General features: G+C 45.4%; 2 protein-coding genes and 1 long non-coding RNA gene across 3 annotated transcripts; 2 read left to right on the top strand and 1 right to left on the bottom strand.

Annotated features, from left to right (window-relative positions):
- Positions 1 to 24,928: 24,928 nt before the first annotated feature.
- On the bottom strand, positions 24,929 to 29,869 carry LOC146870818 (uncharacterized). The gene is made up of 2 exons (XM_085644631.1): positions 27,745 to 29,869; positions 24,929 to 25,123 (listed from the first exon to the last, which is right to left on the bottom strand). Exons 1-2 carry the CDS (start codon positions 29,557 to 29,559, stop codon positions 24,929 to 24,931), a joined length of 2,010 nt encoding a protein of 669 aa, XP_085500757.1. The 5' UTR covers positions 29,560 to 29,869.
- A 10,900-nt stretch (positions 29,870 to 40,769) lies between these two features.
- LOC146870817 (uncharacterized) lies at positions 40,770 to 41,719 on the top strand. The gene is made up of 4 exons (XR_014959455.1): positions 40,770 to 40,870; positions 41,024 to 41,148; positions 41,303 to 41,431; positions 41,617 to 41,719. It is a non-coding gene; the product is annotated as an uncharacterized LOC146870817 (long non-coding RNA).
- An 82-nt stretch (positions 41,720 to 41,801) lies between these two features.
- Positions 41,802 to 54,037, top strand: LOC146870816 (uncharacterized). The gene is made up of 4 exons (XM_085644620.1): positions 41,802 to 42,442; positions 43,274 to 45,398; positions 47,765 to 47,856; positions 53,743 to 54,037. The coding sequence occupies exons 1-4, from the start codon at positions 41,802 to 41,804 to the stop codon at positions 54,035 to 54,037; spliced, it is 3,153 nt and encodes a 1,050-aa protein (XP_085500746.1).
- Positions 54,038 to 72,089: the final 18,052 nt, after the last annotated feature.

Raw genomic sequence — 72,089 nt, 5'->3', positions numbered from 1 at the left:
GCGTGCAAAGGGTGTTGTCGCAGGAGGAGGAGACGGCGTTGACCTGTTTGGACATGGAGAGGGAGGAGTTGAGGATGAATCCTAGGTTGCGTGCGTGGTCGGTGGGTGTCGGTGCAAGTCCCCAGTGTGGTCGGCCACCAGGAGTCGTCCCAGGCTGAGGGGGAGGGTCCGAGGATGAGGACCTCCGTCTTGTCAAAGGCATTGAAGGGTGGCAGTGCAGCGGAGTTGAGATGTTTTTTCCACCGAAGAGGAGGATGAAAATAGGGAGCTCGATAGGGACCTGTCTCAGCACCTGCTTGTCAGAACTGCCGGTGCTGAGTGCCGGCAGGACCCAGCCCATTGAAAGTCCTGATGGTTTCACAGATCGTCCTCTCCCTTTCCACGGACAGCTCCGGTCTGTCATATTACTGCAAGCAGCGCTACATTGCTTCCTGCCTCGGTTGGCACTACAGAATTACCAACACTCACACAAACTGGCAACATCCATACTGAGAGTCCTGAATTATAATGACAGTGTCCCCGTTGGAAAAGTATTGTTTGATCTTGGGCAAATGACTTTATCTCCATCTGCTCCAATCCACTTCTCTGAAAACAATGAACACGTTGAATGCGACTGAACACCAGTAAGATGCGAATAAGTGGGCTGTTCTATTTATCCTGATCCAGTGCAAAAGCTGGGGAAAGAGTGAGAGCACAACTGTCCTCCCTGCATCGCAGACCCGCCATCACACTAACTCATTTACCCACTCATTTATTGGTGGGGCCCATAACACCAACACTCATACGTCTCTCTCTCAAGAGTCTGCACACAGGAGGGATGAAACGATTCTTGCGCTGGACATGTGGGGGAACACCTTATAACCTATAGGAGAGAAAAGTTATTTTACAAAATATACATTAGCATTCGTCGCCTATAGATCCCTAATCATAAACATCAAGGCACTCCACCCACTTGGTCGACGGACCAATTAGTTGGATTGGTTGATGGAGATTTAGAACCAGCTAAAACACTTTTTAAGACTCAGAATCCTTCTTCCTGAAAAACAACAAACTTCTATTTCTTGTTAATCAATATTTGTTTATCTATAATTTCATAATGATTTATATTTCATTTGTCTCGTCAAAAGTTTAGAATTTCTAGATCAATTTAAATAAATCGCAGAACATCATATTTACCCAATCTGGCTATCTACAGTCCTCTAATTCATTTGCTCTGCATAACCAAATTTGTCGTAAATTGTCCAAATATAGCAGGCCAAGGCTCAAAGTTCAAAACCCTCTGCTCAGCACGTTACAGTCCCAAATTTTATCAAATGACCAGAATCGTGCAAGCATCAATCATAGCCCATGGATTTGGAAAAAGTTTGCAGTCATCAAGTGGTCAGGCAGCATCTGGGCCATCAGGAAAAAGGCATCGCACCCCTCCCTATTCTACCACCCTTTTTATAATAAATCTCAGATTAACAAGATACATTTTTAGGCCCAGAACAGTGGTGATTGGCTGGTTGGGATCGTCCGATTCTTATTCTCAGATTCTCAGTTCAGTCCGAGTTGTGAGGTCACTAGTCCACATTAGTATCGGCTTGTTCTGTTGTATTCTTGATTGTTCCCTTATCTTGGCAGACCACCAAATACTTATCCTTGACCGGGAACATGATGTGTAGAGGTTGCTAAGAAGTTCACGATACCGTCCGAACATGCGCAGTGGACTCCGCACTTCACGAGACGGTGGCCACTTCTGTGTACGGTGTCAGCGACCATTTTGGATTAGGCCCAGATGTCAACTTAAGCGAAACAAACACAAAAGAATAATTAATATGTAGAAATGATGATTCTAATGTTAACCCCTTACTAATCCCTTTATGTGTCAGTATTTATCTAGCATATAGCGACACTTAAAGCAATCATATTCACCTTTTCGATCCTCCACGAAGATGTAAACATCACAAATCAACATATCTTGCAATATACTATTACCACATATACTATTGTTAATATGCGTACAGATTTTAGTTATATTGGTTATTTTGCCATGCAAATAGAAGTATCCCACGTGTAATTTGTGTTTTTATAATGTTGATCAAAATACATGCAGCACTCATTTAATAATATTATAATTAATAGATTATTTAATTCGTATTTTCATGCAAAATAGAGGAGATATACAAAATGTTGCACTACCTGCTCCATCAATCCCCCCTTTGGTGATTATATCACCACACTACCTAAAATTTTGTAACTCTATAAAAAGAAATGAATTAAATAGTTTTTAAGTTTTGTTAGTTCACATTTCTGTTTCACCTATCTCTTCTTCTCTTGCTTTTCTATACATACTATCTTTCATTTCTTCTAATTCTACCTCTTCAAATTCTTTCTCGTCTTTTATTTTCTTTCTTCTTCAAAGTTTCTCTTTTTATGTTTTTCCGTGTTTTCTTTCTTTTGCAACATAAACATCCTGGTCTTAAGATTAATACTAAGAATATCACACATATTAATGGAAATAAGATCTTACCTATAAATGTACTAGCTAATTTTAATAGGAAATCTTTCATAGAGGAAAATTTCTTTCCAATCTTTTCCCAAACACCTTCAACCTCCAGTGGTGCAATTTCTTCATGCAAATCAGTTATATTTTTAATGTATGTTTTTAAATCTTGACTTTCGTCAGGAATGTAAGTACAACAATGTTGAACTTTCTGCATTCCACAGACTCCACTCTCTTTTGCCAAAATTATATCAAGGGCAAGTCGATTTTGCATTACCATGGCACGCATGGCAACCATTTCTGTATTTATTAATAAGAATCCTCCTGCAGTGCTTGTTGACAAGCGATCCACTACTGTGGATAATTTTCTAATTTTGTGTGCATTCAGAGATATTCCCACTGCTGGTATCAATGCTCCAAAAATGTCTCCTACAATTTCTGACCAAGATTCTCTTTTTTTACGTGTTAGTTGACTACCTAACTTATTTACACCATCTCTTCCTCTTCCCACATGGAATATCTTAGGGAAAACCAGGTCTATATAACATGTGCCATACCAATGATCTGGCAATCGATAATATGCTTTGTTCCCGCAGATAAAATATAATCCAGGAAAGACTGGATCATTTCCTCCTTTAAATCCCCATCCACCCATGATTCGGTATGTATCATGGCAATCACTTGTACCTACAAAATAATTATCATATGCAGTTTGATTCCTTCTAATACACAACTTTCCTTTCTGAGGCCAATCTAAAGCCATTGTTGGGCTAGCTTCTCCCTTCAAATGTTTTTCTCTTTCAACATCCCAAACTGTCTTTTCTTCTTTTCCTCCAGGTATTTTCCTTTGCATCTTTAATCTCCTTTCTTCAACCATATCTAAGAAATTCCTTTCCTCCTTCTTTAAGCTGCAAGTTAGATTATTCCTAAATATGGACTCTAATGTTAGTTCTTTAGTTTCTAAGAAAAATTCACCTTTGCAGGTTTCACTTTATTCAATTTTTTACCTACAGGTACTTGTGAAAATATGTTATCTACATCTGAAAAATAATTTTTTAATTTCCCTATTTGGTAAAACAAACTTGCTATTACACTACATGTTATTCCATATGCTACTGGGAGGTGATGATAGGTCACTCCCACCGAAACAGATGCAGGTAACTCCATGCAGACATAGCAGTCCCTCACGTCCATCGTCTTTACATATTCGTATAGTAATTTTGAAAATACATTGTTAGAGAAATCATTTATAGACCTGTCTTTATGTAAATAATTTCTATCTATTTTAGTCGGGTATACTTTCTGAATCTTTTCTACATTAGTTTTATTCTCACTATATCCTTCTATTGTTCATAGTGTAACCTTGAATGAAACCATTAAAACTAATGTACTCCACAGAAGCATTAGTAATCCTGTACAACAACAACACATTTTAAAACCATCTTCTAAGAAATACACATTTAGTTTTTCTACTTTCTGTGTTTGCCATTTCGAAATATGATCAGTGTCTTTTGACTTAGCCTCTTCTACTTCACAACTAATTTTGTCTAACCCAAGGCTCTAAGCACCTACTTGGTTCTATCAGTTATGTCTTTTTCAGTAAATTATTGTCTTCCCACTTGGGTCACTTTCAGTCTTTTCAGTTTGGCATTTGATCGTCTTTTACTTTTCTTTCATAATCTTGGTACAAAACTTCCTGAACATCCGTCTTTTCTCCAATATCGGACAAGATAACTCTCAGGATTTCCGATTCTTCATCTTCCTCAACCACTTCTGGTACAGTCACCTCTGGATCCCCTTGGCTGTCCACCTCTTCTTTTATTTCAGGCAGTGCCACATATGACCATTCCAGCGACTTATACTTCTGGTTAGGTTTTCTCGTTCTCTTATTTTCTTCTGCTGTCCTTTTTTCCCCGTCTTTCAATTTCTCTTGACTAGATACTTCATTTACTTGTTCAGCTCTAGATGAATTCACTCGTGTCAATCTGTATCTCAATCGCTTTATTTTATTTGGTCAAATTTCATTTCTTGCTGATCTTTTCAATTTATTTCCCTTTTCATTTTTCTCAGTTCTCCATGCTCTCTTTCTTAAGACTCAACCTTCTGGTACTTCTTCATCACTGTCCTCTGATTCAGTTTCAACTTGACATTTACCACTTCTTTTATTTTACCTACTTCTGTCCCTCCTCGTGATTCTTCGACACAATCTTCCTGCTGACTAACTGTCCCTTCTTCTAACTGGAAATGTGAATTCCCTACAACTCCTCGGGGGTCTTCCGCAAAAATCTGTCCCTCACTCTCTGTATCTGGCACCTCACCATCTAATGTTATTACCTCAGGTGGAATTTCTCTTGAACTTTCACTCGGAATCTCTTAATCAAGGATTTCTTTGACAATTTCTTCACCGTTTATCTTCCTTTTTTCGTGTACTCATACTGGTTCAGTATCCAATTCTGAGCTGGTATCAGAAATCTGCAATTTCCTTCTTAATGGAAGATTTTCTGGGGAAACAACTGAATTTGGTTCTGATTCCCCCCTTTCAGGAGTTTGTCTTGTTCTTGTGTCCTCAGTATCAGATTCAGAACTAGTATCTGATTCTTCGAAGTACTCTCCTTCCTTGTTATCCACTGGGTTTGGGATTCGCAAGGTGTGACTAGCATGAATCCAGTTTTTTACTCCTGCACTCTTTACTGCTGTTGTTGTGGTCAAGATCACCTGACGTGGTTTTCCCCAACGTGGAACCAAACAGTTTCGTCTTCTGTGCACCTTAATTCTCACCCAGTCCCCTGGGCTCAAATCATGAGCTGGCTTCTTTTCAAGGGTGGTGGCATCCGAACCAACCTGATGGAACATAGAATGAACGGAATCAGCCAACCCCTTGCAATAATCCAACACCAAGTCATCAGATATAGGCAACAGTTTGTTGACTGGTATGAAAACATGTTGCATGACTCTTCCCATGACCATTTCATGAGTACTCAGACCTGTATTTCTATCGGGAATAGATCTAATAGTCATGAGTACCAGAGGCAGGACATCAGGCCATTTCAAACCTGTGGCTAAACACATTTTACCCAATCTGTTTTTAATGGTGCCACTTACTTGTTCCACAACTCCAGAAGCCTCTGGACGATAGGCACAATGTAGTTTCTGTTGTATATTCAATGCACAAATTAGCTTCATGATTTCATTATGAAAATCCTTTCCTCTATCAGACTCAATTGTGACTGGGAACCCGAATCTAGGGATAAACTCTCTCAATAGTAGTTTGGCTACTGTAATTCTATCACTTCTTCTTGTGGGGTATGCTTCTACCCATCTAGAAAATAGACAGACCATCACTAAAACATAACTCAACCTGTTACAGGGGGGCATTTCAATGAAGTCAATCTGCATTCTGGTGAAACACCCTCCTTCTCGACCTATCGTTCCTAGACTTACCACTATTTTTCTTCCAGGATTGAACTGCTGACATATAAGGCATCTTTGACAAAGGCTCTCAGCTACAAGTCTGAATTTTGCATTATACCATGTTTGCTTGAACAATCTGATCATTGCGTCTCTCCCTACATGTGCTTGTCCATGATACATCCGTGCCATAGCGGACACCATGCTGTCAGGCATAACTTGTCTTCCATCCCGATAAACCCACACATGATCTGTTTCCCTTGGTGCACATCCTGCTTTTACCCACTGTCTCATTTCCTCATCTCCTGCTTCTTCTTGTAACTGCCTCACTTCTTCCCATGTATTTACAATGTTAGTAAACAACAAGAGACATGAATTAATTTCCTTTTCTCTTGCCCGATTCACAGAATTCTGATTGCGTGCGCAATATTGAGCCATATTGTTGGCAAACTGGTTGCCAGCTGGGATATAACCTCCAGCCTTTGAATGCACAGCACATTTCACCACAGCTAATTGCTTAGGCAGCTGTATCACCTCGAGCAATTTTCCAACCACTTCAGCATTCCTTATCGGGGTTCCACTTGAAGTCAAAAACCCTCTTTGGGACCAAATTTGCCCAAAGTCATGCACTACACCGAAGCCATATTGACTATCGGTTATCACAGTCACTCTCACATTCTTTCCCAACTTACATGCCCTTGTTAAGGCAAACACTTCAGCAACTTGGGCTGATTTTACTCCTTTCAGGCATGACGCTTCTAATACCGCTGCTACTGTGCATACTGCATATGCTGCACTGAGAATTCCATCATCCGTTCTCAAACATGATCCATCCACAAACATCACATAGTCACTTTCTGTCAAAGGTACATCTTTTATATCAGGACGTGGTTTGGTACAGAAATCAAGCACTTCCAAACAGTCATGATCCACATCATCTCTGACTTACACATTCTCAGCATCAGGTAGCAATGTTGACGGATTTACATTCAAACATCTCACAAGACTCACATTTGTTGCACCTAAGATGACTTTCTCATATTTAGTCAGACGACTATGCGTCATGACGTGTGTATGGCTCCTTGTTAAATGGATTGCCACATCATGAGGTACAAACACTCGCACAGAATATCCCATCACAATTCCTTCACTTTCTTCAAGGTTCTTACATGTAGCTGCGACTGCTTTTAGACAACCCGGTAATGCTACAGCTACAGGATCCAATATAGCTGAAAAGTATGCAATTGGCCTTCGCAGTTTCCCATGTTTCTGTATCAACACAAAGTGCACACCCATTTCTTTCACTGCAATAGAGTTCAAACTCTTTTTCATAATCAGGCATACCAAGCGCTGGTGCTTCACACAAACTGTCTCTCAATTGTTTAAAGGCCATTAATTCTTCCTTATTCAATTCAATAGGATCTTTCACATCACTTCTTGTCAAACGTACTAATGGTTTTGCAATCAGGGAAAAGTTACTTATCCACTGACGGCAATATCCCACCATTCCGAGGAACATTCTCACTTCTCTTTGCGTCATTGGGGCTCTCATTCCCTTAATTATTTTGATCCTATCTGCAGTGACTTTCCTCAATCCTTTCTCGATTTTGTGGCCTAAATATTGTACTTCCTTTTGACAGAATTGTAATTTTGACGGAGATACTTTAAGTCCTCCATCTGCCAAATGATTTAGCAATGCTATGGTATCCACTACACAAGCTTCTCGAGTTTTTGACGCCACAAGTAGGTCGTCAATGTACTGCACCAGTACTGAGCTCTCTGGCATCTTTAGATCTTCTAATGACTTTTTCAATGTCTGGTTGAATATTGAGGGGCTCTCTGTATATCCCTGTGGGATTCGGCACCATGCCAAAATACGTTCGCCAAACCGGAACGCAAACATTTGTTGACTGTCCTGATGCAATGGGATAGAAAAGAAAGCATGACACAGGTTGATTACTGTGTACCACTCTGCATCATGAGGAATCTGGTACAAAATCACAGATGGATTTGGTACAACAGGACAACATGACACAACAATTTTGTTTATTTTTCTCAAGTCTTGCACTATTCTGAACGTTTCATTAGGCTTTTTCAGGCCCATAATTGGTGAATTACATGGACCACTCATTATTTCTCTCAAAATGCCTTGTTTAATCATTTTCTCTATTTTAGGTGTGACTCCGGTAATTATCTCAGGTGTCAATTTACATTGTGGAATATTCGGGTAATTTACTCCTTCCTTTGCAGAAATTTTTATGGGATCTACATTTTTCATCAACCCCACATCTTCTCCTGTAAAATGCCACACTTCTGGTTTTACTGACTTTTTCAATTCTTGAGGCAATTCCTCAGGATCAAATACAGCAAAGGCCTCGGTAATTTCTGTTTCCATGTTAGACATTGTCATTTTGTATAGCACATCCTCATCTGGAGTCTCAAATGCTATACCATCTGGAGTACAAAATATTGTGCAATTCATCTTGCACAGTAAGTCTCTTCCTAACAAATTTACAGGACTTGAATCGCACACAACAAAGCGGTGCGTTTCGGAAAATTTCCCTATATTGACTTTTACTGGTTCTGTGAGACATGTTTTAATCTGTCTGTTGGATACTCCAACCACTTGGATTGTTTCGTCCGAGAGAGGAAGATTCTTAACATCAGCTGACCTAACAGTTGATCGAGTAGCACCAGTATCTACTAGGAAAGTAATATTTTCATCATTTACCTTTCCGTCCACAAAAGGGCCTGTCTGGTCTACTTCTAGAGCTGCGCCAAGTACGCACTCTTCTTCCTCCCTTCAGCACCGTCAATACTCTTCTTCTGACTCACTCTCATTGCGTTTTAGCCAATACTGCAAAACAGCGCTAGCGCGCGGCAGCTTAGTTATCTGTTCTTCGTTGTAGAATCCTGTCTCATTACTGTATTTCTGTGAATTTATGCTCTGTGGAAAAGGCGGTTTTGGCGCCTGATTCTGTTGGGTAACAACCTGTTGCTGTCGCTGCGGTTGACAACTCACCTCTTTCTGCACCTGCGGATTCAATGATGCATTATCACAGTTAGTATTCAGGGGAAATTTACACTCGGATTGCCAGTGCCCTATTCTTGCGCAATTGTTACATGGCCATTTCTTTTTGGCTTCTTCTATATTGAACTGACCCTTGCCTTTTCTAGCATTAAATTTAGGTTTTGATCCTGCACTATTTGCTTGTTCGGCCAACTGAGCTTCCTGTCTTTCTGCCACCTTTACCTGTGCCCACATGGCTTTTTCTTTTAACTTTCGCTGCTTGGCTTCGATTTCATCACTAAAATATTTTGCATGCCTTAGTACTTCATCTATTTTCTTATTTTGCCAATCTACTGTATGCTGTTTAATCATTTCACTTATCTCTGGAGGTAAACCATATACAAATCGGTATACAAAGTGACTTAAATCTTTTTCACTCAAGTTTTCATCACCACTAAACTGTTTAAAGGCAAGAATTAACCTTTCGTAATAAGCATGTACTGATTCCTTAGCTTCCTGATGAGTTCGATCTATTTTTACCCAATCAGTCTCCTTGGGAGGTACCTTGTTTTTCGGGAAAACAATTACTTGTTCATATTTTTTCATAACTTCTGGATCTGGGGTCCCTGTTTTTGGGTCTCTAGGGTATTCCTGTGTAGGCCAATTGATCATCAACTTGCATTCTGTCCATAGATCTGCTGGTACTATTATGTCAAATAGACTATTTAGATCAATCCACAAAACTTTCGATAATTTTACAAACCTATCCACTTGCCTGTACCACTCGAGTGGCTTTTCGCGTAGTAGAGGAAAGTAATTTGTAAATGACAAAATATCTTGTCTAGTCCAAGGAACATGTACATATCCTCCTCCTGGAATTTCTCTCATGGGACATCCTGTCAATACCTTTTCTTTTTCTCTTACAGGAAAAGCTGCAAATGTTTTGTCTGAAGCATCATCTCATTTTCTAAACCATTTACTTTTCCATTTATCTACGTCTCCCCATTTTCTTAACAAAATGATTATATCTTTAATCTGAGTTATTCTTCCTGTGGTGTTCAGATTTTCAATATCTTTTTCAGAAAAATCTACTCTGTAGGGTTTTTGTAAAGCTTTTGCACTTTCGAAGTCTATACCCATTTAGTTTGCCACTTCTTCTAGTCTTTCATGTAGGTTTCTTGCTCTCCAGGTTATACTTTTGCATAGAAATAGTAATTCTTTATCCTGATAATTTTTAAGCTTTTCTGTGGGGATAGTCCCGACTATTAATTCTTCCAAAACCATCCTGAGCTTGGCCACATCTATAAATTGGGGTTCTTTATCTTTTTGCTGCAAACTCCTTAGCCATTCACTCAATTCTTCTGAGGTAAGACCTACACTGTCTTTCCCAGTATTTTGTGGTGCTAATCTTTCTGGTGTTCCTGAGACTGACTCTGTCATCATTATTATCCTATCCACTAAACTTTGATTTACTGTCAAATTTCTAGGTGTACTCTGTTCTAATATACTTGTTGATTGTCTCCATGGATTCTTGTCTATATTCTTTTCTGGCCTCTCTGTTTGTTTATTACTGTTATAGGGAATCGTCAGACAATGCTCACTATCCTTCTGTTTATCAAAAATAGGCATTACAGGTCCTATGGTCACTGGAACAGTTACGGCTTCCAAACTTTTAGTTAATTCCCTAATCTTCTCAGTTAATTCTAAAGTGGTCTTTGCTAGTTCAGTTGAATTTTCATTACCCATTTTACCATGTTGCGTTTGCTCTAATTCTTTAAAAGGATTGTTCCTTCCTGTCTCTGGTAATACTGATTCAAATTTTATATTCTGTGAAGTTTCTCTCATTGGGGCACTTGGTGTCAATACGGTAGAATCTGACTGATAAGAAGGTGGATTTTTATAAAACATGTCGTCAAGAACATCATCCTCCGATTCATGCACACCATATCCTTTTGACTCAACATTATTTCTCTTTTCCATACATTTTCTACTGCTAGCTTCTGCAGTATGTCTCACAGGGAATAAACCATCAGCCATATTTGCACTTCGCCATCTTCTCATTCTATCATCATGATTCTCCTGTCCATATGATCTACCAAACATGTACCTATACCATCCGCCACTCCTCTGTCATTCTCTGTCATGCATTTCATCTTCCCATTCAGTCAGTGCTTCCAACTGTGTTGGTCTAGGTCTCGGTTCTAGATTAATCATTCTTTCTCTCAAATTTCTTAAAACCTCTAAATTAAATGAACCATGTTCTCGAAATGCCAAAACTCCATCATCTTTTGTATACTTTACCCAATTGTCCAACCAAATACATTTATGATATCCGTATTTCGCAACCATAAAGGATGCAGGCGATTTCGGTGGAGGAAGCAACTGTCCCTCTCTAGTCCCAATCGGTTTGTCCTTTTAAAATAAACTTTTGATCTTTCCAAACCAGGACTTTTTCTCTTTTTCTGGTGGATTGTAATACATCATTTTGTCTTTTCAGTACCGCTAGATTTTCCCTACGACTATTCTGTTGTTTTATCCAATCGTAGCGCGACTTTCACTTATGCACCTATCCCGAGCGTTTATGTCACTTCTGTAATTCTCCAATCCCAGGCGACTCACACTAACGCACCAATACGGAGCGTCTACGTCACCCTGTAATTCTCCAATCCTAGCGCGGTGTACACTAACATGCCAATCAGGAGCGTCTATGTCACCCTGTAATTCTTCAATCCTAGCGCGGCGTACACTAACACGCCAATCAGGAGCGTCTATGTCGTTTTACAGCTGGCCAATCCCAGCGCGGTCTTTCTGACGTCGATACTCCTGCTTCTGCTGACCCCTCCTTTACAAAATTTATCGGCAATCTTTTTTACGTTCTCTCTGACTTACAAATCTGTTAGTAACAATAATAAAACGCCACCATTATCTGTTTCGCTAACAAACGTACAGTTAATGACCTTTCTCACAAGAATTCCGTCTTTCCTGAGAAAAGCGCTTACCTCTGCCCTACTACAGAATCGTTACATCCGTTGATAAAGTAGCACATCCCTCTACCTTACCCTTCTAACAAGCATTAGCTAACCGTTTCTCTAGAATTAAGACACCTGTTGGAGACGCTCTGCTCCTGAGAAATAAAACCAGAGTTTCACAATTAGCCTGAATGCTATTTCATTTACACACATCCATACGGAAAATGTAGTTCATTCAGACATAATCCGGTCTTTCCCGAGAGCAGCGAACAGTCTGCCCTACTACAGAATTATGACACTCGTTAATAAAGTAGCACTTCCCTCTACTTTATCCTTCTAACAAGCTTAGGGAACACCTATTACCTTTCCAGTGATAAGCGTAATCAGAGTGCCTTTTGGATTCCTGGTACTTAAGACCAAAATTTCACAGGTGACCTTTCGCTACCATACATTTCTCTCATACAGAAAATGTCCCTAGCGGCAACACACAATGATGTTACCAAATCAAACCCAGATAATGCGTCGTGCAACTTCAATCGTCACACGTTTTTACCCGTGTACCTACAGGGCAACAACAATCCCATCTTTCCCGAAAACAGCGCTTACCTCTGCTCTACTACGGAATCGTTACAAACTTCCGACTTCCTACATCCCAGAAGCCGTCAAACAACATAGAACTCAACACGACTCAACATAGTGTTTATACATAAACCAATACTCGTCCAAACATCCGCAATCAATAACCAACAAGCAAAAATGAGAAATCAATAAGCAATAATCACCAAACGAAAACAATAAAACCATCATCCTGCTACCAGAAAAACTGATCCAGCGCAAAAGCCGGGGAAAGAGTTAGAGCACAACTGTCCTCCCTGCGTCGCAGACCCGCCGTCACACTAACTCATTCACACACGCATTTATTGGCGGGGCCCATAACACCAACACTCATACGTCTCTCTCTCTCAAGAGTCTGCACACAGGAGGGATGAGACGATTCTTGCGCTGGACATGTGGGGGAGCACCTTATCACCTATAGGAGAGAAAAGTTATTTTACAAAATATACATTAGCATTTGTCGCCTATAGATCCCTAGTCCTAAACATCAAGGCACTCCACCCACTTGGTCAACGGACCAATTAGTTGGATTGGTTGATGGTGATTTAGAACCAGCTAAAACACTTTTTAAGACTCAGAATCCTTATTCCTAAAAAAACACAAACTCATATTTCTTGTTAATCAATATTTGTTTATCTATAATTTCATAATGATTTATATTTCATTTGTCTCGTCAAAAGTTTAGAATTTCCAGATCAATTTAAATAAATCGCAGAACATCCTCTGCTCAGCACGTTACAGTCTCAAGTTTTATCAAAGGACCAGAATCGTGCAAGCATCAATCATAGCCCATGGATTTGGAAAAAGTTTTCAGTCATCAAGTGGTCAGGCAGCATCTGGACCATCAGGAAAAAGGCGCTACACCCCTCCCTATTCTACCACCCTTTTTATAATAAATCTCAGATTAACAAAATACATTTTTAGGCCCAGAACAGTGGTGATTGGCTGGTTGGGATCGTCCGATTCTTATTCCCAGATTCTCAGTTCAGTCCGAGTTGTGAGGTCACTAGTCCACATTAGTATCGGCTTGTTCCGGTCCGTTGTAGTCTTGATTGTTCCCTTATCTTGGCAGACCACCAAATACTTATCCTTGACTGGGAACATGATGTGTAAAGGTTGCTAAGAAGTTCACGATACCGTCCGAACATGCGCAGTTGACTCCGCGCTTCACGAGACGGCGGCCACTTCTGTGTACGGTGTCAGCGACCATTTTGGATTAGGCCCAGATGTCAACTTAAGCGAAACAAACACAAAAAAATAATTAATATATAGAAATTATGATTCTAATGTTAACCCCTTACTAATCCCTTTATTTGTTAGTATTTATCTAGCATATAGCAACACTTAAAGCAATCATATTCACCTTTTCGATCCTCCACGAAGATGCAAACATCACAAAGCAATATATCATGCAATATAGTATTACCACATATACTATTGTTAATATGCGTACAGATTTTAGTTATATGAGTTATTTAGCCATGCAAATAGCAGTATCCCACGTGTAATTTGTTTTTATAATGTTGATTAATATACATGCAGCACTCGTTTAATAATATTATAGTTAATAGATTATTTAATTAGTATTTTGCATGCAAAATGGAGGAGGTATACAAAATTTTGCACTACCTGCTCCATCATTCCCAAAGGCCAACACATCTAACGATGGTTTTATTGGCTGTAATAGAAAGGTGTACAGCATCCCCCAATATTAAGCGTATCACGAGAGAGACTGCGGAGGAGGGGCTACGACCCATCCACTACCTCCCTCGCTCATCAGTGCTGCTCTCGTCCATCACAGAGTAGTATCCGTTTACAAACAGTCACTCGTCATCACACCCACTTCTATTCTTACTTTTACTAATTTGGAATGCCACGGATGAGACCGATGCAGCTGGAAATATAGATCTTTGGGATTAAGCGCTTGCTGAGAGATCTGTACATAACCCCATTTCACAGGCCTGAATCCCGATAGGGCAGGCTCAGGCTTTCATCTTTCAGAGGCTGATACAATGAACACCTGCACTTCGCAGGCGCAAACAGGTACTCTAAATAGTGAGTACCGTCACTTGCATTTATCCATTTAGAGCACTCGGTAACACCCTTTTCAGTGCGCCAGGTAGTGCTAAAGCTCTGGTCTCAGGGGCTATGTATGTGACATATGACGGCTCTCTTGCGCATGATGGAGGACTGGTCCTTCTCTGTGTAGGCATCAAATTTGGAGCCCATGGTGAGCCAAGGACACTCCTGACGTGGAATAAATATCCTGTCTGCAGATGAAGTTAGAGGGTATACCCACCTCTGTTTGCTGTAAAGTGTGCAGCTCGGCTGAGGCAAAAGCATTGGGAGCGTCAGAGAGGTTTAATTTGACGAGTGTTTGTCTGCGCAGAGGGTCCAAAAGACGTACATGGACCCAATTATTTCTAATTGTTTTATTTCTACACTATCAGCAAAGCTGGGGAATGCCTCTGGAAAGGAGACAGAGTGGAGCGGCAAAACAGCATGAAGAGGAAAGCTAGAAGCAAGGTCGGCGTAGGGCCACAATTGTACAGCGGGATATAAACAACGTAATAAACAAGTAACAGCAGAATCAAAATGAGAAAGGTTGCAACAGTGGGAATGCATTCAAAAGCCCGGGGAAGTTGTCCATTCTTCTGTGTATCCCCCCACCCATAGCGCAGGCCGGTACACGTCCTCCCCCTGCAGCTCTCCACCCCGGCCTACACCCTTGCTCACCACCCTCCCACTCTGTAAAGCCCCCGTGCACTAACATCTGTGACTCACCCTCCAGCAGCCGGGTGATGCGACTGTCTACGTTTAGTTCTCCTTCCACCATTTTGGGGCTCTCAACCCTGTTTCCGGGCCTCCCTCCGCACCAAACGAAAAACAGCAGCAGAGCAGCGCAAGAGTGCTGGCTCAATCTCCACCTGAAACAAGACTTCCGAAGCAACAGAGGGTTCTTTTCCGGAACACTACGGCTTCGTCAGGCACTATTTTAAAACAAGCTTTAGCAATGCAATACGACACGCATTTACGCGAGATGTATTGCATTACAAATGGGACTGCGGGCATTTAAAAAAGCAAGTGAAATATCCTTAAGCCTGTGATGCACGCTGTGAAAACTGACTTCAGGTCAATAAACATTCAATGTAACTTCTTATTTTGACCCCTGTGCGCTAATAAATTTAGGGGCAATGCAGACGCATTCCAACAGTGAGTTAGTGCAACCTACATCAAAGTGCCATATGCGGTCCAATGATAGTGCCTCAACAGCTTGGGAAAGGCAAAGGCAAAGGCATTCACCTGCAATTTGTGACGTTAAATACAAAGGCATGCTGTTCCTGGAAAAGTCAGCTTCCTCAAAGACTAGAATGCGTGCGTGGCCAAACCAACGCTCTCCAAAAGATGCAGATTCAAATGATGCCAAAAGGCGCCAACTGCCAGCGAGTTACCAGTGAAGTGGCAGAAAACTGCCCCAAGCAATACCTTTTTCTTCACACAAAATTCAGATTCAGGAACTTAATGAACCAATCCGTAAGGCACTATATGTTTATACTCAGATGGACCTCATGCTTACCACATTGTGATGTTACATGTTTGTACTTCAGTGCACCTTATGCTTGCAGTTGATAACAGCCAGTTGAGGATTCCAGCAGGGACGGTAAGTTGATGCAGGAATCCAAGACAGCTGGTTGCAACTCATTGTGTGTGTGAGATCATAGACTTCTATCAACCTCCTTTTTAGGTCTCCCCTAGTGTCGCTGCGCATGCGCTGCTCCCTCGGCGAGATCTATTGTCGTCGCTTTGCTTTTGGAAGTGGGGTTGGTGACCGCCCTGTCTCCCTTAGGCCACACCCACCCGGACTGGACTCGTCGTCTGTTGCTCGTCATGCGCGCTGCGTCTCTTTAGCTCGTCATGCGCGCTGCGTCTCTTTAGCTCGTCATGCGCGCTGCGTCTCTTCCCCATGGTCAGTGACTGGCTACCGCCCTCCCCCTATGACCACACCACCCCCGGACACAGCACCCAGACGTGGTATCTTTGGAAGGCGGGGGGTCGCGAAACCCCCCGGCCGTATTTATTAAGTACAAAAACAATAAATTTCAAATTTGCATGATAAACGGTTATACAAAATTCAGCAGGACATTAGATACATAATTGTCAACAGGTGTGAGTGTCTATCCTTAACAAAGACTCTAATACAGATTGTTTCCTAACCGAATCTAACATCCTCCTCTGCAATTTTGTATACTAACATTTCTGGGCCATATGGCAAGGTCGCTAACCGGTGTCAGGTCCTACTAGCTGCGCCTCCCCTACAGGTGTGCGCATGCGCAGCCGGGCCCGGTAATTACCCGGTCCACGCCGTGAACTTCATTTACCCACTAAAGGAGGGCCCTTACTCTGCGCCATCCGGTGACGTCATGAGTATGCGCGCGCGGGGTGGCTACCAGCCTAAGGAAAGCGTGACTCCCCAACCCGCGCCCCTTTGAAGCACCAGTTACCTTGCCCCTGAAGTTCTAGAAGGGGCCAATGGCCCCTCCCCCTGGGCGGGCACCTCCGTAGGATGATGCCCGCCCCCTCAGACCTTCAAATAGTTGCTCACCGGTCATGACCTTACCGCATGCCCCTCATACCTAATAAATACGACGACCTAAGGGAGAAAATTCTAAAGGACAACTACACTGACTAAAAACACAGGTCATGTATAACATCATAAAGCTACTAGGGAAAGAAAAGACCTAAACACGACTGCAACAGTTTACACATAATCCAAAATCATTCGCTACCTTGGGAGAAAAAGGCCTACAAAAAGCATAGTCAAAAACATAACTGCACAATACCATATTGATCACTACAATGGGAGAAAAAGTCCTAACAGAAAAACCTCATCAGAAACTAACATTTCATGACAATTTCCCGCGCCCAAATGCCCGCTAATTGGGCTAGCAACACATCAACCACGTACTCCAGGGATGGTGGGTGGGGAAAAGTTATCTGCCCCGAGCGCCGGGGCACGTCCTATGTGGGGGAGCGTCCAGGGAACAAGGGGGTCACCTGGGCGCTCCCCACCGCTTTATCCCCCCCCAGTGGCCCGCCCCCCTCCCTTCCGACCCGGATGTCGATTAACGACATCCGGGTCATCCAGGCAACCAATCGGCGGTAGGGCGCGCCCCCCAGTGACGCGCCCCACCACCGAGTAGTCCGGGGGGAGGTCGCCGCACAGCCATGCAGGCAGGGGGGCCAAAAGCCCCCCCTTTCCACATGGTCAGTGACTGGCTACCGCCCTCCCCCTATGACCACACCACCCCCGGACACAGCACCCAGACGTGGTATCTTTGGAAGGCGGGGGGTCGCGAAACCCCCCGGCCGTATTTATTAAGTACAAAAACAATAAATTTCAAATTTGCATGATAAACGGTTATACAAAATACAGCAGGACATTAGATACATAATTGTCAACAGGTGTGAGTGTCTATCCTTAACAAAGACTCTAATACAGATTGTTTCCTAACCGAATCTAACATCCTCCTCTGCAATTTTGTATACTAACATTTCTGGGCCATATGGCAAGGTCGCTAACCGGTGTCAGGTCCTACTAGCTGCGCCTCCCCTACAGGTGTGCGCATGCGCAGCCGGGCCCGGTAATTACCCGGTCCACGCCGTGAACTTCATTTACCCACTAAAGGAGGGCCCTTACTCTGCGCCATCCGGTGACGTCATGAGTATGCGCGCGCGGGGTGGCTACCAGCCTAAGGAAAGCGTGACTCCCCAACCCGCGCCCCTTTGAAGCACCAGTTACCTTGCCCCTGAAGTTCTAGGAGGGGCCAATGGCCCCTCCCCCTGGGCGGGCACCTCCGTAGGATGATGCCCGCCCCCTCAGACCTTCAAATAGTTGCTCACCGGTCATGACCTTACCGCCACGGGCCAGCATTGTTAACCGACGATCTGGCCTCCCCCTCTACCCAGACATAAACCAGGAGCGCGCCTATTTTTTAAAAACCCCTCCAACCAGGCCCAGACATTATTAGACCACAGGACATTAGCTGCCTCCGTCAGGTGCACCCCGTCCCTCAAGTAAAAATGCTCGCCCCAGATACACCCATGTGGAATCGTCTGCAACTGGGGGGTCCGAAATAATTTGTCCAACTGTGTGTTGACCCTCCGTACCGAGTGATTCAACGCCCTGACCGAGACCCCCCCTCGCCACTGCCACCGAGGAATAAGTTGCGACCAAACTACTGTGGAACCCGGGCAAGCCCTGGCCACCCACCCCGCAGTAGAAATGATCTCCTCAATGAGCACGCGCCTCCCCAATTTTGCCAAATCATTCTCCCCCAGGTGAAGTATCACCACTGACGGGGGGGGCCGCTGCTGAGCTAAAATTCCCTGGAAGAAACTCCGAAACTGGCTAAGGCATAAACCCCCCCTCCCGAAGAATGATATATCCAACCCCTTTTGCGCTGCGCTCGTCCTACGGTCTCCTGAAAGAAAAACATGTTCCGCGCGCCTAACATAGGAATGGCCCACAATCCAAGTCACCAGTTTCTTGTGTCCTCCGTGCTGTGCCGATGTCGATCGTTGTCGCCCGGTGGCGAGTTCCTCCCCTGCGTGACAGGTTTGAGAAACTGTAAACAAAAGAAACATACAGGGCGTGAGCACCATCATGTCACAACATGTCAATTCGTACATAACTCTTGTAACGTTCAGACGACCATCTTCCCAGTGTCTTCACACTCTCCACTGAGAGACCCCTCGCCACTGCCTCGGTTGCTGCCCCAATCCTAAATGAATGGGTGCCGAATTCCTTTGGATCGAACCCTGCCAGACTGACCGTTAGCTCCAAGACTCGCTTAAACTGGTACCTAGTCAATGGTGCACCATCGGCGTGACACAGCAGTGTGTCCCCCGCCGTGCACTCCCGCTGCCTACAGAAAGCCTCCACGTGAGAAACCGGGCAGCAGGGGTTGGCCCGCGCCCGATGGAGCACTATGGTGTGACCCCGAGAGTCCTGGTCGGTTTTTGATTTCTGAATTGTTATTCGCATAACGTCTTCCTTGATCTCAACCCCGGCCCACTGTAGTCCCCCCACTTTATCAGTTTTTGACCCAGCAACTAACTCCCCAACCCTCAAAGCCCCATAAAAGGCCAGGGAAAATGCCGCCTTGAACAAGATAACCTCCCACTGGGAGCTACAAACAGTGTGCAGTGCCCCCAATAAGGCCGTCAGCCGTGCCAATCCAATGGGCCTTCTCCTATCGCCCTGGTAACCCTGTACGCGGCGCCAACCCCTCAACGCCTTGCGCACCAGAAATGTGTTAGTGGGATCTCGCATACCCCTACTCTGCGCAAAGAAGGAGATTGCCGCCCTATGTCTGTTCGCAGTCGCAACTGAGCGCCCTTCCTTGTGCATTGATTCTAGGTAAGCTGCAAAGCTGTCCTCCTGTGCCCACCTAGCCTCCCATTCCCGCCCCAAGAAAGCCCGGTAAGACAAAAACGCCCCTTCGTAAGCTGTCTTGGTCCTGGGGGCTAAGCTAGCGACCACGAGGTCCTGTAATCTGGGGCACCAATCCGCCAAAGTACTGCCGGGAATTGCGCCGGCTGGGGATCTGCCGCCGGAAGGTGTTCCCTGAAAACCTGCATTTTAAAGCGAGAAAGGGAGTCAGCTGCATTATTGAGGACGCCAGGGACATGCTTGGCTCTGAAAACCACATTCCATTTTAAGCATTGCAACACAATCTCCTTCAGTAAGCGGAGTATGAATGGACAGCGTGCCCCCTGCTGATTTATGCATTCCACCACCGTCATGTTATCCGACCAGAACACCACGGATTGGTTGCGCAAGTGTTCCGGCCAGACCATCAACGCTACCCATATCGGAAAAAGCTCCAGAAAGCCAATATTGGTAGTCAGACCCTGTGTCCTCCAGTCCGCTGGCCACCGCTGGGCGACCCACCTGGTACCCAAAATGGCGCCGAAGCCGGTACTCCCAGCAGCGTCCGTCCATAGGCCCAATTCCGCCGATGTGGAGGGAGGACCCGGCCACACTACTCTGCCATTAAAATCCTCCAGAAATGCCATCCAAATGAGCATATCCTGGCGAACCTCAGATGACAACCTCGTGTGGTGGTGTTTCTCCCGTAGTCCTCTCATTGCTTGGGCAATAGAGCGTGAAAAAGGGCGTGCCATTGGGATAACCCGAAGCGCAAAATTCAATTGCCCCACCACCTCCTGTAGCTGTTGCAATGTAACCTTGTCTTTGCGTAGGCATTGCCGTAGGGCTGCTCTGAAGCTTGCTACCTTAGCCCTGGGTAACCTGAAGCATCCCTCCACGGAATCAATTTCGATACCGAGGAATTCCAAACAGGTGGACGGGCCCACCGTCTTCCCCGGGGCTAGCGGGACACCAAAAGCCCGCATGAGCGCGCAAAATTCCTGCAACGCCCAAGCACACTCCTGAGATCCCGCCGCACCCAAGAAAAGGAAATCGTCCAGATAATGCATCACCTGCCGATGCCCCGTCACCTCCCTCATGACCCATTCCAAAAATGAGCTAAACGCCTCAAAGTACGCACATGAGATAGAACAGCCCATGGGCATACATTTGTCCATGTAAAACTTGCATCGAAAGTGAAACCTAAAAGATGATGATCCAGAGGATGAACTGGGAGGAGGCGGAAGGCAGATTCTATGTCAGATTTTGCCATCAATGCCCCTGGCCCCAGTGCCCGCAATAAATCCACTGCCTGGTCAAATGATGCATACTTAACGCTACAAATTCCCTCATCAATCGCATCATTGAGTGACGCACCTCTCGGAGCCGACAGGTTGTGGATCAATCTGAACTCCCCTTTCTCTTTTTTGGGTACCACCCCTAGTGGAGAACACACAAAATCGGGGACAGGCACCTCCTGGAAAGGGCCAGCTATTCTACCCAGGGCCAGTTCCTTGCTAATCTTAGCAGCCACCACTGCGGGGTTATGTTGTACCGACAGTTGGTTCCTGCAATGCGTGCTACCTGTGTAGCCCCCTGCCGGGATCCTAAAACCGTGAGAAAAACCTTCTTGCAGTAGAGTGGCCGCTGTGTGATTCGGGTACCTATTCAACCAAGGGATCATTGCCAAAACATCTATAGGGGTTACGATATCCCGAATATCGGCCCTACACTGGCTTCCCCCTCCCCCTCTGGCTGTGGTTGCCCTGCTTGGACCTGCAAGATGACTCGGGGTGGGAGGGATGACCGCAGATCGAACATGCATGTCTGAATTTACAGGTGCCCGGGGCCCTCGTGCAGGTACGCTTATTAAAGTCCCAACACACCCCTTTTCTCTCAAACCCCCCCCCCCCCTTACCCCTACCCGGGACCTCACTCCCCTGAGCCGCCCGAAAGGGGTGCTGAGGTCTGGTGAAGTACCCCCTGCCCGCAGTGGCAGACTGTAGTGGGGCAGAGCTCCCAGAGAACTGCCTATGCCATGACACAGAGTCCACCTTATCCCATGCCAATGACGCGTCAAATTCCCTAGCTTTCCTGAAATTGACATCATACTCCTTCCAGGCATCCCCCGGGTACTGCTCGCTCCACCCCACGATTCTACTCTGGTAGCAAGCCAATGACGCCTGTACATTAGGAGGCCGCTCGGCCATGATGGTCGTGAACACTGCGAAAGCCCTAACCCAATTGAGCAAAGATTCTTCAACCCTAAACCTAGCACACTGTGCCCTCCACTCACTTGGAAGCATCCACCCCTTTAGTGTCTTTGCCTGGTCCATCTCCCTGTGATCCAGTAGTAATGAAAAAATGTAAACATATTTCCCCGCCCAAATGCATTCTTTCGTTGCCTGGGACACATGTTGTGCCAAATTCTCAGACCTAGAGGGCAATGACCCATCGCCCAAGAGGGGCAGTGCCACCTCCTTACCCTTTTCCTGCGCCGCGACCGGTTGACCACCATCTGCCGTTGGTTGGGCGGGGCTGGAACCTGTAAGTGAAGAAGAAGGAGGAACCGCAGCTCTATCCGCTGCCGCTGCTGCTTTAATCTTTTCTACCAACTGTGCTGCTTCAGCTGCATGGTCTGATGACGCTGGTAAAACCCCCCCCTTTTTTAGCCAAGGTAATAAAGCCGCTATCTGAGATGCCAATTCATGCGGGACCGAGTCTGGGCTATCTGGTGGGACTATGGGCCCCCCGGGAGGCATAGCCGGTGGGGCTGGCCTGATAGGCGATGGAAAGACCGGTACCGGCAGACCCGGCACTGGGATCGGTAGCACGGGCGGGGGGGTAGGCCCCCCAGGAGGTGGCGGCGGCGGCATGGCAGGAGCCAATGTAACGGGTGTCGGGACAGGTACCAAGGATACTGATTCAGAAACCGTGGGTGTGATTGAAACCGGTACCACTGGGGCTGGGGCACTGCGCCTTCGCCTCTTAGCCTTGGACGACTTGGATGGGCTAACAAAATCCCCCCTGGACAATGGTGCCTTCCGCTGCCGCGCGGGCCTGCCTGCAGGTGCTGGGGGGTCAGTAAACCTTTCATTCAAGCGTGCTTCCAATTCATCCACTTTACTCAATCTCTTATTGATGCTATTCATCTCCTGCATCATGGCCTGCAACATGGCCTCCATCCTGGACCCCCCTTCACTACCCACTGGCCCCGCCATGACTTGGGTGCACCGCCCTACACTAATACCCTAATACAGGCGTCAGTACGCTTATTACCTTCACTAGGTGGAGGATCTACAGGGGGCTGTAAGCACCATGCAACCGTAACCGCAACGCCCCGGCTTATCCGGTTTGTCAGGGGTGAGTAAACTCTAACGTAGACCCACCCGGCGGCTACCAGAAGCAATGTAATGCGAGCCCCCCGCTCTCCTCTTACCGATCGAATCCTGCGTACTCCCAGCCGGAATTGAAGGTACCTGCGACCACAACCGCTGGCCACCACTCGGGGCTTACCACAAGAAATTACAGGGACGTAGTAATAACACCTGAAATAGAAAATGTATTAAATCCCGGTAGTTATGAAAAGTTACACACGTATGTACGAGCTCTACCTTCCTTCACTGCCCAGTCCACTGGCCTTGGCTGTTGCCCCTTCCGCGTGTTTCAGTGTCACACAGTCCCAGCTGTAAAGCCGATACCCTGTACTTTCCTTGTAACCCCTTGCCCTCTTCCTGAAATTCAGCAGCACCCACTTACTTTAACAGCCTACCTAAGCAACCACCGGGCGCTTCAATATTAATGTGTACTACGAGTACTTAAAACTGTGCACAGTAACAGACTTATTTGCACCTGTGATCGACCAATCCTTGTTTTGTTAGGCACGGGGAGATTAAGTGAGTTGCTCAGAATCACCAGAGGTCCTGTCTTCAAGTCGAGGCTAGGTACAACCACCTTAATATATAGCTGAATGGGGTCCTGGTCAAGTAATGCGTATCAAACCTCCCCCATCAAACTCGACATCAATATATTGTCGCTCTCTTTCAGGCTCTCTATATTTCTATTTCCCGCATTAAATAAAGCATGTGAACATCAGATTCAGGCCAATGCACGTTTAAAAAGAGCCTGGGACCTCCCACACACCGCGCACGATCGCAGGAGGGGCGTGCCACCGCCTCCCAGTACCTGCTACCTTCCTTGCACGCTGCCGACGCCGGATCACACGCTCGGTTCCCCTCTCGTGGGACGCGGACCACAGAATGCCTCCGTCGCTTCCGGATCGCGAGGAACACACGATGCCTCCTGGTGGACTGCACGATGCCGTCCGGCGATTCTTCGTGCTTCCGAAGCCGCTGCCTGCCGTCCGACGCGGACGCGAATCCTACGAAGTGAACCTGCAAAGTAAGAAACAAGCGAAAAGTTATCTGCCCCGAGCGCCGGGGCACGTCCTATGTGGGGGAGCGTCCAGGGAACAAGGGGGTCACCTGGGCGCTCCCCACCGCTTTATCCCCCCCCAGTGGCCCGCCCCCCTCCCTTCCGACCCGGATGTCGATTAACGACATCCGGGTCATCCAGGCAACCAATCGGCGGTAGGGCGCGCCCCCCAGTGACGCGCCCCACCACCGAGTAGTCCGGGGGGAGGTCGCCGCACAGCCATGCAGGCGGGGGGGCCAAAAGCCCCCCCTTTCCATTCTCCATCCTCTCGCAGCAAGCTTCCTGGCCTCGGCCTGAGCTCTCTGGCAGCGGTATTGGGCGATCAGCTTGTTGAGAATTCAAAATTTGCGAACATACGTGACAAGAATTTTCAATTCTATTAAGGACACGGAGGCGAGGATTATGCTTCTCATTTCTTTACTAGAAATTTGCTCAGCAGCCAATCATGTTACAATAAACTAAAAAACCACAATACCCATGAACCCACTGGGCATCACGTAACAACCATAGAGAATGCATGTATAAATAGTCAGCAAGAGAATATCACATCCTCTTTCTTTGGTAGATCGCAACAGTCAGAAGAAGGAAAAAGTGCAACAACTGGAAAGAGCTTGGAGGAAAACTTGGAGCTTGAACACTGCAACTGAAGACCAACAGGATGGAACAGTTGATTTGATGCTTGAATCGACATCCGAAAACTGGAACCAGCAAGCGTCCGAAAGATAATCCAAGACAAAGGGAGAGGAGCGCAGCTCACTTTGGATCAGAACCTGAAAAAGATATAAAGTCGTAATACACCATTCCAAAATGCAAGAAAAAACATAGGATACTTAGGGAGGGAAGAGAAAAAACAAGGAATTTATCCAAATATATCAGATCAATATATCAGAAAATATATAATTGAAAAGTCTTATATGCAAAGGTATATGTGCAAAATACATGACAGAAAAAATGGGTGGGATAATCCTCGCCTCCGTGTCCTTAATAGAATTGAAAATTCTTGTCACGTATGTTCGCAAATTTTGAATTCTATGTCAGGACCGGAGGCTCCGATTATGCTTGTTCAAAGCTGAGCCACCACAACAGAAGCAATATCCAGAATAGGCTTATAATAAAAAGTTTTAAACATAGAATCAGTTGACCAATCAGCTGCTTTCATAATATCTATTAAGGTCACACCCATAGAAAAAGCCTTGGAAGCCATAGCTCCACGAGCTGAATGTGCACCAAAAATAGTAACATCAATACCTGCTTCACTCATTAACCATCTGACCCATCTGGCTAAAGTGGCCGGGGTCACAGGGCGAAAGGGTTTTTGCAACGCAATCAACAATTGACCATGCATATCTTGTCGAAATTGAGCAGTACTTACCTCATAATCCTTAATGCATTGCACTACACAGAGTTTTGGATTATTGGGAAAACGTGGGTAAGTGACTGAAGCAGTATTACACTTAGTACGTCTGGAAATGGAAAAAGTAACCCCTTCAGGAGAAAAAGTACGACCTGCAAGATCTAGCGCGCGAACATCAGACACACGTTTGCAAGAGACTAGACATAAAAGCATAGTTAACTTAGCTGATAATTGTTTGCGGGATAAAGAGTCGTTGGAAGGCCAAGCCTCCAAGAAACGTAAGACAATAGACACATCCCACAATGCAACATACTTAGGACAAGGAGGTTTTACCAATCTGATACCTCTGAGTAATTTGGAAATCAAAGGATGTTCACCTGCAGGTTTACTATTAATAGGAATATGCCCCGCCGAAATGGCCGAACGGAAATTGTTGACAGTCCGATATGCAAGGCCTGAGGAAGCAAGGGAAGCTAAGAAATTCACAATCAAAGTGACATCTGTATTAGAGGGATCCACTTCCCGTTGAGCGCACCAATCACACCAACGTTTCCATGCGGCTGCATAACGTTTGTGTGTGTTGGGAGACCAAGCTTCGTTGATAAATCTGGAAGCGTCTCCCGAAAGGCCTGAGACTTGCCAGCGATCCCCGAAACCCGCCATGCCACTAGAAAGAGTTGACCCGACTCTATTAGAGGATGAGGATTGCCGAGGGGATCCAATAACAGATTCCACAGTTGGGGAAGAAGAAATGGCACTGCACAAGACATCTGCAGAAGAACCGGGAACCAAGCCTGAGCCCTCCAGAGAGGGGTGATCAGAATCAACTCCGTCCGATAAAATTTCATGCGAGCCAGAACCCTGGAGATCATGACAAACGGGGGAAAGGCGTAACACAGGAGAGACGGCCATGTCTGTAGAAATGCATCCGTGGCAAGAGCCTCCGGATCCGGACGCCAACTGAAGAACTGAGGAAGTTGAGTGTTGAGGCGAGAGGCAAAAAGATCTATCTGGCAGGGGCCCCACACACGAGACAGGAATCTGAACACCCGAGGGTGAAGTCTCCAGTCGCTGAAATCTCGAAGATGACGAGAATTCCAGTCTGCCACCAGATTGCTGTGACCCGGCAGGTATTCCGCAATCACCGTGATGTTTCTCTGAAGACAAAAGTGCCAAAAATCTTTGGCTATCTCTGCTAGAATCTTGGAACGTGTCCCCCCTAGCTTGTTGACATAACGGACCGCTGAGACATTGTCCATGCGCAGGAGAATGCAACAATTCGTCATGCGAGGAGATAGACAACGGATCGCAAAGGACCCCGCCAGAAGTTCCAGGCAATTGATATGGAGAGATAATTCCTCCGACGACCACCGGCCTCCCGTGGAGATTGGACCGCAACGGTCTCCCCAACCCCACCGACTGGCGTCGGATTCTATCACCACCTCCGGGGACACTCCGAACAGGGCTCGGCCATTCCAGGACTCCATGTGTTCCAACCACCACAACATCTCCCACCTCGCTTCCTCTGACAGAGGAATCTGATCGGAATACTTGAGGCCTTTCTGGAGATGACGGATTTTGAGTCGCTGAAGCGCCCGATAATGGAGAGGACCCGGGAAGATGGCCTGAATTGATGAAGCTAACAGACCGACGATCCGAGCTATAGACCTCAACGACACAAGCTGTTTGTGTAAAATCAATCTCAACTCCCGTTTGATTGACCTGATCTTCTGAAGGGGCAATAGCAGTTGGCAAGAGAGGGAATTGATCAGGAAACCCAGAAATTCTATCGACTGCGAGGGGTGAAAAACAGATTTCTGAGGATTCACTAGAAATCCGAGTGACTGTAAGAGATCTATTGACCATTCCAAATGGAGCACTAACAGACGGGGACAGTGAGCCATGATAAGAATGTCGTCCAGATAAATTATCAGACGAACTCCCCGAGCTCGCAGTGACTCTACCACAGGCCGCAGAAGCTTCGTGAAGCACCAGGGTGCTGACGAGAGGCCGAACGGGAGAACCTTGAACTCGTACCAGACACTCTGCCACTGGAATTGAAGAAACCGGCGATGAGGACCGTAAATGGGAATCGACAAATAAGCATCCTTCAGATCGAGGCGGACCATCCAGTCCCCTTCCTGAAGAAGATCCCTCAAAAGATGGATGCCCTCCATCTTGAAGTGGCGATAGACAATCCAGCCGTTGAACTCTTTCAGGTTGAGAACTAACCTGGAACCGCCTCCTTTTTTCTGAACTAGAAAGACGTTGCTTGAAAAACCCTGAGGATGAGGAAAAGACCGGACAATAGCCCCTTTCCTCAGGAGGGAGTCTATTTCCGCGGAAATAATCGCCTGATCGTGAAGAGAAAACATCAAGGGAGAAGGAGGGAAAGGTTGACTTGGGCAACTGAAAAACTCTATTCTGAAACCTTTGACAGTCTCTAACACCCATGCATCGTTGGAGATCAAGAGCCAATTGGGAAGGAAAAACTGAATCCTGCCCCCCAACATGACCTCTGTAACAGAGATCAAACTCACCTGAAGCGGAGGAATCGTGATGTCCTCCTTGATGACCGCCGGCACGTCCTTTGCGGAATTGGTATCGACCTCTACGGGAGGGGTAGAAGGAAGGCTTGTTGGAGGCGGAGTTGGGGTCCTGACCTCCACCACGGTGGGACTGGAAACCACGTTGGTTAGATTGGTTAAAGCCGCGGCCGAACGATCGTCCCCTATATCGTCCGGCCCTCCCAAAAACCGGGCGAAAAGCCCGTCTAATAGAAGCCTGAGCCTTGTCCAGACCACTGAAAGTGGCGACAAATTTTGTAAGTTCCTTGAGAAAAGGATGTCCAAACAATAAACCCTGCGCCAAAGGGCCGGATTCAGATGAGGAGAGCTCAGCCAATTTTGGGTCCAATTTTAATAAAATAGAACGTCTGCGTTCCGAAGACATGGCACAATTGGCATTTCCCAATTGACAAACAGCTCTTTGAGCCCAACCAATGAGGTCGTCAGGATCAATGGCGGAGGAAGACTCTTTGGCCTGATAACCTAAATCCAAAATTTTGGTGAGAGGTCCCAATAAGTCCAATAACTTATCTTGACAAGAGCGCCAAGCTCTATCAATGCCTCTCTTTGGGTCCTTGGCATATTTCTTAAGATATGTCACCATAGTCGGATCCACCTCCGGAGTGTCTGCTACTTTGTCTGCTAAATCAGGCCGTGGACATTCAGAACGGAGACGGGTACGCACATCCTTGTCAAAAGGTTGACGAATGTGTGCCTGGACGTACTCCGCCACCTCCTGAGACGGGAGCCAAGAGGAAGAATTAGGATGTATGATGTCGGAAGGATCAAAGGTTAGAACCTGGGGATGCGATGGCGCATCAACAAAATGTTCCTTCAGGGCTTTCTTACGAGGAGGAGGAGAAGTGACCCCATGATCCGAGGAGGAAGAAGTAGAAGTACTATCATCGTCTGTCTGACGAGCTGGAGGGGACGAAGGCTCCATGGGAGGCTGACCATAGGAATGTTCAGAAGAAAGGGCCTTGGCCAGTTTAACAAAATCAGATTTATGTGGATTGGATAGTTTGGAAGAGTTAGCAGACCTGGAGGACTGTGAAGATTTTGACGATTTTGAAGATTTAGAAGATTTAGAGTTAGGTAGCCAACCCTGTTGCACCGCATATTGGGCCAAATGACGTTTCAATGGTGTAATAGCGCGAACCAGCGCCTTATTCACGGACGTTTGAACACCCATGTCAAGAGCCTCTACCAAATCCTGCTCCATAGAGCCAGAGGCTTCCTCATCATCATAATAATAGTAAGCATCCTCCTCAAAATATTCAGCCATGGCAGTGCCTGGTGTAAATAAAGCCCACAAGAGGAAGGATATCAACAAATAATCACGTATGCCAAAGCACAATAAAGGGGGAGCGGCAGAACCCCGTAGGCAAGACCAAACAACAGGTTTAATGACCTGGAATTATTTAAATATTTGAATGTGGAGGGAGGGCTTGCCAAGCACAATAATAAATAGCCACTCTAGGCAGAGCCTATGCAAAATTATCCAGCCCCAACTGTGTCTGAAAACAGCAGGACGTCAACAGGGGCAGTAAAAACAGGCTGTGGGCATATGAGCAAAGAAGCGCTGCTCTCGCGCTGAATTTCTGAAGAGAAACGATGTTTGTCAACAAGAAAAAATGGCCGCCGCGCATGCGTGGTAACGACCGCCTGAATTTAATTAAAGAAAGAACTACGCGGCACGCGCGTAGCCTTTCAGCCCCGTTTTCTCCCTCTCCACGTGAATAATGAGGCGCGGGCGCATAGCGCCCGAACCGGGGAGGTAGACACACGCTCCCTGCAACGCGCATACGCCGCCCATACAATTTAGCAATACTCGCGAAAATTGGAGTCAAACAGAAAACACGTACAGCGCTAGCAATACATGCAAAACAGAAATAACCAAAGCATTGCCATAAGTAAAAACAGGTTAGAGTAAGCAAAATGCACTTAACTGGCTGCGGAGCAGCAAAGAAAGAGGATGTGATATTCTCTTGCTGACTATTTATACATGCATTCTCTATGGTTGTTACGTGATGCCCAGTGGGTTCATGGGTATTGTGGTTTTTTAGTTTATTGTAACATGATTGGCTGCTGAGCAAATTTCTAGTAAAGAAATGAGAAGCATAATCGGAGCCTCCGGTCCTGACATAGAATTAGGTTTCTGAAGCAACGGATGGGTAAGCTTGTTGCACTTTTTAAAGAAAACAACAAAAAAATACTTAAAGAGTTAAGTTGTGAAGAAAAAATGCAACCTCTTGTTTTGCTTATTTAGTAGCTGGTTAACACACTGGACATATATTTCTGCCCTGCAAGTTTAACAGTGCAACATTTACCCAGTGTTCCTATAAACGAAAAGACATGCTTATGCTAAATCCAATTTGCACAGGTGGTTGTTTCATTCCAACCTCCTTCCTTCTCGGGACAGTAATGGTGTCTTCTTTTGTGCTGGACACACCTGGGTAGTGTTAGGTACAAGTTTTAGATGCACGATAGATTGTTTGCAGGCGTCGCATAGCACTGCCACATGTGACCTTGCCCACTGTGGAGCTGGAGGACTTTCTCACTTCTCCGCTGACACAGCCAGGAACTTGTGACTTTGGCGCCATTTGCCTTCATAATTCACGGCGTTCTTTGGCAGAATCAATTTTATGTTCAAGCATCTTTGGAAAGCACCACTCAATCAATGTATGTTTTTTACCACCTCGCTGCAGCAACGCCTGATTCCGAGCGCAGACAAATTAATGCTGGCATAGGGGGAAAATAGTGTGGTTCCCGAAATCGGAACGGTCATTTGCTATCTTACCTTTAAATGTAGCGTCTTCAAGATTTACGCCCAGTTCATTAAACAGCAAATGACCTCATCCTACGGTAATGAACACTTCATATCTACTTTTGTTTACTTTTTGCTTGCGTCACAAAGGTCCGCTCAGCCATGCCTTAAATATTCCCCAAATAGTCCGAGCACGTTTATTGTTAGCTCAGTGATAGGTCCTTCATAATGTGTTGTCAAATGTTACTTTACAATGAATTGAATCGCAGTGTATGTTGATACACTCTGACCAGACGCACATCGGGGTGGGGGTGGGGGCAGTGCTTTAAATGGGGAAAAAATAAGTGGAGGTACTCATTAATATGAGCTAGAGGCGTGGTGAGTGGGCGGGGCTATGGGCGGGGCTTAGGGCAACATATGACGATACATAATCACTTCTATATCAGTTGCAGCAACTATGAAAAACACATGAGAAATGTGTTTATGTAACCGAAACAGGTTAACTCATTACACAAAATGAAACCCAAAAAGGCTGATATGTGAACAGTTTATCGTTTTGTAATATTTGCTGCTTCTTAATGCCATGCTGTTATGTGGCACAATACTATATGCTCTCAAGCTGCACACACACGCACTATCTCTCTCTCTCTCCACATTCCCTCTAAAATCTACTGAGTGTCCTGATTCTCTCCCTTTTCTCTTCACTTGCCTCTAATCTTCACCCAGCCTATAAACTTCTCACTAGTTCTGCTCCTCTTCCTCCCACCTTTTGCTTACTCTCCACAAGTCTTACATTTTCTCCCTGGTTTTTCCATACTTGTCTCCTGTTCACCCCTGAATGCTGTACTCATCCCCTAAATTTGCCGTCTGTAAAACTAAAGTTAAGAAATGCACCAGATTTGACTTTACAGAAATGTGTGTTAAAATACAATTTCTGAGACGATTCATGATTTGAATACTCAAATATCTGGTATTTTTATCTGAAATACCGTCCACAAAGAGAAGTAGCTCCTGTCCTGAACAAAAAGCTGAAAAGAAAACCGGCTTTGGCGAAGGTAAAGGATTTTGTTGGGCTGCCACTGCTTTAGAATGGCCAGTGCAATCAATATCCTAAAATAAGCCTGGATTACTGACTGACTGCCCGTCCCAACCCATTGACACACCTGATGGAGAGGGGCGGGGTGAGGCTAAAGCACTTTCAGCGGAATAGTCCTCGGGCACATGATCGACAGTGAAGGGTCTGTCTAGACCCTGCACTGTTAGTCACAGCGTGACGCACGGCAAGCCCTCTGCCCCCTGCAGGCTCAGGCCATTCACACAGGCGCTGCTGGAATCTCCAGCAGGGACTCTGCAGGAGGCTTGGCGCTCTTACAAGCTCCTGAAAAGCAGAGCGGCATCTGCCCTGTGCTAGAGGAGATAAATACCGGAGCCTGCAGTGCCATCTACTAGGGTACCAGTACTCTCCCTGGCGAATGAGAAGTGCCGGTACTGAGGGCCAGAAAATTCAGAAGTGCCGGTACTCAGTACCGGTGAGTACCGGCCCATTTAAAGCACTGGGTGGGGGACAATCCACACCGAGATTTTCAGTGGGAGATTTTTAACCATTTATCCAGATGCTGTGTCTACTGGAATATAAATCCAGTTGGTAGAGGTTCCGGTTTTTTAAACACAAATAAAAGGCATTGGCATTTACAAAACCAATAGCACAAAATATCACAATTGCGAGACCTATTGCATTGCAAATGCTTGTTAATCAGCTGCATCTGGGGGTCTACTTACTATATTTGGTGATAGCCCTTGCTCTCGCCCATCAACGCTGTTTCGGCACCTTCGCAGGACATTAGCTGCTTTCATATTTTTGACATTGCTCTGCGGATTCTGCTGTATCAGCACAGGACTGACATTGTTCCCTATGGTCCGTGCTGCACCGTCAATCCTGCCAGTGAGGGGGCGCGACTGCTGATGCACAGAAGTTTTGAGTAATCACCCTGCGCATGCCTGCGCACCCCTGTGGCTCTGACGTTGCTAGGATTCGGCACCCTATCATCCAGTAAGCTCAGCCACCATGGCCGCTTGTTGCTAGAATACGCCCCCTAGCATGCACACTTGCTTCCTGCACTGCAACGCTGTTGGCTCCCGTTAAGATGCCGTTGTTTGTGACATCATATGCAGTGGCCATATTGGACAGGGATGAATTATATTCAGTTCAATGCGGCTTACGCCAGCCAGGTTGTGCTGAGTTCTTATTCTATTAGTAGTATATTCTGATACCATCGATCATCATGCGTGTCCTTAAAAGTGATAGGTCCCCCTTTTGTTGCCCCCGCCCCTCGCTATGTCCTTAAAAGTGACATGTGTGTCTGCAAAAGTGACGTGTGTGTGTGTGTGTCCTTAAAAGTGACGTGTGGCTGCAAAAGTGACAGGTCTGCGAGTCCTTGAAAGTGCCAGCTGCTTGTCCTTAAAAGTGACAGGTCTCAAGCCCATGGAAATACAAGGATGTTGCACGGGTTTGTGTCAGAGGGTGAGCATGTGTTGAAGTTGGTGTTAGGTTTAAAAGCGGCATATGGTTAGGGTAGTGTAAATTTGGTGACATGACAGTGTACGCAAAACTGCCTGTGTCTAAGAGGGACATGCCAGGGTTTGTTCAAGACATGACAAAAAAAAAAAAAAGAGCCGGGCCATGAATGTCACTGCAGGGGGATTTGTGAAAAACGCAGGCGGACAGCCCCCCAGCCCTTTGGTGACACAGCTCCTAGGGGCGGTTTAAAAGAAGAGTTTGTGAAAAGTAATTAAGCACAGATGGAACTGCAAAAGGGTCAAACAAGGAAGCATCTTAAAGTCCTGAAATGTAATTAGCCACATATGTATGGTCAAGGGTCAGGCAGCCCTAAAAAGGTGCCAGTCCTGATTAGCAGATGGTTCCGGATAAGATGAACACAAAAGGATGACCCCTAGGACCAACGAAATGACCTTAAGTGCAGATGCTGCTGCCGCCTAAACCCCCCACCCAAAAAAATATGAGACGTCGTGCATGACAGTAGAGGCCGGTGTACAAGATGATCCCAAAGGTAAGCTCTAAGGACCTGGGGTTGGGAAATGAAACCTCAAATCAATGCACTATCACCCATTAGGAGCCCACTCCCCAAAGGACGGCTTGTATAATTAGCATACCATTCAAAGTATAAAACCCCACAAGCACGTATCTCAAGAACAAAGCACATACAGAGACCACACTTCTGGAACGTTGTATTGGGGAATTGCCGTGGTACAGACTCAGCCAAGGATTTTAAAGGGAATAATGGATCAGAGCAACTTGTCACAGATTGACGCTGCATGCAACAGTTTAAGGGAGGTATGTAAATAAGGTGCTGGATCAGTGATGCAAGCTTATGTTATTTAATGAGTTGGGGAATGTATTTAAGTGAACAAAGCTGCATTTTAAAAGTGGTTTTGGAGCTATGTAGGGCGTTGTTTATATGGTTTTAAATAATGTTTAAGACATTGTGATATGTTGTTTAATATGAATAATGGGGGCTGTGAAACACGGCTACAATTTTGAATCTTTTAAAAGACGCAAAGCACAATGCATTTAATGTGAACAATGGTGTATTTTTAAAAAGATGCTTAACGCTATGTATGCTGATGTTTACGCTGTCTTAATTAATGTTAAATATGGGTGCTGGTAGGATGCTTAATGTGAATAATGATTAGTGTAAAGTATGTTTGGAATGTTAAGTTTTAACAATGTCTAGAAGCATTTTTACATAGTTACCCACTGCTTTAGAGGCCCCAGAGTCCGCAAAATCAAAACCCGCAAACAATTTAATATAAATAAAAACTGTTTAGGTACTCACCCAACGGGCGCTGTGTTGATAGTTGTCCAAGACCGATAGGTGTGCAATCCAAAATGCCACAAGGCCACGGATGTGTTCTGGCAGGCACTGTAGGGTTGCTGGGGCTGTGGGGGGCTCGAGCCCCCCGTAAGTTATAATAAAGACCCCTTAGCCCCCTTACGGCAGGCGCTGCTCAGGGGTCTGGTAAGGGCTGGAGGGTTGCTGGTGGGGTGTGTGGGCCTCGAGGCCCCGTAAGATAAAAATAATTGTCCCTGAGGCCGCTTGTGTTCCATGAGCGCTCTGGGGCGTGTGACAACGACGTGCGATGTCTCGCGGCCCCGTTTAAAAAAATAGAAGGCCCCCCACCCCGGAGTCCTCTCTGATCCATACAGAGCTGCGCAGTCTGTGAGGCCTGGGGTGAGTGTCCAACGGCTCCTAGGGGAGGCGTGCACAAGGCCCGACTTGTTTTAAAAAATTGAAGCCCCGGAGCCCGCAGGGCGCCATGCGAAGCGTCGGGGGTAGTGAGGCCATGGCTGGGGACACACCTGGGGGCGATGGCACAAGGCCGCCACTGTTTTAAAACGAAAGACCCCGGAGTCCCCCTCTGCTCCATACAGAGCTCTGGGGGTTTGTGAGGCATGGGTTGGGTGATCATGTGGCTCCTTGGGGGTCGCGGGCGCGAGGCCTCCGTTGTTTTTTAAATTTAAGCCCCCGGAGCCCGCTGTGCTCCATGCGGAGCTCCGGGGTAAGTGTGTGCCTGTTTGGGGCTCCGACGGCGCCTTGGAGGCGTGGGCGCTGCGACACCGTTTTTAAAAAATATTGAATCCCCTAGAGCACGCTTGGGTACGGCGTTGCTCTGGGGGGGTTTTTGTGCAGGCGTGGTGGGGGTATCAGAGGCATCGGGGCCAATGGGCAGTGCGGGGCGCGATGCCCCGAAGTATACAAAACATAACCCCCCGTGGAGGCCGTGTGGGATGGTGGTGTTCGAGTGCTGCTGCTGCAGCCCCTGAGTCCCAGCCCCTTATGTACCGTGAGGGCGCGCTGGGGTTTGTGGCAGCCGTTGTGCAGTGCTCGCGGCCCACCAGGCAAAAATAAATAAATAAGTGCCCCAGAGCCGTCTTAACAAGGGCCCGGCTCTGGGTCTGGTGAGGCGGTGGGGGGGGCGCTTCATGAGCCCCATCCACGGGGATCCCATTGGCGGCGGCGGTGTCATGGCCGACGGGAGTTCCTTCGAGGCATTTGCGAGGGTCCTCCGCGACGTCAGGGGTGTCCCCTGTGATGACATCACGGAGGGGCGGCCTCGGCCTTCGCAAACGCCTGGTGGAAGCTACCGTGACACCCCCCTCCCTTCCCAGCCCAGGGCGTTTACAGATAGTTTTTTTATTTTAATTGCGTTTTTATATAGCGCGGACTTTACCCGTAGGTGTCAGAGCGCTTCACAGTATGAACAGTGATGACACATGAGAAGATAAATTACTAGTGAGCATGTTACAAAAGCAAACGTGTAGTATCTTCATATAAGGTTTACTGTTCTCCTGTATATTGTAACTAGCTGCTCAGCCAGTGTGAGTGTTCCATGTGGAATGATGACCTGACTAGAATGTTGGTGTGTGAGAGAGACAGTTGAGAGGATGGGCTGAGCAGCTAGCAGGCTGCTCCTGGTGGGGCTATACAATGGACTTTACTATCTTAATAAATAACCTAAAGATATATACTGGCTACGTCTGCTGTGTCACATCATCCTATGGAACCAGGTCACTTCAATTGGCGACGAGTTGGACTAAAGAAACCGTGCGTGTAACCTGAATAGACTGGTCTGTAACTGATCTAGTGTGACTTGAAGATGTTGACTCAAAGAAAAGAAACTCCTCATCTAGCGGAACTACCTGGCACCGTGAGCCCCACCAGTGACCACAACACCGGTCGCCCAAACCTCTGTGTGCCAGGTGGAGTGAGGAGTGGAGCTGCAAGTTGTTCCTGAGTGCAGCACTGTGTCTATTTCAAGGTGTTGTGTCCCAGAGCCTTTTTGTGGATGTCTCCGCGACCAAGTTTGGTGTCTTTTGAAGGCTGCTGCCCCACCAGTGACCACAACACCGGTCGCTCTAACCTCTGTGTGCCAGTTCCTGCTGGACTTTCCTTCTTCAAGGCTGCTGTTACCCTGGAAGAGGTGTTCGTGTTGATTTACATTGGGAGAGTGTCTAAATCAAGACAAGTTCCTCAGGTACAATGAAGAGGAGTTCTTCACTGGAGCAACGAGTGTGAGGTTTCTCTCCAGTTTGTGTCACGGTCAATGTAAAAGAAGTGTAGTTCCCCTTTGTTTGTGTGGGGAAGAGCGTCTTGGGAGGAGCAACTTTAAGTGTCCATGAGGTGCAACAAGTCTTCAGTTTTCGTGGTGAACAGACTTATGCGTGGGAGAAGTCCGTTTGACCGTCTTCGTGAGCTGAGGAGGTTCCTTTGTCCCTGACAAGAGGAGGAGCAACGGCGTGTCAGGGCTCTTGCGTACCCAGAGCCCAAATTCAGATGTGCTACTGGGAAGAGGCGTCCCCACTTCTGTGTTGGTCTGTGGAGGGCCATTTGAGGATCGTGATTGGTACAACAACCAACTTCAAGGTCCCAAGTACTAAAGGACAATGTGCCTCTGTGGACAAGGTAATTGGTGACTGCCTGTGTTTTGGGAACAAGTGCGAGGTTATTGACTCTGAACTACATTGGATGTTGGATTTCTAATGCTCCTTCGTGAGAGCGCTGAACCTATGTGAGAGTCTCTTGTGCCACTGCCTGTTTGGTTTTTCTACTGACGCTTTAACGGTTGTTGCAGTTTTGTTCGCAGAGTCTCTGCGAGATGGGGTGGTCACTTGCACTGTGACCATAGAGAGTTTTAAGGACATATTCAATTGTTTTGGGTTTGGTTGCGGGGTCAGTTGCCAAGACGGATGTGCATCGTTTAAAAATTCAAATTGGCTCGCGCAACTTACCATCATCAATGTCGCGCGGAGCCTCTCTTCAAGCTTCCATGACGTCTTGTGCTCTTTTGGTGTTCGGAGCTGCATTTGTGCGTTTTGAAGCAGGTGCGCGCCGTAAGCCACCCGGCATGCGTCTTTTGTGCGTCCCGCCATATTGGAGTTGGCGGATCCAGGCATTTTTTACTTTGCATATTCGTGTCTTCCTATGGTGTCCTACAGCAACCTGCCAACCATTGTTCATTTGAATGCTCAATAAAGTTATGTCTGCGTCGCAACGTGAGGATCTCTTCCCCAAGTGTCCGCTTTTTCAGTTTTCATCGTTTATTTAGTTGACCCAAGTCAACGGACATTCGACGCTGGCCTTTTGTCTTCAGTGCGCTCGTTTTGGGCAAAGTATTCTTCTTTTCAGTAAACCGGTCATCCTAAACCGGACTCTTTTCAGTTTCAACATTAAGAAGTTTGACTTTCTTTTTCTGTCACTGAACAGTGCCTACATTCTTCGTGGTGAGTTTCTTTTGTTGTCTTACTGCCCAGGCTCGTTTTCGTTCTCGGTGGGCATGTTGTCTGCTGCACAGCATTTTGATCTCCTGCAAAGTACTTTGTTGTGCTGCCAAGTCCCTTGTTACTTTCAAGCGCTTATGTCTGTCTACTGACATTGTATCGGTTCGGAGTTCTTTCATCTGGATTGTCACCAAGAACTGTTGCATGCCTGTCTATCTTCACGGTGACAGGCACACCTATGACTATGGTTATTTAACATGCTATGGTTTTAATAATTTAATGATATGAGAGTGTACCCAGTGTCTCACTACTCGGGTGAGAGATCGCTCACCGGCGGGTCACAGTTTAATATTGCACTACTAGTGAGAATGGTTTTGGTCACAGTTTATTACTGCACTTCTAGTGAGAATGTTTTTGCATACTTATGGTGGTGTTCTGATTTTGTACCATTTTCATTTTTTGTGTTGGTCGTGTAGTTTGTATTAGTCACTTTGTGATGCACATTGTCTACGAATCTGTGTGATGGTCATGCTGTGACTCTCTTGTCGGTGCATAGGGGGTGTTAGTCCCACCTATTATATTAGTAATGGGTGTTAGTCCCATATACTTAGTGTTTAGGGGGTGTTAGTCCCACCTATTAAGTTAGTAATGGGTGTTAGTCCCATATACTTCGTGTTTAGGGGGTGTTAGTCCCACCTAGTATTCAGTGTTTAGGGGGTAATAGTCCCACCTACGTTTTAGTGTTGGGTTAATCCCATTAACTACTCAGTGTATAGGGGGGGTTGGGTCCACCTATGTAAGTCGTATTGGGTTCCAATACATTTTATAGTTTGTTTTAGGGTTTTTCTCCTTTATGTATCTTATGTGGTGCTTTTTCTATCTCCGTCTGGTAGTTTAACGTTTTTTTTGTGTCTCATTAAAGGAGGAGGTTAGGGATTGTGTGTGAGTTTAATGTTTTCTTTAAATTCTTAATATAATAGGAGGATGGTGATAGTTCATTCTTATTATTCATCCTTTTCTTATCCTTTTCCTTTCGTTTTATAGTCTGGTTCCCTTTTGTGGTATGTTTAATTCATCTTACCCTTGGGTTTTGGACTATTTATCTTTTGTTTATATTTTGTGTTTAGTTACTATCTACTTTTAGTGTTCTTTATTTATTGTCAATTGGAAAGAAGGGAGATATTGTAGTATCTTCATATAAGGTTTACTGTTCTCCTGTATATTGTAACTAGCTGCTCAGCCAGTGTGAGTGTTCCATGTGGAATGATGACCTGACTAGAATGTTGGTGTGTGTGAGAGAGACAGTTGAGAGGATGGGCTGAGCAGCTAGCAGGCTGCTCCTGGTGGGGCTATACAATGGACTTTACTATCTTAATAAATAACCTAAAGATATATACTGGCTACGTCTGCTGTGTCACATCATCCTATGGAACCAGGTCACTTCAAAACGTTATGTTACATGAGGCAATAGTGACAAATGTGCAAGTATCACGAGCAAACAAAATACACGCCGGAGCTGCTGCTTATTTAGCTTATGCAACTACCAGCCAGTGACAAAGCCTATAGGCTGACCTTATGCAATTAACAACCATTGACAAAGCCAATAGGCCTACCTTATGCAACTAACAGCCCGTGACAAAGCCAATAGTCCTGACAATGGTACTTGTTGTATCATATAGCAGGACACACTGTCAGAAACAGTACATGCAAAAAATAAATAAATAAATGAATATATATATATATATATATATATATATATATTTTAAAAACGTGAATGGACGCCCATAGCTTAAGGGGTTATTTAGTAAAAAGGCATCAGATACCATGATTATTGTTTCCTTTGCTTCATGGTTAAAATGAAATAAATAAATAAATGTCCTGGTAACTCCGGTAATTAATACGCATTTTAGAGAGGGCTATATGATTTTGTCTAGTGGATGCTTTGAGGGTGCATCAAATACCCAGATGTTTCATTTGCAGGCTGTAAAGAATGTGTACAACGCCATAAATGCACAGGTTTTGTTTTCAATTTAGATTTTTATGCTTTCCCAAACTTTAACCAACCCTTTTAGCTAGGGGTCTGATATGTCATGCCTACAGGTTGTCCACCCATAAACGTTGCAACATATTCCTAGATAATGTATTACATATACCCTGTGTAAGGATGCGTGTCTCTATGTTATGTATATTTGGGTTTTCTAAGCTACATGTAACTGTAATATCCTGCTTATGAGGTGTGGTTTTAAAACAGCCGTTTTTATATTCAACCCAGATGCAGGACCTGCCAGAATTATTCCTCACAGACGACGAAATGCACGCCCTACAGACAGGTATATGTATTTAGAAATGTCTACTTCGGAGTAGTTTGTTACACTTGTATCTTACACGCTCTGCTTGTCCAATGGTAGTTCTCATGTATGTGTGTTTTTATAGGTCTGGATCCCGAACTACAAAAGATTCTTGAGGATGCACATCGGCGCGGGTGGTCTCAAGACATGTCTCTGAATGTGCTGGATAACCCTGTACTTACAGGTAAATAAAAAAAAAAGAAAAAAAAAAAAAGCCCTGATTCTTTCAAAGGCCTAAGACTGGGGAAAACACAAACGTGAACTATAGGAACGCTCCTCAGAGGAGCATGCTAAGGCCTGGTTTATACTACAAATATGATTATTTTTCCCTGTACAGGGTCCCCTGATGTCGTGTTTGTGCAAGAGACGTCGCAGCACCCAAAAGAAAGACCTGGGAAAAGAAAATCCTCAGCATCTAAAGACGGTCCCCTGACAAAGGAGCGGGGAAAAGCCATATAAAAGGTGTGTTTTTACAAATAAATAAATAAAAAAGCCCTGATTCTTTCAAAGGCCTAAGACTGGGGAAAACACAAACGTGAACTATAGGAACGCTCCTCAGTGGAGCATGCTAAGGCCTGGTTTATACTACAAATATGATTATTTTATCCCTGTACAGGGTCCCCTGATGTCATGTTTGTGCAAGAGACGTCGCAGCACCCAAAAGAAAGGCCTGGGAAAAGAAAATCCTCAGCATCTAAAGACGGTCCCCTGACAAAGAAAGGAGCTGGGAAAAGCCGTATAAAAGGTGTGTTTTTACAAAAAAAAAAGTGTGAAAAACGATCTCTCGGGTTGTATTCAAACAAAGGGGTCCACCGTAATGTAGCACCAGGTGTACTACGCAGGGTAATGTAAACAGCTTATACGGGATCCTATACGGGATCCTTATTGTTCTAATATATATATATATATATTTTTTATGTTACATTCTAGGAGCCGTTCAAAAGAACAGTGGTGAAGATACGTATAAGGTTGAGAGAGCGACAAAAACGTTGACGGATATAACAAAGACTGTGCTGAACACCAGGCCTGCGGCAAAAGGTGTGAGTAGGCGTGTACGCCAGAATAAGATCTACACATACTACACCCACATACGACGGGGAACTGACGCATCCGCTATGTATCTGAACCCTCTCAAGCCCTCAAAAGGGAAGCATATCTCAAGCAAACCTGCTCCTGCGAAGAAACAGCTGAACTCATTAACCCAATCAGGTCCTTTAAACCTCAAGAAGAAGTCGTTGGTCGTGGAGTCCCTAGCAGACCCTTTAGACCTCAGCAAGAAACCTCTGACCCCCGAACCCTTAAAGACTCCTTTAGATCTCTCATTAAAAAATGTTGTTAAGCAGGTGACTGAACCAGATACACCTGAACTCTCTAAGGAACCACCGTTTGTAACGACACCTGCAGAAGCTCTTTTACAACCCCAAACCCCTAAAGTCAACCGGCTCTCAAGAAAATATCTTAAGAATAAACAAGGGGTCCAGGCGTTACAAGTAGAAGCACCGGAAGGGTCCTTAGTCAATCCTGTTACACCGCAGCACCCATCCCACCCTCTGAAGACCTCTATAGCTTCAAAAATAAAACGGATGGCGTCTGTAGAGGAATGCCCCATAACCCAAACCCTGGAACCTTCTGTAGTAGCGCCGTCTGAGTTTAGAGACCATGTGGGTGACAAGGGGAAACCTTTAGGAGCCCCTTACACCGGCAGTATGGTGTGTCCCGAGACAATGACCTGTTCTGTAGACACATTTGCTAGACCGTCAGAAGCAGCGTCCGGGGGGTTCTCTAACACAGACACTGGGGTTTTGCAGCTATCATTTACACATACGCCAGACACCCTCACGGCCAATGTCTTAGACGGTAGCACCCTTTATTATTACGACAGGCATTTACACTCACCGTGCCCCATGTCACCTGCAACCCCGGAGGGTGCATACGACCCAACAAGCCCCTCGGGGTGTGTAAACCCTGTATCCCCCCCAACTATATACACCCATAGCAGTACGGGTTGGGATGATTGGTCAAATCAGAGTATGGAGGTGGCCTCTAACGAGGTCCCTTCACCAAGCGCTCCGGGGTGCTCGCACTGGGATCCTGTTTCTAGGATACCCCCAGGACCTCAGTTACAGAAGGGTGATGGTGGTGGAGGCGTTAGACAGGACACTGTGGTGTTAAAGGATGTTATACAGCCAAACCCGGTATTCATCCCTGCCCCTCCGCAATATGACTCTGTAAACCCTAAACCTGTACTAGACGCGTATGTAAAGGATATACAAATGGCTGTCAGGAAGTTAAAACGCCAGGCGAACACCGCAACCTTAAAATTGGGGTTGGGGGGTAGTGGTGACAGGGTCATGGTGGAGACCCAGCAGAAGATACTGCAAAGGGTTGACATTTGTAAAAGGATAATCCTCCAAACGTGTCAGGAAGCCGGATCGGACATATGGCGTATACAGACGTGACTAGGGCAGCTACACACCCTGAAGAATGCCAGGGCCTCTGGTTTTAACAAAAGAACCCTCACATCAAAATACCTCGGTAAAGTACAAACACTACTGACAAAGTCCCTACACTTCTTACGGTTACTCAGGCGTAAAGAGTACATAGAACACCGTCACACCGTTTCACAAGCTACGTCTGAACAACAGCCAACACTCCGTCATAAGGAACGCATAGATGACCCTCGGGGTGAGTCTGTAGCAGAGGCAGCCGTGAGTTCAGAGCCCCTAGGCACAGCCCAGACTGTTCAAGTAGGCGGGGGCCGGCTACCTCGAAAAGCATGGCCCCGTAAAAAACAAAAATGGGCTAATAGCGCTAAGCAGCGACGGCTTTTAATAAGTAAACTGAAGAAAGCCAGAATATGTGCTAGACGGGTATTTAAAAGGGGCCCTAAGCCCCCATTGGAACAGAATCCCCAATACGATACTGCAACAAGCTCCCCAGCAAGTCAACTACCTCAAGATGAGGAATCAGAGGTAGTATATTTAGAGAGCGTTCGAAGCTACAGGCGTGATGTAGAGAGATTTAATGCCGTCGAGCACTACGAGGAGTTTAGGTTTGCTAACCTTCACCAGATAAGGTCCTCCGATCAGGGTGTTTTAGCTATACATCAGGCGGTGCAAACGCTCATAGAAAGGTTGTTACGCGATGTGGGTCCTAATGATTTTTTCCAACTACGTTTCCAGGGACAAGGTTTTGACAGTCCGTTGTTCACCAAAAAGAGGTCCCGAGATGTGTTTGACGCTGTGGGATTTTTAGAAAACCTTTCGAGGCTTTTACAGAGTAAGACTGAACTAGTCGCCTATGGCACTTTCCGAGTCATAGCCCTCATTGTCCGGGGTCGTGAGGGGGGTGTTTCCAGACCTTTAAAGAGCGTGCTATACAGTAAGATAATTGGTAAGAAACAACGTTGGCTGCTCGACTTTAACAACGATGCAAGCAACATGTGTCTGGCGGCCAGCATCGTAGGTCTGCTGATGGGGCGTAACACCACCGACGCGGTCATCATGTCTAGAGCGGCTGAAGCCCATGAGGTTCTTGAAATACCTCCCGACCGTATGGTCGGCTTTGGCGATATAGGTCTTTTTGAGAACTATTTCTCTGTGACGGTGAAAGTTCATTATCACAATGGCTCTTGGAAGTACTTTACAACAGGCATCCCTGTGAGAAACAAGACCGTATATGTGCTTCACCACGAAAATCACTTTTACGGGATCTTAAACCTTAAAGGTTTTCTGGGTGTCAAGTATGCGTGCACCCACTGCGACCATATATACAGCACTAAGGACCGTCATCAGTGTGAAATGCACTGTAAGATGTGTCAGAGGGATGGTTGTGTCGTAGATACCGCCCTGAAGGTGAGGTGTCGCACCTGTAAACTGTTTTGTCGCTCTCAAGACTGTTTGACAATCCATAAGAAAGCTGTTAAATGCACCCCTAAATTGGATTGTTTTGAGTGTGGTCGGTATGTGGCTTCTGATCACAAATGTAAAGGTATGAAATGCCCCCGATGCCATACGTCTTATGTGGCGGGTACCAACCATCGTTGCTACATGGTTAAAGGCCAGCCCCAGACCAAAACCGAAGCCTACATAGTGTTTGATATAGAGTGTACACAGGAGACGGGTGTACACCAACCTAACTATATTTACGCACACCATCTAACTTCCGACGACAGCTGGGAGTTTGAAGGCCGAACGTGCGTTGGTGATTTCCTTAACACTTTCATTCAAACCAAATTCAAAGGGTATACTATGCTGGCCCACAACTCAAAAGCCTACGACTCATTCTTTATTTTACAAAATATGATTCGTGAAAAGGTGCAAGTAGAACTCATTACTCAGGGTTCAAAGCTGATGTTGTTAACAGTCGGACATTTACAAATAAGGTTTATAGACACTCTGAATTTCCTACCCATGAAATTGAGCAAGCTGCCAAAAGCCTTTGGTTTCCCAGGGTGTAAGGGCTATTTTCCACACTTTTTTAACACATGGGCAAACCAGAATTATGTGGGACCCATGCCAACTCCTGACAGTTACGGGGTTCAATATATGATGCCCGCCGAGAAAGAGAGCTTTCTACAATGGTACTCTGAAAACCGTGAAAAAGAGTTTCATTTTCAAACAGAGTTGAAAGCTTATTGTCAGGCTGATGTAATGATCCTGCGCCAAGCGTGTAACCTCTTCAGAGACGCTGTGGTGGTGATGACTAAGAAAGTCAGAATGCTGAAGCCTAAGAAACCTCAAATGACAAAGAAAAGTCGGGTCTTGAAACCGAAGATGGCTCCAATGATAAAAGAGGTCGAATACATAGACCCTTTTCAAAACATCACTTTGGCATCCATGTGTATGTCCATCTACAAACACATGTTTTTAAGACCTCAAAGTATCGCTCTAGTGCCGCCAGACCTCTATAACGGTAAACAGAAACGTTATTCAACCCCCTCGATCAGGTGGCTCATGTACATCTCTGAGAAGGAAGACGTACATATTCAACACGCCCTGCAGGGTGGTGAATACAGGTTGGGGCCCTATTACCTGGATGGGTACGCTGTAATTAACGGTGTGCCGACGGCCTTTGAATACAACGGCTGTTTTTACCACGGCTGCCCTCAGTGTTACAAGCCCCACGAGTTTAACAAACTTCTGGGTGCCAAATTTGAACACATACACCGACGTACTCTGATGAAGGCCCAGTATGTTAAAAAATGTGGATTTGCTATGAGGGTTCTATGGGAGCACGAGTGGTTAGAGATTTTAACAACCGACACCGAACTCATCTCTTACCTTCAGAGTCGTGATTTACCAGAACCCCTGGAACCCCGCAATGCCTTATTCGGAGGCCGTACAAACGCCATACAACTGTACAGGGCCACGGGTGAGGGTGAGAAAATACACTACTATGATTTCACCAGCCTGTACCCCTTTGTAAACAAAATGAAGGTATACCCCTTAGGACATCCGACCATCATATATAGAGACTTTAAGCCCCTTTCGGAATACTTTGGGCTAGTTAAATGTGAAATCTATCCGCCAAGGCAGCTTTACTTTCCAGTGTTACCCTACAGAGTCGATGGTAAGCTGATGTTCCCCCTCTGTCGTACATGCGCATTGCTTAAAGAGACCGGTGGTTGCAGTCACACCGAGGAACAAAGGATGCTCACAGGGACCTGGTGCAGCATCGAGGTCGAAGTGGCCTTAGAGAAAGGTTACAGGCTCGGGAGGATACACGAGGTGTGGCATTTTAAGAGGACCACGACTCGGCTCTTTGCCCCGTACATTAATCTGTTTCTCAGAGACAAACAGGAGGCCTCAGGGTATCCCGAATGGTGTACTAGTCAGGATGCAAAGCAGAAATACATCGATGACTACTATGCTCACGAGGGTATACATTTACGACCCCATTTGATAGAGGTCAACCCAGCCCATCGCCAGTTAGCTAAACTCTGCCTCAACTCCTTATGGGGAAAATTCGCACAGCGTACAAACCTATCAAATACGACCATAATAACAGATCCGGACGAGCTGTTTAAGTACCTATTTGCCCCCTGTTATGAGGTGTCCAGCTGTAATTTTATCGATGACGAGACAGCGGCAGTGTGTTGGAAATACACAAAAGCATACCCCACAACGTGTAACAACATAAATATCTTCATAGCCTGTTTCACTACAGCCCACGCCCGTCTAGAGCTCTACAGGGTTATGGATAAACTCCAGGACCGCTGTCTGTATCACGATACCGACTCAGTGATTTTTCTGAGTAAACCAGGGGATGAAGACCCACCTCTTGGGGATTATCTGGGTGATTTGACCAGCGAGCTCGATAAGGGTGAGCATATAATAGAATACGTCTCGTCAGGACCTAAGACCTACACCTACCGCACAAACATGAATAAAGTGTGTATGAAGGTCAAAGGTATAACCTTAAATGTCAGCAACACCCTAAAAATCAATTTTGACAGTCTAAAGAATCTGGTGCACGAATACGCTGCTTCAGCCGATTGTGAAACTGCTAAAACCATAGTTGTGAACGAACCAACCATGCATAGTCAGATCCAAAAAGAAGTGGGAAATTACAACGCAGCCCTTACATAAAACCCTGCGCGTTGTTTTTGATAAAAGGATCCTGACAGTGGACTATAAAACAATCCCTTATGGTTATTAGAGCCATTAGAGAAGACACCCCCCACACCATGGACACCCGTTTGCAACATCCCTTCTCCTGCGTGTTAGCAGGCCCCTCAAACTGTGGTAAGAGCTATTTTATAAAAAAGCTCTTAGAAAATGCGCCCTCTGTTTTATCCCAAACCCCTAATAACATTGTGTGGCTATATTCCTGCTGGCAGCCTCTTTATACAGCCCTGTCCCGTAGTTTCCCACATATCCGTTTTATAGAGGGTATACCAGATAATCTCAACGATGATGAGCTACTGCCACCGTCCCATATAAACATGATCATTGTCGATGACCTTATGCGTGAAGGGGGTGATCATCCGGAGTTAGAGAGAGCTTTTACGCAATATTCACATCATCGCAATCTAAGCATATGCTACATTGTACAGAACTTGTTTTACAAGGGCAAGAACAGTCGGTCTATAGCTCTCAACGCTTCATACCTTGTTTTATTTAAAACCCCCCGGGACAAACAACAAATAGCAGTCATAGCTAAACAGATGTACCCCGGAAACACACACTTCTTCATGGAGGCCTTTAGCGACGCTACGGCAAAACCCCATGGTTATCTGCTGGTCGATTTAAAAAATGAAACTCTAGAAGACTAATAGTTCACGTTTGTGTTTTCCCCAGTCTTAGGCCTTTGAAAGAATCAGGGCTTTTTTGTTTTTTTTTGTTTTTTGATTTACCTGTAAGTACAGGGTTATCCAGCACATTCAGAGACATGTCTTGAGACCACCCGCGCCGATGTGCATCCTCAAGAATCTTTTGTAGTTCGGGATCCAGACCTATAAAAACACACATACATGAGAACTACCATTGGACAAGCAGAGCGTCTAAGATACAGGTGTAACAAACTACTCCGAAGTAGACATTTCTAAATACATATACCTGTCTGTAGGGCGTGCATTTCGTCGTCTGTGAGGAATAATTCTGGCAGGTCCTGCATCTGGGTTGAATATAAAAACGGCTGTTTTAAAACCACACCTCATAAGCAGGATATTACAGTTACATGTAGCTTAGAAAACCCAAATATACATAACATAGAGACACGCATCCTTACACAGGGTATATGTAATACATTATCTAGGAATATGTTGCAACGTTTATGGGTGGACAACCTGTAGGCATGACATGTCAGACCCCTATCTAAAAGGGTTGGTTAAAGTTTGGGAAAGCATAATAATCTAAATTGAAAACAAAACCTGTGCATTTATGGCGTTGTACACATTCTTTACAGCCTGCAAATGAAACATCTGGGTATTTGATGCACCCTCAAAGCATCCACTAGACAAAATCATATAGCCCTCTCTAAAATGCGTATTAATTACCGGAGTTACCAGGACATTTATTTATTTATTTCATTTTAACCATGAAGCAAAGGAAACAATAATCATGGTATCTGATGCCTTTATACTAAATAACCCCTTAAGCTATGGGCGTCCATTCACGTTTTTAAAATATATATATATATATATTCATTTATTTATTTATTTTTTGCATGTACTGTTTCTGACAGTGTGTCCTGCTATATGATACAACAAGTACCATTGTCAGGACTATTGGCTTTGTCACGGGCTGTTAGTTGCATAAGGTAGGCCTATTGGCTTTGTCAATGGTTGTTAATTGCATAAGGTCAGCCTATAGGCTTTGTCACTGGCTGGTAGTTGCATAAGCTAAATAAGCAGCAGCTCCGGCGTGTATTTTGTTTGCTCGTGATACTTGCACATTTGTCACTATTGCCTCATGTAACATAACGTTTGCTTTTGTAACATGCTCACTAGTAATTTATCTTCTCATGTGTCATCACTGTTCATACTGTGAAGCGCTCTGACACCTACGGGTAATGTCCGCGCTATATAAAAACGCAATTAAATAAAAAAACTATCTGTAAACGCCCTGGGAAGGGAGGGGGGAGGGGGGTGTCACGGTAGCTTCCACCAGGCGTTTGCGAGGGCCGAGGCCGCCCCTCCGTGATGTCATCACAGGGGACACCCCTGACGTCGCGGAGAACCCTCGCAAATGCCTCGAAGGAACTCCCGTCGGCCATGACACCGCCGCCGCCAATGGGATCCCCGTGGATGGGTCTCATGAAGCGCCCCCCCCCCCCACCGCCTCACCAGACCCAGAGCCGGGCCCTTGTTAAGACGGCTCTGGGGCACTTATTTATTTATTTTGCCTGGTGGGCCGCGAGCACTGCACAACGGCTGCCACAAACCCCAGCGCGCCCTCACGGTACATAAGGGGCTGGGACTCAGGGGCTGCAGCAGCAGCACTCGAACACCACCATCCCACACGGCCTCCACGGGGGGTTATGTTTTGTATACTTCGGGGCATCGCGCCCCGCACTGCCCATTGGCCCCGATGCCTCTGATACCCCCACCACGCCTGCACAAAAACCCTCCCAGAGCAACGCCGTACCCAAGCGTGCTCTAGGGGATTCAATATTTTAAAAAAACGGTGTCGCAGCGCCCACGCCTCCAAGGCGCCGTCGGAGCCCCAAACAGGCACACACTTACCCCGGAGCTCCGCATGGAGCACAACGGGCTCCAGGGGCTTAAATTTAAAAAACAACGGAGGCCTCGCGCCCGCGACCCCCAAGGAGCCACATGATCACCCATCCCATGCCTCACAAACCCCCAGAGCTCTGTATGGAGCAGAGGGGGACTCCGGGGTCTTTCGTTTTAAAACAGTGGCGGCCTTGTGCCATCGCCCCCAGGTGTGTCCCCAGCCATGGCCTCACTACCCCCGACGCTTCGCATGGCGCCCTGCGGGCTCCGGGGATTCAATTTTTTAAAACAAGTCGGGCCTTGTGCACGCCTCCCCTAGGAGCCGTTGGACACTCACCCCAGGCCTCACAGACTCCGCAGCTCTGTATGGATCAGAGAGGACTCCGGGGTGGGGGGCCTTCTATTTTTTTAAACGGGGCCGCGAGACATCGCACGTCGTTGTCACACGCCCCAGAGCGCTCATGGAACACAAGCGGCCTCAGGGACAATTATTTTTATCTTACGGGGCCTCGAGGCCCACACACCCCACCAGCAACCCTCCAGCCCTTACCAGACCCCTGAGCAGCGCCTGCCGTAAGGGGGCTAAGGGGTCTTTATTATAACTTACGGGGGGCTCGAGCCCCCCACAGCCCCAGCAACCCTACAGTGCCTGCCAGAACACATCCGTGGCCTTGTGGCATTTTGGATTGCACACCTATCGGTCTTGGACAACTATCAACACAGCGCCCGTTGGGTGAGTACCTAAACAGTTTTTATTTATATTAAATTGTTTGCGGGTTTTGATTTTGCGGACTATGGGGCCTCTAAAGCAGTGGGTAACTATGTAAAAATGCTTCTAGACATTGTTAAAACTTAACATTCCAAACATACTTTACACTAATCATTATTCACATTAAGCATCCTACCAGCACCCATATTTAACATTAATTAAGACAGCGTAAACATCAGCATACATAGCGTTAAGCATCTTTTTAAAAATACACCATTGTTCACATTAAATGCATTGTGCTTTGCGTCTTTTAAAAGATTCAAAATTGTAGCCGTGTTTCACAGCCCCCATTATTCATATTAAACAACATATCACAATGTCTTAAACATTATTTAACACCATATAAACAACTCCCTACATAGCTCCAAAACCCCTTTTAAAATGCAGCTTTGTTCACTTAAATACATTCCCCAACTCATTAAATAACATAAGCTTGCATCACTGATCCAGCACCTTATTTACATACCTCCCTTAAACTGTTGCATGCAGCGTCAATCTGTGACAAGTTGCTCTGATCCATTATTCCCTTTAAAATCCTTGGCTGAGTCTGTACCACGGCAATTCCCCAATACAACGTTCCAGAAGTGTGGTCTCTGTATGTGCTTTGTTCTTGAGATACGTGCTTGTGGGGTTTTATACTTTGAATGGTATGCTAATTATACAAGCCGTCCTTTGGGGAGTGGGCTCCTAATGGGTGATAGTGCATTGATTTGAGGTTTCATTTCCCAACCCCAGGTCCTTAGAGCTTACCTTTGGGATCATCTTGTACACCGGCCTCTACTGTCATGCACGACGTCTCATATTTTTTTGGGTGGGGGGTTTAGGCGGCAGCAGCATCTGCACTTAAGGTCATTTCGTTGGTCCTAGGGGTCATCCTTTTGTGTTCATCTTATCCGGAACCATCTGCTAATCAGGACTGGCACCTTTTTAGGGCTGCCTGACCCTTGACCATACATATGTGGCTAATTACATTTCAGGACTTTAAGATGCTTCCTTGTTTGACCCTTTTGCAGTTCCATCTGTGCTTAATTACTTTTCACAAACTCTTCTTTTAAACCGCCCCTAGGAGCTGTGTCACCAAAGGGCTGGGGGGCTGTCTGCCTGCGTTTTTCACAAATCCCCCTGAAGTGACATTCATGGCCCGGCTCTTTTTTTTTTTTTTTTTTTGTCATGTCTTGAACAAACCCTGGCATGTCCCTCTTAGACACAGGCAGTTTTGCGTACACTGTCATGTCACCAAATTTACACTACCCTAACCATATGCCGCTTTTAAACCTAACACCAACTTCAACACATGCTCACCCTCTGACACAAACCCGTGCAACATCCTTGTATTTCCACGGGCTTGAGACCTGTCACTTTTAAGGACAAGCAGCTGGCACTTTCAAGGACTCGCAGACCTGTCACTTTTGCAGCCACACGTCACTTTTAAGGACACACACACACACACATGTCACTTTTGCAGACACACATGTCTGTTTTAAGGACATAGCGAGGGGCGGGGGCAACAAAAGGGGGACCTGTCACTTTTAAGGTCACGCATGATGATCGATGGTATCAGAATATACTACTTCTATTACAGGACCGGAGGCTTCGTATTATGCTTCTCTTTCTCATTTATTGCTACTCACAGCAGCCAATGAAAACTTATATTATGTAAAACAAACTACATTTCCCATGATGCATACACCACATCACTTCCTGCAGAGCCCCATAAGAGCCAGCAATACCGGAACCTGTCCTCTTTCTTTGCTGCTCTCGCAGAAAGTTAAGTTGCAGACATCGTTCTTCCTTTACAATCGATAATGGATATGTAATGTATTGAATATCTTACTTACAAGCTTCGCGACGCTTTGTTTATGTATACTTTACGCCTAGAGCCGCTTTGCTGTGTAAGGTTTCCTTGTGCTTGATTTCCGTACTTGGCCGTGTACGCTTCTTGGTTACGCGCCCTGGGCGCTGTGAGGCTCCCGCTGGGAGCGGCAACGTTGGCAGCATTAGCGATCCTAAATTATTCAAATTTGGTGGCTTTACCGACCCAGATTTGCCAAGATCGGCGCTCGATGCGTGTGCATCGCGATCCTTGCCTTGAAGACGCGGCGCTCGGCCGCGCTGCTGTGTATGCACCCAGCGCGTTTAGCGCTCCCTCTTCCAGCACAAAGGTACCGCTTCGCCTTCAGCGGAGTATATTTATATGCAGAAATAAGCGCTGAGGCTCCCCTCGTTAGCCGTGTGCTGGGAGCCTGTCACCTTTGCTTTCTGTTAAGGTTCCCATGTGCGTAGCCCAATTGGGCTATATTTGGTAGGATTTGGGCTACGCACGTCGCTACTGCCCGGTTTTATGTCGTTTTTCTTTCGTTTTTGTTATTCTGGTCTGGAATTTCCATGGAGAGCACTGTTTTACGCCTGACTGGCTGCAAAAACGACCTGGGCCTGGAGGGAGCACACCTCTTTGGATTTTCCTTGCTCTTTTTGGCTCCACTACGCCCTGTGAGCTGTAATAATTGGGACACAGCTTTTGCTGAGGAGCTAGGTACCTGTGCTGTTGTGCTGTGGGTTGGCTCACCCCCTTTACTCCTCCTTACTGTTGCCTTATGAGCAAGTACGTCTATAAATTTGGCTCCACCATGGAAAATTGGGTGCACTATGAGGAGGATGACACCTTATATGAGGTGGAAGTAGGTACACCTTCCATCAAGGAAAATATCGTTGAGGCCCTGGACGCTTCCGTGCAGGAGTCGGTCAACAAGGCCCTGGAGAAGGCAGTTCCGGGAACTGTGCAGCAGGCATTGGCGACTGCGTTGAAGCCTATTACCAGGCAATTGGAGAGGTTTGCGAAGCATCATGTATTCACTACCCCAGCAGGGGTTCCGTCAGAAGGCACACAGCCTAAGCCCTGGCCTCATTCTGCCTCTTACTATTCACTTCCGCGCCCGGATACGGAAAAGGAGAGGGTTCAAGATACCGATTCAGAACCTGGTTCCACCGAATCTGACACCCCGGATGATTCCCCTCCTAAAAGGAAATCTAGGCAGGCCAAGAATGTGGAAACTCCACAGATAACTCCTACTCCCTTTACCTTTAACCCCTCGGACATTGTTCATCCTAGGTCCTCTGATTGGCTGCCCGCCACAGAGGTGGCGGCGTACCTGCACGAGAATTTGCGCAAAAGTTTTGACAAGGAGGTGTGCAACAGACTGCAGTCTGAATGTCCCCGGCCGGATCTTTCAGACAAGGTGGCCGAGACGCCTGAAATTGATTCCAGCCTCTTAACTTTCCTTAAAAAGTTTGCCAAGGACCCTAAGAAGGGTCTAGACCGTGCTTGGCGAGGGTGCCAAGACAAGCTTCTTGATGTGGTCGGTCCTTTGGCCAAGATCTTGGAGATGGCTCTTGAGGCGCAGTAATCGGGAACCACCATTGACTCCCATGTGTTGGCGGGCTGGACCCAGAGGGCCATCTGCCTCTTAGGTAATGCCAACTGCGCAATTTCCACGGAGCGCCGAAAGTCCATTCTCATGTGCATGGACTCTAATCTAACGGAGTTGGCGGTGGCAGAGCCTGGGCCTTTGGCAGACGGAAACCTCTTTGGAGACCGTTTCGTCAAAGATGTGGCGAAATACGTGGGCACTTTCATGACCCTGTATAAAGCACAGGCAGGAATCAAACATGTGTTTCAGGCTGGGGTTTTCAACAGGGCCGGACAAGGCCAGGGACGCTCGTTTGGCCGTCAGTTCTCCCAAGGTCCTCAGCGAGGAGACTTCGGTCGCGGCAGGGGAGAGTGGGACTCTACCTGCGGCGGCACCTTCTACCCCACCAGGCAGCGCTACAACAAGCGGCGCTTTAACAAAGGCTCCTATCGGGGAGGATTCTTCAGGTGAGCGCTCCAGACTTATTCCTTCTTCCATTGGGGGGTCGTATTCAGCAGTTTTATCACAATTGGGTTCAGCAATTGCAGGATGCCTGGGTTTTGCAGACAGTTCAGGGGTTTCATCTAGATTTCTTCCAGACTCCTTATCAGGTTCATCGGCCCAAACCGCTTTCTTTTTCCCGACTAGAGTGCGATTTCATAGATTCAGAAATAGAAGGATTGCTGCAGAAACACGCGATAGCACCCTGCGAAGAGGGCCCTCGCGGTTTCTGCAGCAACATTTTTCTGGTGCAGAAGAAGGGCGGTAGTTACAGGTTGGTACTCAATTTGAAGGATTTCAACCAGAACGTGACTTACAAGCACTTCAAGATTGAGGGCATCCATCTGTTGGCAGACCTTCTGAAGCAGGGGGACTGGTTGGTCCGTTTGGACCTGAAGGACGCCTATCTGTCCATCCCCATATTTCGACCACATCGCAGATTCCTTCAGTTTCAATGGCGGAACCGGTGGTACGAATATTTGGTCCTTCCTTTCGGACTTTCCTCAGCACCGTGGTGCTTCACCAAGGTTCTGAAACCTGTAGTAGCTTACCTCAGGGAACAAGGGGTTCGCATGATTGTCTATCTAGACGACATGCTCATCATGGCACAGTCCCAGACGTTGGCGGTTCAGCACTTGCGCATGACCATTTGTATCTTGCAGAACCTGGGGTTTGTGATCAACGAACTGAAGTTGGTTCTGTGTCCCACGCACACGATAGACTTTTTGGGGTTTGTCATAAACTCTCAGATGGCCCAGCTCAGTCTTCCACGTTCCAAACTTCGGGGCATCAAAAAGGAGCTTCGCTCCCTCTTAACCAAACAAATGGTTTCTCTCAGGGTGATAGGGTGATTGCCCGGATAGTGGGACTTCTTGCGTCGTCCTTTCAAGCAATATTTCCAGGACCCCTACACTACAGGGCCCTTCAATGACTCAAAATTCAACACTTGCAGAAGGGTCTTTCATACACGGACTTAGTCCCTCTTTCCCCGGAAGTGCGGGAGGAGATACAGTGGTGGCTTGCCCACGTGGAAGCGTGGAACGGCAGAGCAATTTTCGGCTCACTACCAGAAGTAGTAATAGAATCCGACGCCAGTCGTTGGGGCTGGGGAGCGCACTGCGGAAATATTTCCACAGGGGGACGTTGGTCCCTAGACGATTTAAATCTACACATAAATTGTCTAGAACTCCTTTCAGGGTCATTCGCGATCAGGACCCTTTCTCCCAGACAGGTCTCATGTTGCATCCTTCTTCGGATGGACAACATATCGACGGAACGGTACATTAACAAACTGGGGGGCACGAGGTCCTCAATGCTGGTAGAGATAGCGAAGGACTTTTGGCATTATTGCCTGAGTCATCAGATTTCGGTCATAGCCGAATACATTCCGGGTCAGTCCAATGTAGTGGCGGATTGGAAATCACGCCATCTCAAGGACTACAGCGACTGGCAACTTCTCCCACGGGTGGTCCAGTGGTTGCAGGAGATATGGGGTTTTTGCGAGATCGACCTGTTTGCCTCCAGACTGAATCATCAAATGACAAAGTTTTTCAGCTGGAGGCCGGACCCATTGGCTCTGGCGACGGATGCCTTTGCACAGGATTGGACTCCGACTTTGAATTATGCGTTTCCACCCTTCATTCTTATTCCTCGCGTGTTCACTCATGTGATGCGCCAGAAAGCGGAGGTGATATTAGTGACTCCCTTGTGGAAGTCGCAGCCTTGGTTCCCGTTGTCGCTGGAGGCGAGTTGCGACTTCCCCAGGAGGAACCCATGGTCCTCGACAATGCTCCAGGGCCCTCATATAGAGTGGCACCCGATGGTACTATCGGGGCAACTGTCTCTGATGGCCTGGAGACTTTCAGGCAGCGTTGGCAAATGTCAGGTTTTTCGGAACAAGCTTCAGGCTTCATCAACCAAGCGTGGGCCCCCTCTACCAGGAAGCGATATTCTTCAGCCTGGGAATGCTGGGTTCATTGGTGCATGGGACAGCATGTGGATCCCGTGGGGGCAGAATTACCCTTTATTGTAAACTTCCCGTCCGAAAAAGCGTCTGAAGGTTTAGCGTATCGCTCTGTTAATAATTTCCGTTCAGCCATATTGGCGGGCCACTCTCAGATTGAGGGCAAACCTGTCGGGATGCATCCCTTAATATGCAAACTCTTAAAGGGTATCAGAGTAGCTAATCCACCCAAACCAAAATATTCTTCCTTGTGGGATGTCTCGCTGGTTCTTTCCCTGTTTAGCAGATGGCCCAACAACAATATGTTGTCCAGGAAGCAATTATCGGCCAAACTGGCCATGTTGGTATGTCTGGCGGCTTGTAGACGTTCGTCGGATGTTAAGGCTCTGGATATTACAGGTAGAGTATTTACTCCGGAGGGAGTTTCATTTAATATTACGTCTAGAACTAAAACCATGTCATGCAGCTTAGACTATCATGCTTTTCCTGACAATGCTAAACTTTGTGTGGTTCAATGTCTTAAGGCTTATGAAGAATGTACCAGGCCTACCAGGCCTGATGGTGTGGTACAATTATTGATTGCTTTGCAGAAACCGTACAAACATGTTACTGCGGCTACTATAGCCAGATGGTTAAAAAATGTTATGCAGGAAGCAGGTATTGATACTCAGGTCTTTGGTGCACATTCTGTTCGAGGCGCTATGGCCTCTAAGACCTTCATGTTGGGTTCTACGGTTCAAGATATCATGCATTCTGCGGATTGGTCTTCTGAGTCAACATTTAAACAGTTTTATTATAAACCGGTGGGTGACATATCCTCTGTAGTTTTTAATCAGTGTTAAACTAGCATAATACGAAGCTTCCGGTCCTGTAATAGAATAAAAAATTAGCTAGCATTCGCGCCAAGAATTTTCAATTCTATTAAGGACACGGAGGTGAGGATTATCCCACCCGGTTAAATTACAGTATTGTAATTCTTGCCCACCCGTTTGCATATATACTCTGGTTATACAGAAGTTACGGGTTGTTCTATCTCTGCTTTTTTCAGGATCCGAAAAGAAGATGGATTAGTCGTAATCCTGCTTGAAGTTGACGTTCCTCCCAGCTGGTCTGGTTCTTCCACGTTGGAAGCGGTTGTTGGACTTTTTGTTTATAATATTGGACTTTAATGTTCGAAGCAATGAAAGAGGACAGGTTCCCGTATTGCTGGCTCTTATGGGGCTCTGCAGAAAGTGATGTGGTGTATGCATCATGGGAAATGTAGTTTGTTTTACATAATATAAGTTTTCATTGGCTGCTGTGAGTAGCAATAAATGAGAAAGAGAGGCATAATCCTCGCCTCCGTGTCCTTAATAGAATTGAAAATTCTTGGCGCGAATGCTAACAAATATTTTATTCTTCCAGAGCTTATCGGCCCTTCAGTACTATGCCTGCGGCTCCCTGACTGCTCAAATTGCCACAAATTTCAAGCATTTTGGGGCAGTTTTCTGAAGCATTTCTTTGCTCTCAAGCATCAGCAGGTTAATCTACTGCTGGCGCCTACCAGCACAATGAGGTGTGTAGTACTTTGACTTATACTTTGAAGGCTTTGCTTATGTACATGCAAGGTCTCTGTTTTGTGTGGTTCCTTCATAGTTGGTTTTGAATTTTCTCCTGATTATCATGGCCGCAGTGCAAGAGATTACACAAGCGCCTCCTTTTCTAGCACACCCTGGTAAACCAACAATGGTTTTGTCCTTTTTGAAAAACATCTTGTGGCCATCGATGCAGGCAATTATAGCCTGGAATACTCATTTGTTCTGTTATTTGGCAATTTGGGTCAGACGGCTCGACAAATATTTGATAATTTACTTCTCATTTCAGCTCCCTATGGTAAGTCTGGTGATGACTGTTGGAACATACACGTGGAGGCAATTGAAAGGTTACATAAACAATTCTCAGATAACACAGCATCACACTAGAAAGGCATAACATTTTCAATCACAAGCAGCTCACTGAGGAAGGAGTGGAGGAATATGTATCACCATCAGAATTTTAGCTGCTACATGTGACTTTGGCCAGAACTTGGACACGTACATGTGTAACAGTTCATGTTCAATTGTGTCTCCAAGAAAATTCAAGAGCGATTACCGAGTTGCAGAAACCCTACTATAAATGAGGTTTTAGACTTAGCAAAAAGCATCGAAAGGTCACTAATTTCATTGAAGGTCTTAAATGCTGAAACATCAGTCAATACGATTTCAGAGATGACTCCAGATCAAGAGGCTGACTCCGTATGTGTAGTACATACCAGAGGGAAAGTACAAATGCAGAAAGGGAACACAAAAAGGAGTTCAGTGGTCTGTTATAAGGTGGGTTCCAATATCCATCCTAACAGCTTTGTAGAGTGTCCAGCTAAATCCTAAATGTTCCATGATAAAGGCCATTGAGGAGGCAAGTGCACCTGCTAACAGAAACGCTTTGCTCTCCTTTTCAGGTCTTGCTGAGTGTTACACATGGTTTGTATTGGGATACGCTCTAGCCATTGAGCCCTTGAGGTCTCTTCTAAGGAAGGGGGTGAAGTTTCTATGGTGTGATGAGATGAAGTCTGCTTTTGACAAGGTGAAAGATTTATTAGTAGAAGCAGCAGCTCTTAGCGAGTTTCAATTATATTTCACTTCTGTAATCACGGAAGATGCCAGTCTACAGGGACTTGGGGCAGTCCTGAGTCAAATGGTGGGAGGCAGAGAAAAGACTGTTGCGTTCACCTTCAGGTCTCTGAGACAATTTGAAAGGCAGTCCATCACTATGCATAAGGGCAGTCCAAAAATTCAAAATGTATGTCTGGGGTCGAAGGTTCCTGCTACACACACGGATCATAAGCCCCTAGTCTACATTTTTACTGGGGGCATTCACAACAATTTTTCAGCAAGATTGACCAGGTTGGTGTTCAAATTGGACAAATACACTTTTATCATAAAACATGGAGCAGACTGGAAAAAGTTGAAGGCAGATTGCCTTTCTCGTATGCCACTACTGTATACGGATGAAGAAATTGATGTCAGTGATATTGAGTGCGATGCTTCAATTGATGCCGTGCATGATTGTGAGGCTATGTTCAGTGTGGGCGAGTGGTTAGATGCCTGCCAACATGATGATATCTTGAAGAAAGTCAGCGAATATATTGTGCAAGGTTGGCCTGAGATCAGGTGTTTGGAGAGCGATTTGAAAACATATGTCCAGGTTCCAGACAAACCAACATTAGTCAACGGTCTGGTATGAAATGGTGATTTACACGTTCCACCAGCTAAAAAGCAATCTAATCATTACCAAGACACACCAGGGATGCTTCGGTACAACTAAGACATGTATGTGCATAAAACGGCACTATTGGTGCCCCGCTTTCGATGCACATGTGAAACTATCAATTGATAAGTGCCTTGAGTGCTTGCAGTGCTTGGTGTACAGAACACCCCAATCCTGTTCCATACCCTGATTCAGCATGGGAGAAGTTAGGCCTTGTTTCTTCAGGACCACATATATCTCAACCAGAGGTTATGAGTTATGGCATTCTCCTGGTTCACAATTTTTTCTAATTTGACTGTATTTTTCATTTGTTGATTCACCCTCTACAAGTGTTGCGACAAATTTTTGGGAGCAAATGTTCTTTATAGATGGGTCACTCAGGTGTTTGGTTACAGACAACGGCTCGCATTTTGTCTTGGAGCAAATGCGTGAATTTGTGCTCAGACACCACATCAAGCACTCTTGTGTTGCTCTGTACTCGCCATCTTCAAATGGCTTAGCAGAGAGAGGTAACAAAATAATTAAAGCGAGTGTACAGACCGCGCTCGAATCAGGTAAGGACGTAAAACAATTCATCAAATGCAAGGTGTGAGGATACCACACCACACCACATTGAACCACTAGGGTCACTCCATTTCAGTTAGGGAGAAGTAAAAATGACAATTCTGCCTTGTTTCCCACTTGGTTAAAAAAACAACTTGCCATCAAAAATGACGTTTGTGGTAATACAACAGTGGATGAAAAGGCCGTTTCAAGAGTGCTCACTAAACAATCCAAAATGAAGAATGATTTTGACAGAGGTTGTGGGAAGTTGGCATGGCATATGCTGGTCACTAGTTATAGTGGCCACCTTGCACCAGTCCAATTCGACTCTTATGGTAGATAGGTTTAAGACAACCTTTTAAAGAAAGCTATCCTAGTGGTAGCTGTGGAGAGCAGCCTTCAGGCTAAGTCTCAGAGGAATGTAAAGCAGCTTGTTTTACCTTATAATCTCTTGAATTACCAAATGAAAAGGACACCACACAGGTATATATATCAAATATATATGTATTTATTTCTAGACACACTCTACTAATCTCTTTGAGATTAGAAGTCAGGAACACATTCAAATATCAACGTTTCACAATAAGCTAAGCATAAATATGGCTGGGGCCCTAGGGGCGTACCAGACCATATACTAAAAAAGAGGTTTAGGAAAGTCGACTTGCAAGGGGACAAGGCCTAGGGCCTGTAGAATCGCTGGGGCTTCACTAATCGACGCAAGGCAGGTAAGTAAAAGACCCAAAGGAGACGTGTGCAGTGTGAAAACACAGCCGCGAGTTCCCTATTGGTTACAATGGAGCAAGTCGCGGTTGGATTTTTAAAGTTTTTGGGTACTTCGAGGAAGTCTACAAGCAAGCCACTTACAAGGTAAGTAATTCGAGGGCCAACACACACTAGGGCACCGGAGTGCATGAGTTACCTCACCCAGGGAAGCCGGGTGCATAGGTGTCTTTTGGTGTCGGGTCGCGTCGCTGTTTTCTATCGAAGCCAAAGAAGATCCCACTCGCCTCAGCTCTGCTGGGGACTTACAATGGCCGTCGAGAAGTCAGGAAATCTACTTCCAGGGCTGCAGGGACTTCGGACTCCGGCGGGAGCGGGAAAGTTCGCGACCGTTGATTCAAGTTTTTGGTGCCTGCCAAGCAGGGGAGTCACTCCTTGACTCCAAGGGAGATTCTTCCGTCTTCCAAAGGTAGTGAAACGTTGAAGGACCAGGATTCTTCTTGTAAAGCGTTGTCCAAGGTTATCTAACTTGCAATGTCAAGGTGTACCTATCTTATAGTAAAAGAAAGGGAGGGACTAGCTCTATGGAGGGTCAGGGGGGTGGGTGGTTACACCCACTTCCCTTTGTCCAGTTTCATGCCAGAGCAGGAGCTGGTAGCCCCTGGACCGGTTTGAGCTGGCATATGCACAGAGGAGCCTACTGCTCCCCCAGTGCAGGACTTCAAAGCACTCTAATAGTGCACCCACCCAGCTCCAATACACTAAATCCTGTCTGGAAGGTGGTGACACCTCCCTGTGACAGGATGCCTATTGTTGGACCTCCTCCACTGCGAGTTTCAGTCAGCAGCAGGAGGGCAGCCCAGTGTCTGTGCTGGTGGCATCCATTTTGTGATGCCAGGGCTCTTTCAGATTTCTACCGTGTTTCCACAGTGGGTACATGTCGTCCCCTCTAGAAGGGTGGGATCATTCTCCCACACCAGTTACTGGTGTGGGGGTATGATTTCAAGTTGTTTGACACCAAACACAACGTGTTTTGATGCAGTCATTCCAAAGTTAGCATTTACCGGGAGGTTATAGTGCACTTAAGAGTATATGGTTTAACCGCATCCACAAACAGCCACAGGGAATAGACCCTGCCAGCTGCAGAGGGGCCCTGCTCAGGCAGAGGCACCCCCTCAGATTGTAAACCAAGCACCCTGCCCTCAGGATTGATAGGGCCTGCCTTAGGGGTGACTGATAGGTTTATATGTGTGTGTATGGTGAGATATAGGAACCTATACCTCTGTGAGGAGTGCTAACACTAACTCACCCAGGCTGCAGTAGCAGGCCTGAGGTGTCAGATTTAGTCTGCTTCCCAGGGGTGGCATAATGCATGCTTCAGCCCCTGGTAGGCCTGTAAAGTACCTATGCCCTTGGTACCTAAGGTACCATATACTAGGGGCTCATAAGGCACCACAGTAACGAATCACTAGTGCATCTAATATGCACTCCAAGTCGTTTAGAGCGAACAGAGAGACTGGGGCCCTGATTAGCAGGGACCCAGCCAGACTATAGCCAGAAACCAGTGTTATCATCAGGAAAAAAGTGGGGGCAACATAAGTGCAGATCCTACTCTCCTACAGAGGTCATAATGGCCATGCTGAGATATCAGTTGGTTATTATGTCCTGATCAAGAGACTTGTTAAGGTCAGGAAGGGTAAGTCAATGTTTTCTTCTCCGACAAAGGTTTGCAGAAATGGTAAAGGTGCAGTCTTGTTAGAAAACAAAGGCTGGTGGAATAAGGCATCATAGGCACAAAGAAAGGTGCTGGTGTTGACAACCTAAGGGTGATTCTCTGGTACGAGTAAGAAATTATGATTCTATGTCTGAGAGAGGCGTTTGAGTTGGTAGCAATTCAGCAAGTCAAATTACACCAGCAGGATGTGCTAGGTCACGAGAAGTGAAAATACCTCAAATTCAAAGATTTTGTTATGTATTAATGTTCTATTTTCTTTCACATGCAATATGCCTTTTGCAGGATTTCCACTGCACGTAGTCTTTTTATAATATTCTTGTTGAGTGCTTTTCAGCTCACTCTGTCCCGCAGCATTGTAATTTCATTTTTATTTATCTGGTATTTATTGTTGGGAGGAAGGTAATGTAATACATTGTGATGTTAAACCTTGTGATGCTAAGGGCCTGATTACAAGTCTGGTGGTCCACGGATCACCAGACTCGTGGGGAGATGGCGGTGGCAGTCTCCTGACCACCCAATTACAATTAGGGTGGTCAGACCACGATTGCCCACCTGCAGCCACCTTTCCTTGGTGGTGGTGCGGCAGTGTGGAGGAAGAAATATGCTTGGCGAGACCGTACCAGCTCCGCCAAACATATTAAAAGTTTCCTCTCTGCCACGGTTTTCATGGCAGTTTCTCCTTCATGAAAAAAGTGGCAGAGAGGGAACAAAGGGGACCCTACAAGGCCCCCTAATGCCTCACACCATGTGGATGCACACAGGGGGGCACAATATGTGCCCTCCTGTGTGCATGCACACCAGTACCTCCATGCCATGCAGGAATTGTTTTTGGCATTCTCATTGCGGTGCACATTTTCTAAGGTGCCGCTGTGGGGACGTAAAAAAAGCCCGACAGACACTTATATTCTGGAGGGTGGCCCGACCACGGGTTTGGCGGTGAGGCGGTGGGGCTGAACCGGTGCCACACCGCCAAACTCATTATCAGGCTCTATATGTTTATACTCAAATGAACCTCGTGCTTACAACATTGTGATGCTACCTGTTTGTAATTGAATGCACGTTGTGCTTGCCATTGAGAACAGCCGGGTGAGGATTCCCGCAGAGATGGTCAGTTGATACAGGAATCCAAACCAGCTGGTCGTTGCTCGTTGTGGGCGTGATTGTAGACTTCTATAAACCTCCTTTTTAATCAGCTGGAAGTCTACTTACTACAGTCTGCCTTTTCAATGACTGACTGATCTGTGTGTTTCTTCTGATGTCATAACAAATGCCAAGCTCAGAAAAAGAATGCCTAAAAACTATGAAAATAGTCTTTCTGTGAAAGACAAGGATGGTGACTTAAAGCTGAGAAATGAATAGGAGTCACATGCATCTATCATCTGGAACTTTTGTACTAACCTTCACAACACACATACTGCTAGTGAATGTCTTGCAGGTTCAATTGTTAAACGATACAGATTACATGGTCCTTCAGTACTCATCATTGCAAGCTGCCAATTTTATGGTCTAGTTAATCATACTTATAATATACCAAACCATCGACTTAGCTTTCCAATCTGAAACAGTAGATACAAATGTGCCACACAGTGAACAGTGATGGATAGGCGTGTGTACTTTGATATTAACAACAGTGGCATACTTATAGTGTAATATTATTAAACGTACCACATCTCCCATAGCATCATACCATTAGCAGTGCAACACTTTCCAGTAACAGTAGCCACCCAGATTGGTTCATCACAAAAAATAGTGCAGCACCAATAACAGTCCTGCACCAACAATATCACATCAACACTAGTGTCAGATCTTCAATTGTCCCCCCTCTTCAAAGATGTCCCACTTTCAAACATGTTGCATTGATGCAGCGCAAGACCAACTACAACACCAATATCCTCCCTGCGCCGCAGACCCGCCGTCACGCACACTCATTCATACACACATTCATTGGTGGAGCCCATAACACCAACTCACACGTGTCACCATTCATGAGTCTGCACACACCGGAGGGATGAGAAATTCAAGCGCTGGACATGTGGGGGGTACCTTATTACCTATAGGAAAATATTTACATTAAATACATTATGTACATCGGCATCTGTAGAATCCTAGCTTTAACATCAAGGCACTCCACCCACTTGGTCGATGGACCAATTAGTTGGATTGGTTGATGGTGATTGTCAAGACCAGCTTAACCTCACTACAACAATATATTGAATTGCATAATTAATTGACTCTAAAAGAATCACGAACACCTGAAATCATTTAAAAGATTTTATGTAATTAATTTGCATAAAGGAAATTATCATTTATTCTCTCACTATTAATTTTCACTTGAGCATTGCCATTTTTTCAGGACATAAATCAAGAAACTGTTTAATAAAATCATGAAGAGAAAATGTAGGTTTGCATTCATTTAATTATTCTCAAGATGGTTAAAAATCAATCCTTGGTCATGTAACTGACAGAGGGTTCCAAAATGAAGGATCAGTGAACCATAGTTAAAAACATGCATTTAATTCTAAAGATTTCCTACACTAAAACCTTCCTACCCAGCACTAAAACCCCAACTTACTTGATAAACCCTTGACCTCCTCGACGACTTCTCTCACTCAGGCTAGTGTTCCGCAACGATCTCGAACCTACAGGGTTCATCAGTGCACAGTCTGGCCTAATTTCAAGCTCCCAGCATCTCTCCAAAGCAGCATTTTCTCCTCCGCCTTCTTTGATACTAAACCCCAATTTTGGTCTGATATTTATACTGTGTTTGCTGGCTCTCTACCCTCAAATGTTTCAACTCTTGTCGTTTCCCTTGCTCTGATTGGTCATGACAATGCAGTTTTCAGCTCTCAGGATGTCCGTTCATAACAATGTATTTCTCAGCTCCCAGGATGTCCATTGACAACAATGTAGTTCTCCGCTCCCAGGATGTCCGTGAATAACTTTATGTTTGACAAGCTGATAGATACAAATTTGACTGTCCACAGTTCGATAGTAGGCATTCAAAGGTTCATTGGCAGGGATTCAACTGTTCAGTGTCAGGGATTCAGCTGTTTCCACGTGGTCATTCTTTGGCAGGCATTCAACTGTTTCTCTTTGGCGGGCAATCAGCTGTTCTCGTGCTATCATTCTGGCTCTCAGCCACTACCGCATGGCCTCGAACATAGTCAGCTGGAGTTGCAAAGTTCAGTGGAGCACAGTGCATGCACGAGGTTCCTCCAGCCAGATGATGCAAGAATTCTCTACTGCACAGAACCGGGAAAAACGAAGCCATCTTGAAACTGGCCACCAGCCAAACTGTGAATACACAGAAAATAAGTGTTTTCTGTCCCCCCGACCCACCAGGGCTAATATTTATCCCCTAAAAACTGTTACCTAGCGGAAAAGCATCACTCTGCAAGCCATTTAAATGAAGCAAAGGCAGCATGCAATGGACAATGTACACTACAACATAGACATGCACTATTACACTATTTAAATGCACAAAATAGATTAAACGTGCATTTTACACCATTAATTAATATGTTAATCAAAGCTGTTAATGCAGAGCATTTCCCACATGTACTGTGTGTGTTTGGTTAATACACAGCAAACAAAATTAATATATTACTTTGTTATGGGGGTGATTGCTCTGAACGGGGTACACACAAAATCTTCTGTACTCTGCTCCATCAATCCCCCCTTTGATGATTTCATCATCACCAAATCCCAAACCACCCATTCATCCCACTAAATTTTATTTGATCAGACACTTCTTCTTAATAATTTTGTTAGTTCAGCATATTTCTTTCTCATTTCTCCTGTTCTCGACAAAAATACTAGTTTTAGTTCTAAATCTAAAACTTACTTATCCTTGTGAAGTGCAGTTCTATCTACTTGTGCAACTATTGGTACATTGTTAACAGCACCATTGGTAAAATGGTACAACATAAACACATCCTACACCCAAAGCAAAAATGTTATATCTATTTTTAGGACTGTCCATATCCGCTATGGTATCTAAGTTAACCTATAAATGAAATCTACTAAATATGTACCGTATGTACAAAGTGTGTTTTCACACTTGAATTACTTTCTGTCCTTTGCCCCTTCTTTTATTTTAACCACTTGGAAATGGTTCATGAAAAATCGTCTTCGTCTTCTGTGCTAAAACCCAAAAGTGTTTTCTGTAACACTGTTAGGGTGGCATCAAGTCGTTTTCTTTGTCCTGCTCACTGTCGTTGTCACTGTCCCTTTCCTTTCTTAAATCTACTTTTTCTATGTTTTGTAGGACTATGCAAGTCCACTCAGGTGGCCTGTTCAATTTCTCCTGTTCTAACTTGTTTGTCATTTCAGAGATCTGATCTTCAAGAGCTGTTGTTCCTTTTCTCACTATCTTATACTTGAGTCTCTTTACTCCGTTGGACCACATGTGTGAATCATCCTTCTCCAAAGGTTCATAGTCTTTGTTCAGAATTTCCTGATCATCCGTTTCTTCTCTAATGTCAGACAAGATAACTGTCAGGATCTCTGAACCTTCTTCTCCCTTGCTTTCAGTCTCTGTGTCTGCTTGTATTTCACTTCCCCTTATCTTGAACTATATGATTTATGAGTCTTCTGTTCTCTCTTTTTCATGTACTTGCCTCTGCTAGTGACTTTGTTTCTGTCCTAGTTCGGCAGTACCATCTAAATCGTTGTCAGGTGAAAAATCATTGAGTCTTACACCTTGCTGTACACTCGCAGAGTCTGTTAATCTAGTATCACCAGTTTCACAGTCTGCTTCTCTTCTGTTAACAGCTTCTGGTTGCTCAGCACCTGATTCTGAACTTGTATCCGAAATCTGCAGTCTATTTCTCAGTGACCTATCTTGTTGATCAGGTACATATACTTCTCTTATTGCTCGTCCCACTAGTATCTCGTAGGGATTTAAACCTGTCCTTCTGTCAGGTGTACTTCTCATGGTTATTGGAACTAGGGGCAAAGCTTCCGGCCATTTCAAGTCAGTGGAATCACACATATTTGCTAATTTGACTTTCATTGTGCCATTCACCTGCTCACCAACTCCAGAAGCTTCTGGACAATAGGCACAATGAAGTTTCTGTTTAGTCCTCAGTATTTCACAGATCAGACTGATAACTTCGTTGGTGAAATGAGTTTCCCTATCTGTGTGTGCCTGTCCATGATACATGTGTGCAAAATGGGCAAACATACTATCGGGCATAACAGCTCTTTCATCTTGGTAAACCCAAACATCATCCTCTTCTTTTTGTGTGCAACCTTCTTTTACCCATGTTTTCTTTTCCTCATCGCTTGCCTGATCCTGCAACTGCCTCACTTCTTTCCATGTTTCTACTGTGTTAGTAAGCATGAAATATTGGGGAAAAGTGTCTTCCTTCACCCATGCCTGATTCAAAGAACAGTTCTGTTTTGTGCAATAATTTGCCAATTCATCTGCAAACCAATTCCCTCTGGTAATATAGTCAGTTTCACATTTGTGAGCATCAGGACATGCTAATGATCCCCTATCAACTATTCGTTTCTTCTTCTTTCTCCACCTGCTTCTCCATTTCTCAACATCCCTCCTTTTTCTCAATGGGCAAGCACAAGCTTCTCCCTCATTCTGCTTATTATTTTCCTCAACTAAATCTGGTGGTTTCTTTTTCTTATCCAGTTTCCCAGCTAGGTCTGGTGGTTTCTTTTTCCTCTCATGTGTTCTTGTGCACTTGTCTCCTAATTTCTCAAACCCATTGCATTTAAAAATATATTTTGTTTCTGCATCGTGCAATTGTATTCCTGAAGAACTCATGGTCTTATTTGCTTCATCATCCATATGTACGCTGAAACTTTTCTGAAATGGAAAACTTCCTGAAACATTAATTTCATATTTTTGAGCCAAATCAGTCAATCTACCATGTGTAGTTACTGCACATGTATTTGTCTCCTTACTCAGGGAAATTAATTCTTTTTCCTGACACTGGTTCATATTTTCATGATTTAAAGAGCAAGGACTGTTAATTTCTTCATGCTCAAATGTTGAATTTAAAACACTAAGCTGTTTCTCTTTTTCGGGCTCTGTGGTAATTGGTTCCCCCATGTTTTCTATCTTTTTAATTACCGGTGCTTCCTCAAACCATGTTTGAAAAATCCCATCTCCAAGTATATTTATTTTATCCTGGGCTGTGAGTGCTGTAAACACAATTTTTCCCCCATCTTTCAATGCGTGAACTGTCTGGGGTAGTTTCTGTTCAATAATCTGTGAATTCTGAGATTCCAAAGTAAACCCTGACATATTTACTCCTTCTATGGCTGTTTGAATCTTTTGAGTAGGGACCATATAAATTTAGATAGTCATAATTTTTCTAGGCACTGTCTGTGCATCTGCAGCTGGTAGTGTTTGCACTGAATCAGTCACATTTAAATCAGTCACCTGGAGGTATCACTGTCAGTGTTGAATCAACAGGTAGTGAGTCAATCTGAAATGTCGGCACATTTCTCTCATTCTGTATTTCTCTCTGTTCAACAGAAGCAGTAGCCACTGTAGTACTTACTGGTACAATATTTTCAGTATTTTTAATGGGAACCACATAAAGTGGCGGACACTCAGTTAACAATGCATCCATTATTTCATTCCCTGAATCATTATTTATTTGAGGCTTTTTATCATCATTAATTTCCTTCTCCTGCATCTGGTGCTTTACCTTTTTATCCTCACTTTTGCAAACAGAAATTTCAGAATCTATATTCATCGAGACTGTTAAAGCTTCCATATTCATAGGCAGTTCTTTCAATTTTTCAGACAACTTTCGTGACATGACTGCTAACTCATTTTCTTCTTCTTCATGATTTGACCTATTTATCACTTGTGTTTTTTGCCAAAAAATCGTACTGCTCATTGGAAGGAGTTCTGGCTTTGTTACTGTACTATTAATTTGAACAGATTCCTGTCTATTTATTGCACTATTCCCTATGGGGACTGGAAGAGTTTGGAAAACTTTTGTAGTTTCTGCTGGCGGTGCCTTTGGCACCACTGTCGCAAGCTCCCCTTGATATGGAGGTGGTCTGTTACCCAGAATGTCATCCAGCAACTCATCTTTAGTATCACTGTACCTACAGCCTGAAATTTGAACATTCTTCTTTTCCTCTTTCTTTTCACCTCCTGTAGATCCTCCCATACTCCTGACAGGAAACAAATCATTTGGTACATCCACCTGTTGCCATGTACATATTCTGTCCTCAATATTCTCATTCTGATATTTATCCAAACCAAAATCATAACCTCTTCCTGATCTGTGGCGTTCTTTCTCTTACACTGCATCTTCCCAATCCATTAATGCTTCAAATTGCATAGGTCTAGGTCTCGGTTCTAAATTCATAATTTTCTCTCTCAAATTTCTCAAAACAGCCAAATTAAATGAACCATGTTCTGGGAAAGCTAATACTCCGTCCTCCTTTGTATACTTAACCCAGTTGTCTAACCACATACAGGTGTGAGATCCATATTTTGCAATCATTAAAGATGCAGGGGTTTTCGGTGGAGGAAGTAACTGTCCTTCCCTAGTTTTGACCTGTTTGTCTTCTTAATTTTCCCGAACCATGACTTTTTCTCTTTTTCTGGTGGATCGTAATACATTTTCCCTTCTTTTCGTATTTCACTAGTTTCTCTTTGCAACTGTAGCGCTATTCTATCCAATCACAGCGCGGCTCACACTAACGCACCAATCCGGAACGTCTATGTCACTATCACAATCCTCCAATCCCAGCGCGATGCACACTTAATGCACCAATCCAGAGCGTTTTACGTTTCTGACCGACTGTCCAATCCCAGCGCGGTCGTTCTGACGTCAGCAGCCGCTGCGGCAGCTCCTGCTCCTGTCTACCCCTCCTTTACAAATCTGCTCAGTAAGTTTTTGTTTCAATTTTTACAATTCTGTTAGTAACAACATGAAAACGTCTCCATTGTCCGCTTCGCTGACCAAAGAATAGCAATAGACCTTTCCCACGAGAATTCCGTCTTTCCAGAGAACAGCGCTTCCTCTGCCCTACTATGGAATCGTTATTTCTGTTGATAAAGTAGCACATCCCTCTACTTCACCCTTCTAACAAGCATTAGCTAACTGTTTCTCTAGTATTTAAGACACATAGTTGGAGACCCAATGCTCCTGAGAAATAAAACTAGAGTTTCTCAATTAACCCGAATGCCTTTACATTCACGCACTTTCACACATGAAAAAGTAGTACATTCACATAGAATCCTGTCTTTCCCGGGAACAGCGAACAGTCTGTCCTACTACAGAATTATGACATACATTAACAAAGCAGCGCTTACCTCTCCTTTGTCCTTCTAACAAGCTCAGAGAGTACCTATTACCTTTCCAGTGATAAGCGTTATCGGAATGCCAGTTGGATCCCTTGTACCTAAGACCAGAATTTCACAGGTAACCTTCGCTATCATACACACTTCTCTCACACAGAAAATGTCTCTAATGGCAACACACGGCGATGTCACCGAATCGAACCCAGACAATGCGTCGTGCAACTTCAATCGTCACACGTTTTCTCCTGTGTACCTACAGGATAACAACAATTCCGTCTTTCCCGAGAACAGCGCTTACCTCTGCTCTACTACGGAACCGTTACAAACTTCCGACTTCCTACATCCCAGAAGCCGTGCAAACAACATAAAACTCAACACGACTTACCATAGAGTGTTAGTACATAAACCAATATCAATAACCAATAATCAATAAGCTATTTACAAGCAATAATTACCAAACCAAACAATAAAAACCATCCTCTGCTACCAGAAAACTGATGCAGCGCAGAACGTCAAATTCCCCCTTCGGCACAGACCAACTACCTCGGCATCCAATTCACTCACATACATTAATTGGTGGAACCCATAACACCAATATACTTACTCTCGGTTGACCTGTTTTCTGAGGGAAAATACGTTTCACAACGCTGACATGAGAGGAATACCTTCGCCCTACCCTAAATACACTGACATTAAACCCAAGATATCCCTCCCATAAGGAGATGAATCATTTAGTTGTTTTACTTGGTTTTAATGAATAATGCTCGTCTATCTATACATTACCTCCTTACCACATTTCTTTTATTCAAATAACTGACACAACACATTTGTCAATTAATCAAATACTCTTTATCTAAATTATTTTGCAAGGAAAATTTAGTAATCATCATCATCAGCATTTCAGAGCATTATATTTACCTATTCTTGCTAAAGTCGTCCTCTAAGTCAATCAGTCAAAGAAGAATTTATTCAAAGTTTAGGCCGCAATTCAGTCTCTCATAGATTCAGGATA

This window comes from Triturus cristatus, chromosome 1_1, assembly GCF_964204655.1.
Source record: "Triturus cristatus chromosome 1_1, aTriCri1.1, whole genome shotgun sequence".
NCBI lineage: Eukaryota > Metazoa > Chordata > Amphibia > Caudata > Salamandridae > Triturus > Triturus cristatus.
The sequence above is the reverse complement of the archived record's forward strand: the minus strand, read 5'-3'. Positions and strand labels throughout refer to the sequence as shown.

Coding starts and splice junctions, on each gene's coding strand:
- LOC146870818 (XM_085644631.1), bottom strand. CDS start 29,559: ATGGCTGAATATTTTGAGGAGGATGCTTACTATTATTATGATGATGAG. Junction 25,124..27,744: donor TTCCAGTGGCAGAGTGTCTG/GTACGAGTTCAA, acceptor TATCTTTTTCAG/GTTCTGATCCAAAGTGAGCT.
- LOC146870816 (XM_085644620.1), top strand. CDS start 41,802: ATGTATCTGAACCCTCTCAAGCCCTCAAAAGGGAAGCATATCTCAAGC. Junction 42,443..43,273: donor GTAGACACATTTGCTAGACC/GTCAGAAGCAGC, acceptor ACGGTTACTCAG/GCGTAAAGAGTACATAGAAC. Junction 45,399..47,764: donor TGGTGGTGATGACTAAGAAA/GTCAGAATGCTG, acceptor TACAAGGGCAAG/AACAGTCGGTCTATAGCTCT.